Source organism: Pinus tabuliformis, chromosome 1_2 (genome assembly GCF_031772625.1).
Source record: "Pinus tabuliformis cultivar Carrire ecotype Pingquan chromosome 1_2, CPIR1, whole genome shotgun sequence".
Taxonomy (NCBI): Eukaryota; Viridiplantae; Streptophyta; class Pinopsida; order Pinales; family Pinaceae; genus Pinus; species Pinus tabuliformis.
Window position 1 is genome coordinate 847,641,979 of NC_142298.1, and position 72,089 is coordinate 847,714,067.

The following is a 72,089-nucleotide window of genomic DNA, read 5'->3' on the forward strand; positions in this document are numbered from 1 at the left end:
TTGTTAAAAAATAAAATTTATGGGCCAAGCATGTTTTTTGACTCAAATTAATGGCTCTTGCAGGAAAGAATCACTGAAAATGGTGGACTGGAAAGAATGGGAACATGAGGATGTGGACACCTAGGCACTGAATGATCTAAATTGCCTAGAAGCTTTGAGGGCTTGTGGGCTCCTCAAATTCTTTCTCACAGCCGGGATATGGGCCCAACTTGAGTTGCTTTAGTACCTGATTAGTCTTTGGGACATAAATCAGGAAATATTTGTCATCGGTGACCAGGAGCTGGAGTTGGAAACTTCAGACATATATTTCAACACTGGACTGTCCCGAAGAGGGGAACTAGTCAACTTGTACAGGTCAAGACCGATTAGGGCAAGCATATCTTCATTGCTTGCTAAACACTGCCTCGAGGCCCTGAAATCCAAAAGTGGGAAGATTGAGATTTCTAGTGTTCAGGATCTTACACTGAGAGTGCTTCTGTTGACCATCAATAGAGTGGCAGGGTCCTAGGTAGAACATGAGACCAACAAGTTGAAGTTCCTGTATGCTATTTACTGTACAACACCTACGATCTTCAACTGGGAAGATGCCATGAAGATCAAGATAAAGCGCCAGCTGACTAAAGCTAAGGTGAGGAATCTGAAGCAATTTTTCTTCAGATCTGTGCTTGTGACCTTTTTCTTGGAGCGGGTGCCACTGTTCCAGTATCAGCTGACTGAGGTAGATCCTCTTATGCTACGTGATCTGCGGATGGCCTGCTAGAGTCATTTGATGCCCAGGATCACTGGGGGTCAGCACATGTCATACAAACCTGCATTCTTTTCATGACTACGATGACAGAAGATCATCATGGAGGACTAGCCATACAGTGACATTGACTTCTGTGGAGATCCGGACATGCCCTTACTAGATGGAGAGGATTTTGATGATGAAGGTAAAAAATCAATATTTTAATTTTGATAGTGTTTAATTGTGTTTGGTATATATGTGCTTATAACATTTCTTTTGTTAATGCAGACATTGGACCAGAGCGACCTGCTGGGATGTCCCCAATAGCTACTTGAGGTCCCCCGTCCGATTGATGTTGTCGCTCCTTATCAGGAGGGAAGTGACAACGAGGAGGAGATCGTGACGAACCTTGAGGGGTTGACTCATGGTATCTCGGAGTATGCTCAGGTAGGAGACATTCCTTATCAGTACTAGAGACACACTATGGGAGTCTCAAATTGGATCCACCGATTGCTGACTCATGTTCCATGAGTTGTATCATGCTACCACGATCACCATGTTGATTAGTTCCTAGGTCGAACACTTACATTTTTTGAGGTCTGCATGCCATGAATATATGAGGCTTGCAAGCCACCAATGTTATTTTGGACTCACATATTATTTTTTGGGGTTCTGATGTATCAAACATTATCACCATATGTATATATGTTGTATTTTCTTGCTTACTATGGTACGAATGGTTTGTTTTATCTTTTCACATGTTTCGTAAATGCCTATCCAACACATAATTAGGTAATGCATCTGTCAATGTATTCATGCGCCTAGGAATATGATGATATGTAATGTAATCAAAATGTCTTTCTAGTAGATGAATACGAAGTTACATTCTCAATATTTGAGGGTTTTTGACAGAATATTTCCTGTTGAGTTGAAGGATGACAAGATGTGAATCCAGGTTGACAACCAACTCTCTAACGTCAAGAGCAATGGCTTCTGACAATAGTTCGATGACTGCACTGTATTCAACAATGTTGTTAGTTATGCGACCTAGACAGATACCTTGAAGGTTAATCAAATCACTGTTAGGGTCTTAAAAAGCCCATGTCACGGATGATAGGTTCCGGGTAATATAGCAAGCACCATCCGTGAAATCGATGTGAGGAGTCACAAACATCTGCAAAGCAGGAAAATCATAGTAAAAAGGAAAGATGTTTGAAAACTAACACACAAAACCACACTGCACAAAAATGAATGACACACTAATGTACATAACTAACCATGAAAGATGACCTAAGCATAGTACTTCTTGAGGTAAAGTCCATTTCGAGGCTTATCTAGAGGATTTCCTTCATAATCAATAAGCTCATAGGCTTCTTTCTACAAAACACGTTTCACAATGTAGGGCCCATGCCACATGGGTTCGAACTTGTCTGCCCAGAGCTTATCATTATATTGGTCATATAATAAGACCAAATCACCCTCAGAGAACATGTGAGGGGAGATCGACTGATCGAAATGGGACTTGACCTGTTTCTTTTGTGCTTCGATGACCAAGGAAGCGAGATGATGAGTCTCGTCCAGTTATTCTAAATATAATAGGTGTTCCTCTTGAGGTGATGTTTCAGGGAGGAGTTCAAAAACTAACTTGAGTGAAGGAATATCACATTCGATCAGCAATGTTGCTTCTAGACCATAGACTAGCTGGAATGGTGTGAAACCAATTGCGTCTTTGGTTGAGGTTTGGTAAGCCCATAGAGCTAAAAAGAGCATGAGATGCCAATTTGACTTGTGCATCCCAATAGTACGTTGAAGAATTGTAACCAAAACCTTGTTCATGGCTTTAACTTGGCCGTTGGCCTGAGGGTAATGTGGGGTCGAGCCATCGTGGCACAAGCCCAATGCGAATGTCAGGTCAGCCATCATGTAATATCTAAAATGGGAGCCATAATCTGTGACAATGGATTGAGGTACGCCTAACCTGGAAATAACATGGTTGAAAGGAATTGAGCCACTGTCTTACCGTCTGTAGAGTATGTAGGCATTACTTCAGCCCATTTGGTGAAATAATCCACAACGACGATAATATAGCCACGCACCTCAGACGAACGAGGGTTACATGTCATATAATCGATGCCCCATTTGGAAAAAGGACCAATGGTAATGATAGGGTGTAGGTGAGCGGGTGGGGCACACATCTTGCGTTGGTAAATTTGGCATTCATGGCACTTGCAAACAACAAGGATGCAATCCTTAAAAAATAGACAACTAGAAATAACCAGTGTGAAGGATTTTTTGAGCGGTAGCGTAACCAAACATATGAACACCACATGCCTAAGAATGGCAATCATTGAGAACTCTTTCAACTTCCTCGATCGTAAGGCATCAACGAAAACTGAATCGACACCGACCCGGTATAAAGTATCGCCAATAATATGGTAGGGTTGGGAGTGATGTGGAATCCTTCGGTGGTCATCCTTAGTCAACACGGATCAGAACGTGGACGTTTGGAGATACATGATGATATCACCACACCATGGATCAAGGGTGCTAATCAGGAAGAGAGTCTCATCCAGAAGTTGTTCATCTGCACCAGTAGGGAGAGACTTATAGGGAAGGGAAAAAATTAATTCGGCGAAAACTAGTGACTTCTTAGATTTGGCAGTAGTAAATACCAAATCAAATTCTTGCAAGATGATGATCCATTTATAATATTTCCCCCAAGTAACTGACAAGTCAAGATATAGTTCATGGGGTTGCATTCAGAAATCACTGTAGTTGTGTGCAAAAGGATGCAGTGCCGAAAGCATTGAACAACCTAGACGATAGCCAAAGCCAACTTCTCGAAATGTGCGTAACACATTTCAGTGTCGAGGAGATTATGACTAAGGGAGTAAATAACATGTTCGTTGACTTCGTCGTCATCTTGGACCAAGACCATAACAATGGTGTTAGGGGCTGTGGCTAGGTAAAGGAGGTAATCTCGATAATAATCCAGAGGGTGCAACAGAGGAGAATTTACGAGGATGGCCTTGAGATTGTCAAAAGATTTTCAGGCCTGTTATAGACATTTTTGTGCCTTACAGCATTGAGCATGAAATGTCCATAATCTAAGGGATCCAAAGTCCCTAAACATGTTGTTCCTACCCCTAGAGGAACAAGGCTAACGAACCACAGCAATTCACAAAAGTTCTCCACCAGAAACTGCTCAAAAACAAGTCAATTCAGGATCATTTCAGTGGCTCCACTAGCTGTTTGCGCTGAATGTCAAAGCCAACACTGGCTACCTGCGCTGAATGTCAAAACCCCTGTGTTGAGGTTGCGCTGAACCAATTTTGCCTTGTGCAGCTGGGGTTCTCTGCTCTGTTTTGCCTTGTTTTGATCTCTGATTTTTTCAGCCTGTAACCAGCATAGGTACCAGTTTGATAACTCCTTTTCTCTGCTTAGATTCCGCCTCCTTTTGTACAAAAAGACTGTGAGTGTTTTTATGTGTTTGTGGCATCATTTACAGTCTTCCTTTGCATGAGTGAAATAGTCATCCTATAGCCCTTGATTCAGATCTGTTGACTGTGATCTTAGAAGAGAGTTCATTGGCTGTTTGCAGTTGATTATACATTTGCTTTTGCTTATTGGTTTGAGTTTGTCTCTTTTAAGTGCCGAAACAAGTGTTCATTTCGAAAATCGTTAAGTGTTGTAATCTCTTCTACCCTCCCTGATTTCGAAAAAGTAAACTTGTTTGTATTTTTCATTTAAAAGCGAATTCAAAGTTGTACAAAAAAGCTTTCTTTGTAGGCATCAATACTAAGAAAGCGGAAAACAAACACCTGCATTGTGCATTTGCATCTTGATAGTTTGCATGTTTGATTTAGGAAAAGTGCATTAGAGTGTGCTGATTGCTCTTTGAGAAAAGATGGTGTCTTTCTTTTCCCTTAGTAGCTAGGATTTTCAAAGTTGAAAAGATATAAAGCTTGCTTATCATCTTTAGACTGCATTTAGGAATTTGTATCATACATCTCGTGGTGAACCTTGAAAGGCAAACTTTAAAAAGATCCACCTAAAATAAATTGAATGAACTTAATAACGCTTTGCAACATAACGCACAACATAGAGGTCTAGGCTAGAGACGTGTTCCGACGTCGTTAAGCCTGGTGACTGTCGATCTTGTGGATGGTGGGTGATTCCTCCTGAGGGACGATAGCGCCAGTACGGATTGTGCTCCCACGTACCGTCGCATATATATTGGGAGACCCCTATAGGCATAAAACCTTTATCCTTAGGAAGCCGTGTCGGCCGCCCTACTGATCGCAATGCACTGAACACAGCATTCAGGAAGATCGACCGCCCGTACCCTAAAAAGTATTCTGCGGTTTTGCAAAATGTTTGGCACACCCTCTACCTAGAACTCCAGAGCAGTTCCTTTTGGCCTTTTTCAGACTCTATAATGGAAAAAGTCCATCCGAGCATTTGTCACTTCGGGCTCGTTAAAACATCGAAGGAGACTAGAGTCATCTTTAGCTTTTTCTCGACTCTTTAAAATTGAAAAAGCAAGTTGTGTCTAAGCGTCGTTAAAATTTATTTTAAACGGAATAATCATCACCATTCCCTCGTTGGTCTTCGAAGTTAGTCTCTTTTCATCGCAAGTTCTTGTAGAATCGCTAGAAAATCTTTTGGATAGACTCAAAATGTCTGAACAACCGTCGACATCTAGGACTGTGTCATCCGACACAGCAGCAGCAGAACCTCCTGCTGCTACTCCAACGATGTTCAATGGTATACCATCTGTCCCGGCAAGTTATCAACAACAAGCCGGAGTCCCATCAGGGACTGCTTCGACAACATGGTTAGTTCCTATTTCTTCATCCGGATTATCATCTGGTATTTCTTACGTTGAAACTCAACAAATTGATCCAATGTGTCTTCAAAGGCCAATCTACCCTTTAAGTACTGGATTTCCGCCATATGGAGGGCAGTATGCCTTTTCATTGTTCCCTCCCGGGGAACAACCATATGGGAGTTTACAACAGAGTTCAGGTCAAACTGGAATTACATCCAGCGGTTGGGTACCAATACTGCCTCAGCAACCAAGGGTTGTATATTCAATGCAACCAGTCCACCCTGTGTCGAATATTCCCACTATACCTGCTATGGTGACTGCATCGCAAGTACAAGCGCTACCTGTTGTATGTCAACCCCAACAGCCTCAGGTTGCAATACAACAGCCTCTTGTCTCAACGACTCAATCACAACCTCAGGTTAGTGCCTCCTTATCTGGAGCGACTCAGGCTCAAACAAGTACTATGACTCCTCATCTTGGTCAATCATCCAGTATTGGACAACAGCAAATGGTCCAACAACCAGGGCTGGTTCAATCAGAACAACCGCCATTCCAGCAATCATATCAAGGACCTGAGCAACAAGTATTTGTAAGTAATGGACAACCATATTATAGTGGTTATGCCCATCAGCCTTGTCAAAGTTGCCAGCATTATGCTGGTATGCAAAGACCCACTGCTCAGGCGATTCCATCTTATCCTGGGTATGCTTCGCCTAACCTGAATCAACAGTTGCCCTTTGTAGCAACTCTAGAATTACCAGATCTAAACCGGCTGACGAATGATCCAATTGCTTATGCCCCTTGGTGGCCAGCGATTCCGCATAAACTTCCGTCAGATATTCCTAAATTTAATGGAAATCCAGGTGAAGATCCATCGAATCACGTGATGACATTTCATCTATGGTGTTCATCAAACACCCTAAACGATGATTCGATAAGGCTTCGCCTTTTTCAGAGGACGTTAACGGGTCCAGTGGCAAAATGGTATATTGAGTTGCCTAGAGCTTCGTTCGACAACTTCAGTACCTTAGCCACGACTTTCTTAACCCATTTTCAATTACCGATAAGGTATGAAATGGGAACGGAACTCCTAACCAACTTCAAACAGACAACGACCACTCACATATCTGATCATATACATGAGTGGCGACGTCGTCGTAGGATGGTGAAAACGTACGTTCCTGCTCAGCTATTAGCTGAATGGTTTATCAAGTCCTTACTTCCTACAATCACGGAAGATGTGGAAAAGGGGGGAGTCGTAACGGAAGAGCAAGTCATCGCTCGTGCGCAATATCTGGACTTGGTCTATACTCAGTCTGGCACGCTCTACGACAAAATACCTGACGCCCTTAGACCGAAATTCTCAATTCCTCCTCCTCCTAAATCAAACAATGACTCTCACGCCGACGATGGCGTGATTGGCGCGACAGACACGAAATCGGCAAAGGCTACATCTAAAAAAGCCCGTAAGATTTCCAGTCAAAATGCAAATGAGGAACTTCTTGCCTCGGAAGTAAATTCCATGTCGACCGACAAGGGCAAACAACTGAAGCAACCGGGGGGCAAGAAGAAAAAGAAAGGGAGAAAAAGGAAACCCCTTGCGGGGTGTCATATATGCGATGAGGATCATTGGACGAGAGATTGTCCACATATAGCTGAAGTTAAGAAACTCTTTAAGAGTTCAAAAACCCCAACGGTATTGACTGATCCGTTTCCAAGCCCGGGAACCAAACTGGTTGCTAATCAAAATGCTCCCCGATCCCAAGTGCTTATGTTGTCTGTCTCAAGGCAGCAAAATGATGCTTTGACAAGGAATAAAGATTACGGGAATCCACGGCTGTCGAATAACAAGGCTAATGAACAACCTAGTAGTTCGATGACAACTTTAACCAAAGTTGTGCCACCCATCATTCCTGAACCAATGATAAAGTCGCCAAAGGGAGTAGTACACAAATCGACATTTAATCCTCGTGCCAAAGTAGCACAGAATTATAATACAGTAGAGGACCTGGCCCAATCGCCGTCCGCTATGTCGACACTTGAGGTACCGCAAAATTGCCCCTCCCAAGAGCAAGCTTTATTATCAGCAATAGGTGGGATTGGCCCAATGGATTCCAATCTTGTGGCCTTTGATCATAAAGAATATGACCCTCAGTTACCAGCTCAACTAGCTTTCCTTATTCAAGTGAAAGCCCTCAACAAAACTGTTCATCGAACAATTATTGATGAGGGGGCATCTACATGTCTTATGTCGATGAGTTGCTGGAAAAATTTAGGCTCACCACCCTTGTCGAAATCGTCAACGACGTTAAAAGCATTTGATGGACGATCATACACTCCACACGGGATTTTAAGTAACTTGCAAGTTGAACTGGGGGGCAAAACAGTAGAAGTTGATGTTGAGGTAATCGATGGAAACCTCGATTAAAACATCCTACTGGGAAGGCCCTGGATATATGCCATGGCCGCAGTTGTGTCGACCTACTTCAGGAAGATTGCATTTCCCTTTCAAGGAGGAATTACAGTCGTCGACCAACAAACTTTCCTCCCCGACAGTTCACAAGTTACGGGAAGCACTCCAACGATCCATGGAAGCAATCATTTGCTTCAAAACATTGGAGTAGGTCTCCTAAAAGACCTTGCCTTAATGGGTACTTTTGCCCTACCGCCTGCGAGTAATCTGGCGGAAGTAGGCACAGTGGAAACCTGCAATATGAAATCTTCTATATCTAATGGATTCCGAAGATTCCTAAACATTTTGTCAGCATGGATCATCGCCCTAATAGAAATACTGTAAATACAATGGGCTCCGAGGACGGTTCTTATCTCGTGTCAACCTCGTTAAAAAATGAAACAAGGAGTCATGAGGATAGATATTTTACTTGTCAACCTCATTAAAAAATGAAACAAATCCCCTTTTCGAGTCTCAAAGGTAAACCTTCATTCCAACCACCGAGTTGAATGCAATGAAGCTTGGGGGGCATGCACCTCGATTTGCGTTATTATGCTGGGGGCATGCAAACTTATCATGAGCAGTGTTACCACAGGGTTCAAGCTCGTTTAAAAAAAAATAAACCCGCATCGAGCAGTTTTAGCACACAGTTCATGCTCGTTAAAAAATAAACGCAAGATCCGAGCAGTTTTAGCACATAGTTCATGCTCGTTAAAAAATAAACATAAGATTGAGCAGTGTTTTTCCGCGTTTAAGCTCGTTAAAAAATGAACTATCTTCCGGTAAATAACCACCGTGAATGTAACATTATCAGCCATTAAAGCCTTGGTCGTGTTTGCGCCATCACCTCCACTTTTCCATTGGCCAATCGTTCACCTCCATATGATTGTTTACCCATTTTGAGGAACAGCTGCGAAGAGTGATTTCACTAGCCATCCTTATGACACTGCCGTGATTGGAAAGTTCCAACCCGTACCTGGAATCAGCTGCTAACCCGTTTATCACTCATTCCTCAAAAGACGAGTCTTCTTTAAGCTCTTTTCATCTGACTCGTAAAATATGAAAAGATTGCCGAGTTTTGGCCTTCCAGCTCGTTAAAGCGACAGGAAGTGCTATCCCTCCTCTAGATTTTAATCTTTTTGGACCTGAGGGATTATTGCACTAAAAGATCGAGCGCTTGTTTTATTCGGCTCATTAAAACTATCGAAAACTCATCCCTTCTGTATTGTTTTATACTTTTTTGGACTTAAGGGATTAGATGATGAAAAAGGACTTTTGGAGTTAACTTTATGTACCTTTTCAGACTCTCTAAAAATGAAAAGGACCGAGTTATCCTTGTCTTTAGACTCGTTAAATTCATTAAATAGCGACAAACTTGTCTTTAGACGAGAACGAGTTTCACTATTGCTAGGCTCGTTAAAACATAGCGATGGGCTTGCCCGAAGGGCATGTTATAGAACAAGCATATGTTATCCTCCTCAAGCTTGACAAAAATAAAGAGGTACTGGTCAGCAATGACTGGGGAAAAATTGGGAGAAACTAAAGAAAACTTTGATGGTAGCAAGTCGCTCTTGAACATGACACTTTTCCTCCATACCACAATCGGGTTGGGTTGTTTCATTCACCGGTCACATCCATGGTCTCGCCATACCATCCATATTTGGGGTAATGCTACCGATCCATCGTATCAGTGTCGCCACATGTTCAAGAGAAGTCGTTCAGAAAAGTCAGTCGTGTCCCATCCACTGCCATACATTATCCTTCATCCTTTCATGACCGCCACCCTGAATCATATGTCACAGATCGTTTTCACCTCCATTAAAATCATTAGCTCCGTTCTGTGTCACTGATGTGGGATTCATTAAGGCCCTCCTGTGACGGATCGCTTCTTGTCGACATCAGCTCATTATCCAAGAAGTTGATCTAGGAACAACCCCTTCAGTACTTTGAAACTTGCATGCCACAATGGCAAGTTTCTCACTTCCGGCGACAGGTATACATCAATGACCTTCGACCGAAAGATTTTGCATGGTGTTCGACGCCAAGTCCTTTATTCACACCACGTGAATTGTACTGCAGTACCTTGAGGGTCATTATCATTATCGATGATTCCTCTCGCGCTTGTTAACGGTTTACATCATTGGCCGATAATCAAGCGATGTCTTTCCATGTTCGACTTCAGAACATTTCTCACATGGATCGACTTGTACTTTGAGTGAAGATCGAACGAGTTTGAAGACCCCGGATCTAGTTTCATCCATCCGGGCTGCGATATATATTAGGGAAAGATAAAGACATTGACATGTACATCATTGCAACAGATAATCATCCTACTCAAAGGATGATAATTTCATCAAAATTATCAGTCTACCATCAGACGATTGTCTGTTCTATGTATAGAAAAATGAATTTATAAAGCTGAGCATGGGAATGCCCGCCTCAGCTAGATCATGAAAGCAGTATGAAAAATAATGTATTGTATTGTATCTTATTACAGGTCTCCTCCCAGCATTGGATGAACTTCGGATCCCCCTGATAAAGCATTTCACCCGATAAACGACCTCATACTTTAGATGGCAACTGTTATAGACATTTTTGTGCCTTACAGCATTGAGCATGAAATGTCCATAATCTAAGGGATCCAAAGTCCCTAAACATGTTGTTCCTACCCCTAGAGGAACAAGGCTAACGAACCACAACAATTCACAAAAGTTCTCCACCAGAAACTGCTCAAAAACAAGTCAATTCAGGATCATTTCAGTGGCTCCACTAGCTGTTTGCGCTGAATGTCAAAGCCAACACTGGCTACCTGCGCTGAATGTCAAAGGCAACACTGGCTACCTACGCTGAGCGAGAGTTGACATGTGGCAAGTTCATTCCAAGAGGTGTCAAGACCCAGGAAGCTTCCAGAATGACACTTGCCTCAGGGAATTCGACTGGTGATGAGTAAGAGGTTCCAAATCTCCAAGTGGAAGCAAGAACCTCCAAGTGGAATCAAGAACTGACAGAGGGAGAGGACACTAGTCAGATCTCAAGCTGACTCATCCTCTCTCCAATCATCTATATATGGATCTCTCCTCCATGAGATCTAAAGGCTGGAATTTTGTTATTGCAAAGAATTGCTGTTGGTTTGAGACTGGAATCATTGGGTGCTTAAATGCTTTGAAGGGGATGAAGATAGGAATTCCATTTGCTGGGAAGGAGATGCTGGATTGGAGCCCTCTAGGTTGTATCTCTTCCTGAACCTTGTTATTCATCAATAAAGCTATCTTGGTTTCTCCTATATTCTTATGTATTCTTGATGTATGAATGTATTAGTGTATTTGGTTTATTTATAATCCTGAACTAGTTATGAATATGAATCTATGTCTTGTGTAGTGTTCTCTTCTTGTGATCTTGCAGAAACCTCTTGAAGCTGGGCGAGTGAGAAGGCAAGTAGCTGGGAACTCTCCAAGAGAAGAGAAGCTAGATTGAGGGACAAACGAAAGACACCGGTTAGTCCATCTATCTCTCTCTTCATTCTTAATTCATAAAGGAAGAATACTAGAATAGCTGTCTTTGTTTGTTGCTAAGGCACTGTCACACCTTAGGTGGATAGGATCGTCCTGCATAGGCATTTTTCCCCACAACAAGGCCACCTCATCCCACACAAAGGGAATTCCTTGTTTTAGCAACCGGGTAAACCTTGTAGCTAGCCCAACATAATTGGGTATAAAATGACGGAGAAAATTTGCCTTTCCTTGCAGGTTTTGGAGTTGGTGCAGTGAAGATGGAGGGGGTAAATTTACAATGGCCTCAACTTTTAGCAGATCAAGGTGAATTCTGTCCTTGGAAATGATGAATCCGAGGAGTTGTCCAGATTCTACGCTAAAAAAAAATTTATGCGGGTTTAACCAAATGTTATAGTATCTACAGCGCAGAAAAATCTACCGAAGATGGTCCGGGTGATCTTAGCGCTTACGAAAATGAGCGGGAAGGTCATCCAAGTAAGGCTAGACAATGTTGCGGATATCATGAAACACATAGGACATTGACTGCTGAAATGTAGCCCCACCATTTTTGAGGCAGAAAGGGAGATTTTTGTATGTGAACGTACCCCATGGACATATAAAATCCATCTTTTCTTGCTCGGCCGGTGCAATGTTGATCTGGTTATAACCAGAAAAACCATTCATAAAGGAAAAGATCTCGCTTTCGGCACATTCATCAATGATTTGATCAATGAAGGGAGTAAGATAGTTATCTTTCGGACAAGCACGATTGAGTTCTCGATAATCAACGCAAACACAGATCGTGCCCTATTTTTTAGTCATCAGACAATATTGGACAGCCAATCTGTAAGAGGGATGGGATAGATGAACTCAACTTTGAGAAGTTTTTCAACTTGACCCTTGATAGCAGCAACCTGCCTAGGGTGCACTGGGCGGAGCCGTTGGCGAACAAGCTTCGTGTGCGGATAAGTTTGTATTTTGTGCACTACAATGCTAGGATCAATGTCAGGCATTTCTTCGTAAGACCATGCAAACACATCATGAAATTCGTGAAATAGACGAGTATAAGTCTTGATCTCATTTGGAGAACAAGATACCCCAATATGCACATGTTCAACGATACCAGACTTGATATAAATATCAATGGGAATCATTTAGGTAATATTACCCAAATTTCCTTCCGACCTTACTTCACGAGTCATGATTGGTGGTGGAAACAGAGAAGAGGACTCTTCGAAAATGGTAGACATAACCGCCGGATGAGGCAGGAACGAGAAGCGTTGATGAGTATCGATCCAAGGTGGTTCCTCGAGAGACATGATTTCCATGATACTTTCATCAGCAAGGAAGGTCTCAGCCAAGGGATCAGGTGATTCCAAAGTGCCAAGCCACAACGATTGAGAGTATGTATTGAGAGAGGTCTTCGAAATAATAGAATTAGAGGATGTAGAACTTGAAGCCGAGACAATTTCCACGTAATTGACTTTGGCGGGACTAAGTGGCATAACCTTGCCCCAGGTATCAACAAGATCTGGTGAAGGTATGACCCAAGGATCAAATTTAACCGATATCATGTTGACAAAGGCAACATGAGGAGGTAGGAGCAGAAAAATTCCCATTAAGGTAGAATCTTTAAAAAGACCTACCCCCACACTCTCATAGGGAGCACTAGTGTGCTTGACGTACAGAACATTGCCATCCGAGGAGGAAGAGGCAAAGAAAGACAACTGGTCGACAGTGACAATCTTCCCTTGGTGGGGAAAATGAATCACATGAAATAGGGAGGAGGCTATGGCATGCATAACATGGGTCCATCTCTGGCCGAGTAGAAGATTATAATTGAGATTGGTGTCAACAATCTCTACCTCAACTTGAACTGTCTTGCCTTCCAAAGTAATGGCAAGGTTAGGTAAGACATTGAAGGGTCACAAATCACACCCATCGAAAGCTTCCAAAGTGTTCGGAGATTGGTTCAAAGCAGGAGAACCAATAGCCTTCCAACATGTGGTTGACATGATGTAGGTGGAAGAACCTTCAGCGATGACAGTCCGGTGGATGGTATTCTCATTGATGATTACCTGAATTAGAAAGGCAATATGATGAGGGAGGCGCGGAACGCGGTTTTCTAGATCAAAACATATCAAATTGGAATCAGTGGGATCAATACCCTCGATAGTTGACAACAAATATTTCTGCTGTGATGGGCAGCTTTGGAGCACCTCGAGAGCCGACATCGTTGTTTGGTCAATTACAGTGTCCTAAATTGCTATATTAATTGTCAATCCGGGAGTCGTAAACTGTTGAAGTGTGGCACACTATACATGCAAGAAAACCTATTTCTTACTTTTTGTCATTTTTGATTTTTTATTTTGTTTTGGGGGTTTTTATCTTCGTTTATCTCCTAATGTGAAATGGAAATTCTATCCCTGAGTTTTAAGATTACTCTAAAAGACAAGTATGGATATAAATTTTCAAGGCAATTATGTCCTTTATAATGATTTCCAAAACTTCAAACTTCAGAGGGTCTTAGAACATACTAATGATGAAATTAATTCCTAAAAGAAAATGAAAATGTGCCACTATTCTAATCAAACAAACAGTGAACTATTGATCATGAAACCATTATCCCTGCTGCTGTCTAAATACAAAAGAAATGAATTAAGCTACTGCACTCAAAGAAATCCAAAAATTGCAAGTAAAGTAAAACTAAAATCAAATTACATCAATTCATAGTCTGACCCCTCGCTAGTTAGTCCAGCTATGGCTTTCGGAGGTAATCATCAACAACTTGAGAAATCTGATATCTAATTGCAGAAAAGTAAAACTAAAATCAAATCACATCAATTCATAGTCTGACCCCTCGCCAGTTAGTCCAGCTATGGCTTTCGGAGGTAATCATCAACAACTTGAGCAATCTGATATCTAATTGCAGAAAAGTAAAACTAAAATCAAATCACATCAATTCATAGTCTGACCCCTCACCAGTTAGTCCAGCTATGGCTTTCGGAGGTAATCATCAATGATATGAGTAAGTTGATTTCTAAACTAACTAATAAAGCCAATGAACAAGACTGAAATAAACAAAACAGAACTAGAATTAAAAGCTAAGAAAAGCAAGTCAGCAGAAAGACTGATTCCATGTCACTAGTTTTTGCAAAAGGGAATGTATGAAGATGCTCGGGCCTACTGTAATCTGGAACATACACACTGATCAACATTAACAGCAATGTACAAAGCATGTAAAATTATGAACAAGAATGAAGCGTTAGTACCATAGTAAATGAAATATACATAAGTGAATAACTATGGCATATTTGCAATAAACATAAAGAAACACAACATGAAACTGTACAGCAATAAGAAACAAAACCTCGGCGTGTGCAGGGGCCCTCTGCACAACCTCGGGCAATAGCTATCAATCAAGAATTACGCTCATGCAATCATGTAGAAACAGAGTCTTCTCATATATTTCAAAACGCAGTCACAACAATGAAACTAGTGTCACGACACAGTGGGCTTTTTTTAACAGCAAAATTATATTCAAAAGACTAACTCCTATGCGTATAGAAACACATTATTTATAACAAAAGGTTACATAACTGTTTTCCTGTAAAATACACTGACAGAGGACATGTAAATGACAACGTCCATGGATTTAGCATCATGGCTGTCGAGATTATGCAATCTATTGAAAACGGCTTGTTGGATTCACATTGTGGGCAGCCTACAGGTGTCAGTGTGCCTCTAGAGATCTAGAAACGGCCACAAAAATCTTTCACGTGCTTGGAAACGGAGTCCTGTTGTCGTAGGACTCTTCTGTTTGACCACCGCTTGACCACCGTTGACCACGGCTTCCCTTGATGAATCCGACTGAGCCAATAGGGCTCGATCCATGTCCAAGTCATTTCCAACTTGTCCATGTGGTTCGCTTTGCCTGATGACACCTGCAATGTAGACTTTAACAAAAACAACTGTGGAACGTTGAAGCAGCTACGGAAAGTGACAGGATTTCGCAGCTCAATGAGCAAAAATCTAGTTCAAACAGCAGACACAAAACACAGTTAAGAAAAAACCACTTTAAATGCTCTTTTATGATTAGTATGCAATGATGTTGATAGCTTAGGAGATCTAGGTGAATGGAAAGAGTCTAGGAAAGTGTATAGGAAAGATGCAAGTTCAGGGCTCAACATACCCCCACTGTGAAGGTGTTGCATGTCCCCATGCAACCAAAATTTTGACCATCCTCTCTTCAATCCATATGCTCTGAGACCTCCACCAGCACATCCAGCCCTCTTCTCCTCTTCCTTGGTACTGCTAACATCCTAGGCTTCCTCATCAAGCATCTGAATTTGAGGTTGATAAGTGCTTTACTCAACCTCCTGCACTTCTTCTTTAATTTCCTATTCTTTTTCTGCCACAGCCCAAGATGTAACATAGTGTTGTCATGAATGATCTTGTCCAATCTGCTTTGTTCCCTTAATGTTTCATTTTCATTTTTAATGTGTCTATTTAAGACCTCCAATTCAAAAACTTCTTGTTTCAACGATTGGACTAGAGCTTCTTGTGCTGTGTGAGGTTGAGTGGATGAAGTGCTTGGACCTGTGGCTGTCTTTTCCAAGGATTCTATATAATCATACATCTCTTGTTGATTTGGGTCTATCTCGGGTGTAGTTTTCCTTGGGCTGACCCCAAAATCCTGTTGAGAAGGACTGATTTCCAAATTTGGCCGAGAAGGACTCATGTCAAAATTTGGCCATGAAATGGAAGTATGGTGTGGGCTACAGTCAGGAGAGGTTGCTGGAGGCTGCTTCGGTGTTTCCCCTCCCAAGTCAATAAAGTGGGGTCCTTTTGTTTGCACTGTACTTAATTTCCCTTTAAGCCCGGAGCTTCTCCTTACATGCTATGGACTAGTGTCTTTTTCCTCCTTACTCTGTTTTTCTTTTCCTTTCTTCTTGGCTGTAGATGATTGTTCCTAAAGATAAGCTAGTCTTTCATACAGTGTTTGGTGGTCTTCTTTTTGGGAAGGATCTGGGGCTTGATATACAACTTCTATATTTCTTTTTCCTTTTGGTTTTCTTTGCTCCTTATCCTTAGTTCTTTCCAGCCTCTCTTCTTGATTACCTTCTCTAGTTATGCTAGTAGGAGGGGCTTGCATTCTCACACTTGTCTTCTTCCTTCTACTCTTCCTAGTTGAACTGTTCTCTGGTGTTTCAGGGGGATCTTGGAAAAAATTTCTAAACAAAATTTTTTCCCAGGCCTCCTTCTTTTTCTTCAATTGTTTTTCTATCATAATTTTCACAAGGCCATGATGATACAAATGGGGTTCTACGTCCTCCAAATTATTTTGGACAGTTACAAACATATTTTTCAAACTGTTCAGTAAAAAGTAAGGCAGATTGAGGGTTTGGTTTTCTAAGAAATTCATCAACAACCGGGTGTGATACATATACATTGATCCAAAACGTCCCTCATAGGTAATGAACTTTTGAATAATCAACAATAAACTGGCTCACTTCTCTTCTAAAGCATGGACAGGGATTCCTCGTTTAAAAATAGTTACATCCATACCTAGATTTCCTAGGATAACCCTCCAAGCCTTCTCGTGAAAGCTCTTGTTCTTGAACCAACGTTCACCCTCCTGCAGAAGTTCTGTAGCGGCTGTTATAGATGCCTCGGTGACTGTAAACTTGAGGTCTCCAACTTCCACTTCCAGGCCATTAAAAGGCCTTACAAAAGTCTTTGTAATCTCCTTGTTGTAGCCCTTGAATTTTTGAATAAACCATAGCCACCTTGCCTTCTTCAGTATGTTTTTCACTTGCGGGTACCCTTCCATAAACTTGGGCCCTTCCGGTTCTGCCCTCAACAACAGACCCATCCTTCCTTCCGTCTTAAAATTCGTCTGCGTGAGTAAGGGTTTTAGCGGAGGTGAGACGACTGGGTTAACGGTGGTGAACAAGGTTTATGGAGAAGAAAAAAGTCACTATAAATGGAAAACAAAGAACAGGTAGCGGGAGTGAATTCACGGAATGGAGTGGAGACTTATATGAACAAGGTGGAAATGCAACCGTGGCTTCAATAAAATAGTAGGGGAGTAAAGTGAACCCGACATAATTTTAAACTGAATGGCTGCGAAGTAAACGTAAACACGCTTATGAAATGGCTGCGGAATTTTTGTGGCAAAGAGAAGCCGTGATCAAATTTGCCACGTCCTCATGACTACAGGTGGAGTGTCAAGGTACAACCAACACAAGTTAAATCCGAGGGTTGATCATGAGGTCGTTTGAGAAATAAATGCATGGTTCGTGGAGGAATTGTAGGTCGTGGAACGGTTATGGAGGCTATCAATGCCAATCATTGCATATAGTGGAGCTATGGTTTTATAACTATGTAAAAATGTGCTTTGAATGCTATTTGAAATAAATTTCTACTCATACCTTGGAATTCTTGCCACTTTTTGTCCATTAATCTTTGATCAGCTGCTCCTTGTTGATGCTTTTAAGTGCCTCATGTCTTCATAATATGTCCTCGGTCATACCTGCATTTGATTTTTATTATTTTTGACTATCATCTGACTACTAATGTTAAATGACAGGGTGCTAGCTGCGAAAACAACAACTAGCTGCGGAATCAGTTTGCAGCTGCGGAAACTGGTACAATGGCCACATGACTGAATGGAAATGGATATATGAGAAAACTGTTCATGAAAAGACTTTTATTGGTGAGATGAAATGAAATGAGATGAGATGAAATGGGTGGAGTAGAATGAAACGAAGTGAAGTGGAGTGGAATGAGGTGAAATGAAGTGAAGTGGAGTGGAATGAGGTGAAATGAAGTGAAGTGAGATGTAATGAAACTATGGATACAATGAGAGGAGATTATTTTTTTTTGGAAAATATAGGGCGTCAGGAGTTCCTGATTTTCGCCCTGTATTTTCTGTATAAGACTGCCAATCAGTGATTGGTTTTCAGGCTTATACACATTTTTATTTTTATTTTTTATTTTTTATTTTTTATTTTTATTTTTTATTTTTAAAAATAGAAAAAGATCAAGGACTAGGCTGGTGGAGAAGAAGGATTCTTCTTCACCAACCTTATTGCAGAATTATTCTGAAATATTTTGACAAATTCCTCCTTTGAGAGTGGCTTATGATAGATCTTTAGTCGGTGACCATTCACAATAAGAGGAGTTTGAAATTCATCAATGGTTTTGATTCTTACTCCTCCATTGCTAAAGACTTTGTCAACCTCATATGGCCCAAGCCAATGAGTCTGAAATTTACCTTTGAAGTCTTTAAACTTGGAATCAAATAGCAATGCCCAATCTCCTTCTTGAAACTTTTTCTCCTTGATGTATTTGTCATGCCACTTAGCTATTTGATATTGAACTAGATCAGTTCTTAGGACTGCCTCTTGTCTGATCTCATTTAGCTCATTCAACTGCTCCATTCTATGCTTTTGGGCTTCTGATAGATCCATCCCCAAGTGAACTACCATCTTGAAAGTTTTGACTTGGAACTTAATGGGGAGCAGGACTTCTTTCCCATAAACAAGTTCATAGGGAGAATGTCCTGTTGTATTTCTCCATGTAGTTCTGTAGGCCCACAAGGCTTCAGGAAGCCTTTCTGTCGAATCTCTTCTGTGTAAATAAATAGTTTTGGTGATGATGCTTTCAATAACTTTGTTTGTAGACTCCACTTGACCATTTGCTTGCGGATGGTAAGGAGTAGATTTTCTATGCTTGATCTTGTATTCTTCCATCAGCTTCTCCACAAGGTTGGATGTGAATTGACTTCCCTGATTTGTTACAATTTCTCTTGGAATACCAAAGCGAGTAAAAATATCCTCATAAAGAAAACTAACAACTGAATTTTCAGTAGCAGAAAATAATGCTTTGGCTTCTACCCATTCAGTGACATAATCAATACATACCAATATATACTTTCTTTGTTTAGATGGTGGGTTAATAGGTCCAATTAAATCTAAAGCCCATTTTTCAAAGGGTTCGATGAGTACCTGTGGCTGCAATGGAATTTCATTTGAAAGGGTAGGTTTCCCTACTCTTTGGCAGCTGTCACACCTTTTGACATACTGTTTTGCATCTTTGAAAAGGGATGGCCAATAATATCCCAAAGAGAGGATTTTATAGGTTGTCCTTTTGTCAGCAAAGTGTTCGCCCCATGGTTCATCATGACATGCTTTGAGGATATCAGGCATTTCATATTCCCTAGCACACCTTCTGATCACAAGATCTGGCCCTATTTTAAACAATTCGTTAGAAATCCATGAATATTTTGAAGTCTCTAGAATACTCTTTCTTCTTTCACTAGGAAATAAATGTGGAGGCAGTTTCCCTGTAACCAAATAGTTAGCTATATTTGCATACCAAGGAGTCTTAGTATTTATTGCAAATAAATATTCATCAGGAAACTTGTCCTCTACAGGTTCTTTAGTATTCTGAATCCTAGACAAGAAATCAGCTACTGTATTTTGTTTCCCTGGTCAATCCAACACAGTAATATTGAATTCTTGTAAAAGTAAGAGCCACCTTGTAACTCTGCCATTAGTAACATGTTTGTTCATTAGATATCTAATTGTAGAATGATCAGTATGAATAAAAGTTTCATAGCCTGTTATATAATGTCTAAACTTATTGATTGCATGAACAACAACTAAGAACTCTTTTTCAGTCAAAATATAGTTCAACTCAGTGGGAGTTAAATTTTTATTGGTATAGTGAATGGCATAAGGAACTAAATCCTTTTGACCCAACACAGCCCCTAGAGCTGTATCTAAAGCATCTGTAGAAATATGCAAAGGAAGTTTCCAATTTGGTCCTTTCAAGATAGGTGCTTCAGATATTCTTGTTTTCAAAGTTTCAAATGTTGATTGGCAATCAAGATCCCATTTGAATTCGTAGTCTTTTGTAAGCAATTTGAAGAGTGGAGATGCTATTTTAGTGAAGTTCTCTATAAATCTTCTATAGTACCCCGTAAATCCCAAAAAACTTCTAACATCTTTTTGACAATTTGGAATAGGCAACTTGGAGATGACTTCAACTTTTGATCTATCAACTTTAATCCCATCCCCTGAAATGTGATGTCCCAAAACAATACCTTCAGTAAACATCATAAAGCATTTTTCATGACTTAATGAAAGGTTTGTTTCTTTACATCTTATAAGGACTTTTTCCAAATTCTCTAATGCCTCTTCAAATGAATCACCATAAACTCTAAAATCATCCATATAAACCTCTACACAATCATGGATTAGATCAGAAAAAATTCCTAGTACTGCTCTTTGGAATGTTGCGGATGCATTACACAATCTAAAAGGAAGCACTCGATTAGCAAAAGTTCCCCATGGACAGGTAAATGTGGTTTTATCTTGATCTTCAAGTGCTACCTGAATTTGATTATAGCCACTAAAACCATCCAGAAATGAAAAGTACTTTTTGCCTGCTAATGAATCTAATACTTGATCGATAAAGGGAAAAGAAAAGTGATCCTTCAAAGTTTCTTTATTCAATTCTCTGTAATCAATGCATACCCTCCATTTACCATTCTTTTTAGGTACTATAACCAAAGGAGAAACCCATCGGCTATCTGAAATTGGATAAATGAAGTTTACATTGAGTAGTTTTTGGAGCTCTTCTTTCACTATCTCCCTAAGGTTTGAATTCATTCTTCTCTGAGGTTGTCTAATTGGTCTACTGTTTTCCTCGATGTAGATGTGATGAATGCAAGTCTTAGGGTCAATACCTTTCATATCAGTATACTCCCATGTAAATGCAGTAGAATGTTTTTGCAAGATTTTGGTTAGCTCTTCCTGTTGTGACTTTTCCAAATTTTTATTAATATCCAATGTTTTACCTGAAAAAATCTCAATGGTGGAACTACCGAACTCTTCCATAGAGTAAAGAGACATTTGTCTTGATGATAAATACTCAATGTAAGAATCTAACTGAAATTGTGTGTGGTCATATTCTGAAGATGTTTCAAAGTTTTTTAATGTGTTCAGAATTTGACTATCTTCACTGATTTCAGAAATGGTAAAGAAAGGTTGTATAGTGTCCTCCTCATCGACCCATTCATTATCTCCTACTTCTGTAATTGCTTTTGCAGGAGGATACAAATTAAATTTATTTGTCGAATTACCATCAAAAATATACATATCCCCAGATCTACAACTAATGAAAGCATCAGCTGTGGCTAGCCAAGGTCTTCCTAAGATAAGTGGGTGCCCTCCTAAATTACTCTTGGGAATCAAAATCATGAAATCTACTGGATATTCCCAAGAATCTAAGGATATTGAAATATCTTCTAATACACCATCTGGTTTGATTATTGATCTATCTGCAAGCTGCAGTAAAGTAGGTGTAAAAAGAAGATTAGGAAGTTTAAGCTGTTCCATAGTCTGTCTACTCATAATGTTGATAGCAGCCCCTAAGTCAATTAATGTGTTTGGAATTTCTATCCCATTTATATGTGTCTTGACGATTGGGCTACTGGGATCTACATACTTCTACATGGTGATTTTTCCCATCATGATATCTGCAATTTTTCCTACCAGGTGGATTCTTCTTATATCTCTTGGTTTCCTTCCTGGTCTTTTGAGACTCAACTCCTTTATTATTTTTGCTAGAATAGGAATCTCTGTAATGGCTTGTAACAAGGGAATCTTGATACATACATTCTTTAATTCATCTAGAAAATCATAGTCAGGCAACAAGATTTGTTTTTCCACCCCTTTGTCGATTTGTAATCTTTCAGGGAAAGGAGGTGTGGATGAAGATGCAGGTTGCTCAACTATAGGAGTTGTGGGGGTTGACTCTTTTTCTTTTTCTTTTTGAGTGTTTGGATTTTGAAGAGATGCTTCAGAACCTTTATTGACTTTAAGAGAATCTTCCTCAGAAGTACTTTGCTTCTGAGCATCTATAGAAGGTTTTTCTAAAACTCTACCGGACCTGAGTTGTACATCATTACGAGGAACAATCATATAGGTAGGAAATTGTTGTCCTTCTACCATGTAAGCATTTTGAGGATTTTTGTTATTAGGATTTGGAAATGGCTGGGCTAGTAGTTGATTTGTCTTTTGTTGGAATGGAAGCAAGAGTTGGGAATTTTGTTGAGGAAGTTGTTGTTGTTGTGGAAATGGAAATGAAAGTTGTGGAGCTTGTTGATTTTGAAAAGATGGAGGATATTGATAAGATTGAGCAAATCTCCCATAAGGATTTTGCATCTCTTGTGCCCATGATTGATATGGATTTTGAGGTTGGGGCCAAGGTTGTTGCCAAGAATTCCAATTTGGCGTGGGTTGAAAGTTCATAGGGTTATTAAACCCTTGATTTTGTTGCCCCTACCAAGGTATCCTTGAAACAAAACAGAGAGACTCTACTGAATTTGGATCTTCTTGAAAGATAGCTTTGAACCCAGGAATTGAAGGACAATCCTTGGTCTCATGGCTTTCCGAGCAAATCATACATGTTTCTACAACTTTTACATCCAAGGGGCATTCCCTTAGAGCATGTTTCTTCCTACATTTTGGATAAAAGATGGCCGGCTTCAACTTCGGCTTTCTACTTGTTTTGTAATTTAAGGGTGTCTAGTTGTTCACTAAGGCTCCCTAGAATATCAGTTTTAAATTCATCAAGCATATTGACGATCTATAGCCTACTTACTGATCCAGTTGCAGATTTGTTTGCTCTAATAAGAGAAGGATCTCTAGGCCCTTTTCTCATTTTAGATTTTCCTCTCGAGAGATGGACACATAGTTCTACTATGTCATGAAGTGGAAGTTGAGAAATATCTCCCTTCCCCATCATGTTTAAAATATCTTTCCATTCATCTCTAATGGCTTTTAATAGAAGGGCTTTCAAGGTCTCCTCATTTAAGTTACTCATTTTTGCTCTCTTTAAGTTGTACTGAAATCTTTCAAGTAAATCCTCCAGGTTTTCATCTTCTTTTTGCACCATTTTGAATACCTCATCCTTATGGTTGGTGAGCATGCAATAGTCCAGGTATCTATCCAGAAATGTTTGTTTCATATCATTCCAAGTCCTAATAGATTGAGTGACTAATCCCATGAACCATTTCAAAGTAGCTCCATTCAATGTTGAAGGAAACAATTTGAGTTTTTGAGAGTCTTCCATATAGTCATAAGTTCGGCACACGACTTCAAACTCAAATAGAAATGTTTCAGGATACTCACTTCGAAACCCATAAAAGTTTGGGAGGACAGATGGTGAGATGTTTTTCATTGTTTTATGAGTTTCCTCATCAACTATAGGGAATCCAAATGAGTTATCTCCTTCCCTATTTCCTCCATTATTTCCTCCACCTCCACCATTGTTGCCTCCATTATTTCCTCCTCCTCTACCCCTACCTCTAAATCCATTTACTACTTCCTCCGTCATGGTAGTTTCCTTAGAGTCTTCTGGTTCTTCTATCAAGGGTGGATGAGAGAGAGTTTCTTCCTTCTCTTCTTCAGGTGATTCTACTTCTTTGATTACAATATGTTCCCCTGTGGAAGTAAAGAAAGATTCTTCTCCTAGATCAGATTTAGTAGATAGTGTGGGAGAACCCTCAAATTCAGCTGCTGCTCCTTGAATTCTAGGAATCCTAAGGCTGGGAGTAGATGGGGGTGAATCTTGTCTATGCCTTGAAGTAGCTGGAGTTGTAAAAATCAAACTCTTGGCCCTAGCTATAAACCTTCCCCTAGAATCTCTTGCTCTATGCATGTCAATTTTTTTTATTTTTATCTTCAAGTCGGGCTAATAATTCTCTTTCTGATCTTCTAGATCACACTAGGTGCAAGAAGAGAGCATACTCAAGAAATTATTGAACCAATAACTCTCTTTTTTGATCCTCTAGATCACACTAGGTGCAAGAGGAGAGCATACTTTGAGAAGTTATCAAATTTTCCCTTCTTTGATTTTTTTTTTTAAAGAAATTGGCTACCTAGTTACACTTCCCCGGCAACGGCGCCAAAATGTTTGGTCAATTTAGAGTGTCCTAAATTGCTATATTAATTGTCAATCCGGGAGTCGTAAACTGTTGAAGTGTGGCGCACTATATGTGCAAGATAACCTATTTCTTAATTTTTGTCATTTTTGATTTTTTTATTTTGTTTTGGGGGTTTTTATCTTTGTTTATCTCCTAATGTGAAATGGAAATTCTATCCTTGAGTCTTAAGATTACTCTAAAAGATAAGTATGGATATAAATTTTCAAGGCAATTATGTCCTTTATAATGATTTCCAAAACTTCAAACTTCAGAGGGTCTTAGAACATACTAATAATGAAATTAATTCCTAAAAGAAAATGAAAATGTGCCACTATTCTAATCAAACAAACAGTGAACTATTGATCATGAAACCATTATCCCTGCTGCTGTCTAAATACAAAATAAATGAATTAAGCTACAACACTCAAAGAAATCCAAAAATTGCAAGTAAAGTAAAACTAAAATCAAATTACATCAATTCATAGTTTGACCCCTCGCCAGTTAGTTCAGCTATGGCTTTCGGAGGTAATCATCAACAACTTGAGCAATTTCATATCTAATTGCAGAAAAGTAAAACTAAAATCAAATCACATCAATTCATAGTCTGACCCCTCGCCAGTTAGTCCAGCTATGGCTTTCGGAGGTAATCATCAACAACTTGAGCAATCTGATATCTAATTATAGAAAAGTAAAACTAAAATCAAATCACATCAATTCATAGTCTGACCCCTCACCAGTTAGTCCAGCTATGGCTTTTGGAGGTAATCATCAATGATATGAGTAAGTTGATTTATAAACTAACTAATAAAGCCAATGAACAAGACTGAAATAAACAAAACAGAATTGGAATTAAAAGCTAAGAAAAGCAAGTCAGCAGAAAGACTGATTCCATGTCACTAGTTTTTGCAAAAGGGAATGTATGAAGATGCCCGGGCCTACTGTAAACTGGAACATACACATTGATCAGCATTAACAGCAATGTACAAAGCATGTAAAATTATGAACAAGAATGAAGCGTTAGTACCATAGTAAATGAAATATACATAAGTGAATAACTATGTCATATTTGTAATAAACATAAAGAAACACAATATGAAATTGTACAACAATAAGAAACAAAACCTCGACATGTGCAGGGGCCCTCTACACAACCTCGGGCAACAACTATCAATCAAGAATTACGCTCACGCAATCATGTAGAAACAGAGTCTTCTCATATATTTCAAAACGTAGTCACAACAATGAAACTAATGTCACGGCACAGTGGGATTTTTTTAACAGCAAAATTATATTCAAAAGACTAACTCCTATGCATATAGAAATGCATTATTTATAACAAAAGGTTACATAACTATTTTCCTGTAAACTACGCTGACAGAGGACACGTAAACGACAACGTCCATGGATTTAGCATCATGGCTGCCAAGATTATGCAATCTATTGAAAACAGCTTGTTGGATTCACATCGTGGGCAGCCTACAAGTGTCAGCGTGCCTCCAGAGATCTAGAAACGGCCACGAAAATCTTTCACGTGCTTGGAAACGGAGTCCTGTTGTCGTAGGACTCTTCTACTTGACCACCATTGACCATAGCTTCCCTTGATGAATCCGACTGAGCCAATAGGACTCCGTCCATGTCCAAGTCATTTCCAACTTGTCCATATGGCTCGCTTTGCCTGATGACACCTACAATGTAGAATTTAACAAAAACAGCTGCGGAAAGTTGAAGCAGCTGCGGAAAGTGATAAGATTCCGCAGCTCAATGAGCAAAAATCTAGTTCAAACAATAGACACAAAACATAGTTAAAGAAAACCACTTTAAATCCTCTTTTATGATTAATATGAAATGATGTTGATAGCTTAGGAGATCCAGGTGCATGGAAAGAGTCTAGGAAAGTGTATAGGAAAGATGCAAGTTCAGGGCTCAACAATCGTTGATGGTGCCTCAACCAAATCCTCAACAATATTATAGTGCTGAGCGGCTTGGGTGTTAGGATTGTACGAGGATTTACGCAGCACACCTCGAGAGGGTGGATGTATAGTGGAATTAGGGTTAGGGTGCTCGATATGAATGGGGCTAGAACTTGGGGTAGAAGAAGAAGGGGTGGCTTCTTTCTCTTTCCCAGTTGTCGGAGTAGGAGTTTGATAATCTTTCGATCTAGTAGCCATGTTAATAGGCATACTCATCATGAACACTTGAGATCCTCAGGAAGCAGATTGGGGTTGGTCTACCATTTGTGTCTGCTAAGACATAAATGGATCTTTAAGGACATCGGGGGTCCCTTTGAGCAATTGACTAACTTCGGATCATCGGGGACAATCTTTAGTATAGTGATCTTCCTCGCAAATGAGGTGTTGGAAATAATACTGAGAGGGGGGGTGAATCAGTATTATCAAGTCAAATATTCCCTTTTTCAAATTCAGATGATATATGCTACTTCAACTAATTAAACCCGCGTATATACGCAACTATGTCGAAATAAAACCGCGTATACAATGCAAACTTATAATTTACTTTATCTATTAGATGTTGATTGTTAATCTGTGTATCAGAATCAATTAACCAGTAACTAGGAACAATAAAAAATAGAGCAGAAGACAATCATACACAAGAACACAAGATATAAGGTGGAAACCCAATGTGGGTGAAAACCACCTGCTGCAATTCGTCTCTATCTTCTCTTTAATTAGAAACTTCTTTTTACAATTGTACTGGTGCAGTCCTTTACCAGTACGTAGGCTGCAACCTGCAGAGAGCTACAACCCTCTCTCATTTTCCAGCTTCTCCTGGAAGGGAGCTACAACCCCCATAGCTCTTGTACTAGCCAAGATACTAGTACATAGGTGCTGGCCTACATAAGGCTACAACCTTCTCTTTCTTTCAGGGACCACGTTTCATAAATTTTCAGACTGGATCCACAAATAGCATCAATCAAACATCAAGAATTTCTACATCACCCAATCACCTTTTCACCAATCAAAACTGAATCAAAATAAACACTTCTCTGATGACTGTACCCAGATCACAGTACCAGTGCCACACACCAAATCTGAACCCAAAACATTGCAGCAATAAATAGAGGCAACAAGATCACAACTCAAAATGTATACACTATTTTAATAGCTTGAAACCTGTGTGCATACGCTTCTGCTTATGGAACAACCTGCGTATACGTTGTTTTCCTTCAATGAACAGGCGTATATACGCACCTTCGCTTCTCTAAACATGCGTACAGATCTATAAAGGATAATTCGCTCTTTCAGATATAAATACCCAGATTGTTAGTTTTATAGATCAAGCAAGCGCCTCAAATAACAGATCAAAATCATGCAAAGATATTATCATTCAAGCCAAGAGATTATGACCCATCAATAGAACTTATCCTTCTTTGCGCTAAGGTTCTTCATTCAGATTCAGATCTGCTCCTCAACGCTAATCACCAATATTTCAGATCTCGCACTTTATCAGATATTCAATGATAATTCAGATGATCTCTTGCGACATGATCTCCTTCCTCTTTTATAGTTTTAGGCCTTCCACAATACCACGGTCCAAAACCATAATAAACAATACCAAGGGCCCAATACCTGGGGTCAACACTTCTGAGAGATACCATGGTCCAAAACCATAGGTTCAAATTCCAAGGACTAACGACCACAGACCAAAAAATAAGTTTCCCACCATGTACATGCTTTTATGTGCGTGATATAGGAATTTACAGGGTAAGTTCCATAGAAAGAATACCAAAAGGACACCGCTCACAACCAGATCTCAAATCAATACACCAGTATTTTTGACGTGGTTAAAACCCTCAGAGTGCAAGGAGGGAAACAGTCCACGGCCTGTCCCAACGTGGGTACTACAGGCAATTTATTAATCAAAGAATGAAAATTTACATAAGCTTCTCTCATGCACGGATTACCCGAACAATGACCCTCCATGCGCTTTAAATAGAACTCATGGACCAATCGGGTGTCAAGCCACGGATCAAGTGTCGGTAATACCGAGGTGAGAGTGAACCGTCGGATCACTACATATCGTGACCGTCGGATTGTAAGTTACAAAATGTACAACGGTAAAGAAACACACTTTACCTAACTCTAACCTAACTCTATACTAGACCAAGTTGAACTTAACTATATCCTATGTGTCGGAATATCCTAACATCCCCCCTTAAGAACAACTTGGGATAGGATTGAAGGATTTACAAATATGACACAATAGGAGAAGGAAGGAGGCACTAGAGCCTATCCCCCCTTAGTGACAACTTCCTGAACTCCAAGCATATATCGAAGTTTAGTGAACTTCGCCTCTGTGAGAGCCTTTGTGAAGATGTCTGCAACCTGATCATCTGTTGGACAATATTGCACTTCAAGAACATGGTCATGAATGAGCTTTCTGATGAAGTGCATGTGTAGTTCAATGTGTTTGCTGCGCTGATGCTGGACTGGATCTTTGCATAGCTGAATGGCACTTTGATTATCACACCAAAGTGTGGTTGGATGCTGCTGCTCAAAGCCAAACTCTGATAGGATCTGACGAAGCCACAAGGCTTCCTTACTAGCTTCCACGGCACCACGATACTCTGCTTCTGCTGACGAAAGAGAAATGGCAGCCTGTTTCTTACAAGCCCATGTAATAGGTCCTGAACCAAGAGTGAAGACATAACCGGCAGTAGACTTCCGATCATCAGGGTCACCAGCCCAATCAGAATCAGTGAAACCAACTAACAGAGGAGCTGCTTTGGCACTGTAATGAATCCCAAACTGTACTGTACCTCGAACATAACGAAGTATTCTTTTAGCTGCTTTCCAATGACTTTCACGGGGGTTTTGCATAAAACGAGCAACAAGGCCAACAACAAAGGAAAGATCAGGACGAGTATGGGTTAAATACAAGAGTTTTCCGACAAGTTGACGGTATAAGGTAGCATCAACTTCAGGAGAAGTACAAGAGACTGAAAGTTTGACTCCAGACTGAAAGGGAGAAGGGGCTGGCTTACAGTCTTCCATGTGAAAATGACGAAGAATATCACAAGCATACTTGGACTGGGAAAGGAAAATACCCTCTTGGGATTGCAAGACTTGAAGACCGAGAAAATAGTGTAAGTGTCCTAAGTCTGTCATTTCAAATTTCTTTTTAAGGCTGGACTTCACATGGTTTATAAGGTTGGGATCACTACCAGTAAGAATAAGATCATCAACATAAAGAACAAGGATGATAAGAGAGTTGCCCACTTTCTTGGTGTAGACAGTATTGTCAGAATGACACCTAGAAAAGCCAGATTCTAAAAGAAAGCTATCCATTTTGGCATACCAAGCCCGAGGAGCTTGCTTGAGGCCATAAAGGGATTTCTTAAGTCGACAAACAAGGCTGGAGTCTGTTTGTATGAAGCCAATGGGTTGTTCCATATAGATTTCTTCCTGCAAGTCCCCATGCAAGAAGGCAGATTTAACATCCATCTGATGGACTTCCCATTTTAAAGAGGCAGCAAGGGAAAGAACAAGGCGGATAGAGTTCATTTTGGCAACAGGGGAGAAGGTTTCAGTGTAGTCAATGCCTTCAACCTGTGAAAAGCCCTTAGCAACGAGACGAGCTTTATGTTTATCAACTTTCCCATCTGGTCCATACTTGGTTCTGTAAACCCATTTACATCTAACAAGTTTGCGTCCCTTTGGTAGAGGAACAAGATCCCATGTATCATTTGTCATCAATGAATGATATTCTTCATTCATAGCTGCTTCCCAATGTGGATGGCCTGAAGCTTCTGCAAAAGTGTCAGGATCATGATTTACTGGAGCTTGAGCCAGTAAAGAAGAGGCTCTTTCAAACTGAGAACGTGTACGTCGCTGATCTGTAGGATCACCGGCAAGATCACCTGCTGCATCCCGAGTAGCACGGACCCATCTTGGAAGTTGAGGATCCTGAGAAGGTGGGGGAGGATTATCATCCTCGCTTTCATCATCTGAAGAAGAAATGTTTTCAAAAGTAGAAGAGATAGGAAGAGGTGGCACATCCGCCGGACTAGGCTCGCAGGCCGATTTATTTTCATCAAATTTTACATCTCTTCTAATGATAACATTTTTGGACTTAAATGGAATAAGTCTATAACCTTTTACATCTTCAGAATATCCAACAAAAGTACATTTCTCACTCTTAGGTTCTAAAGCTTTATGCTTTTCATCTGGAATATGGGCCCATGCTTCACTTCCAAACACACGAAAGTGACTTACATCTGGTTTAATGGAACTCCAAGCTTCTTCTGGAGTGATATTCTCTAGAACCTTAGTAGGAGTGCGATTGATTATATAATTTGCACAATTAATTGCTTCGGCCCAAAAACTAAGACTGAGTCCTTTAGATTGCAGCATACAATTAGCCATTTCCTTTAAGGTGCGATTTTTCCTTTCAGCTACACCATTTTGTTGTGGAGTGTATGGAACAGTATGTTGCATTTGAATTCCATTTTCGGTGCAAAAGTTGATGAATGTGTTTTTAACATATTCTCCACCATTATCAGTTCTTAGCTTAAGAATTTGATGTCCAGATTGTTTTTCAACAAAGGCTTTGAAGGCCAAAAAAGTGTTAAATACTTCGCTCTTGAGTTTTAAGAAGTATACCCAAGTGCGTCTGGAGAAATCATCAATGAAAGTTAAGAAGTACTTGCAGCCAGAGAATGAAGCAACAGGAAGAGGACCACATAAATCACTGTGCACAAGCTGTAAAGGGGCTGAGGCGTGCCAAGAGGCACGTTTGTCAAAACTGTCCCGATGATGTTTTCCGAGTACACATCCGGAACAAACACCATCTCTGCAAGATACCATAGGAAGACCTGTCACCATATTTTCTTTACATAGATGCTGAAGGGAGCGATAGTTTAAGTGACCAAATCGCTCATGCCAAAGTTTGCTCACTTCATCATTATGAGCAACAAATACTGAGGGAAGATTGGATGACCCAAAGTTGTGAAACTTATACAACCTTTTGGAATCATCAGCAAGACCAGTAGCTAGAATCTGTTTAGGATCTTTTAGATCCTTGATTACAACATCATGAGGTGAAAATTCAACAATTTTACCTTCACCTGAATGAGTTATCTGATAGACAGATAGAAGGTTGCAGGATAAGGTTGGAACACATAATACATCATTAAACTGACCATTGTCTAGATGAACAGTTCCAGTCCCTACAACATTAAGAGATCTATCATCACCAATATATATATTTTTGGTGTTACAATCATTTAAAGAAGAAAACATGGCTTGGTTTTTGGCCATGTGACAAGAGGCTCCAGAATCAATGAGCCACTCATGAGAATGAGAAGAAGAAGAAGATACATTTAATGCATAACCAGACTGAGATGATTGACAATGACATGCAGAAAGTGCCATTCCGGAAGTTGAAGTTGAAGTAGGCTCCACATGGATGTTATGTTTCTTCATTGCGGCTTCCAAGGCTTCCATCTTCTTAAAGCATTTAGATTCTAAGTGGCCATCTCGATTACAAAAGTTACAATGTCTATCAGTCTTCTTCCATTTGTTTTTATTGGTCTTATCATTTTGCTGAAATGATCTTTCATTTTGAGGCTGAGATGGTTTAGGACCATTCTTTTGAGGATATGACTTCTTAGGATTCTTTGAATTTGGTTGCTGCTGGGCGGCTAACGCTTTCGTGGAAGAGTTTCCAAGATTAAGAAGACCAAGGTGTAAGAGTTTTTCTTGTTCTCTTATTAAGGAATCACAAAAGGAGTCAAAGGAAGGGGCCTTGTAGTCTTGTCCTTGACAAATGAAAGCTTCCCTTGTAGAATGGAAAGTGGAAACAAATACAGAGTAGGCTGGTCCCAACTTAGTAAGGATGGAATAAATAAGGTTACCATCTTCTTTCTTAACTTTAACACCTTCCAAGAGATATCTAAGGGTCTTGAATTTGGACAAGAAATCTTCAATGCAAGAAAAATTATTAGGATCCAAAGTAAGCAGCTCATTTTCAAGTTGATGGGCTCTAATTTCATTTTTAATCCCAAAAACTTTAGCAAGTTTTTCTAATGCTTCATGAGGAGTCTCAAGTTCTGCAATGTGGAATCTAAGATCAGGAGAAATAGACATCCCTATCAAACCACGTGCTTGATCTTGTCTATTTTCCCATTTTGCCGCCTTGTCTTCATCTTTTGGTTTCTTCTCTTGGTCTGTGGCTATTCTGAAGAGACCTTTACTTCTAAGTAAATCTTCCATGTAGGCTACCCATTGGAAGTAGTTAGTGCTGTCAAGAATGACTTGGCATGGACTTTCCATTTTAAAAAAAAACTGAAGCTGAAGATGCTGAAAGTAAGTGTTCCAATGGATAGATCTCGAAAAAATAGGCGGTTTTAAAAAAAACGGCTCTGAAAAAGGCTTCCGGATGAAGAAGTTATGGCTTTTTGAAAAAAAATTGTTGACGTTGCCGGCAAAGTGCGCGAATGTGCGGGAATGAAAAAATCCGCCCCCACAAAATGGAGACTTGAACCCAAGACCTCTACTCTCTTAAAATAGCTTTGAACCAATTGATCTATACAAAAAATTTGAGAGAGAGAGAGAGAGAGAGAGAGAGAGAGAGAGAGGGGGGGGGGGGGCTTGGTTTGCGTGCTTGCCTTGAGAAAGCTCTTTTTCCCTACAAAACACAAAACACAAAACCCAACACGAATATGCAAAGAAAAACGAACCTTGCGGCTCGAAGTTAGCTTTAGCCAAAAAACTAGAAATTTAAAAAAAAAAATCTCAAAGTTAGCTTTAGCCGAAAAACTAAATATTTTTCTCAATGTTTCTGATTTTCCGAGATCACACTAAGGTGCAGGGAAAAGAGCATACGCATGAGAAAAATCCTTCCTTTCTGTTTCTGATTTGCCCAGATCGCACAGAGTCGCAGGGCAAAGAGCATACGCAGAAATGAAAGGTATAGATCCGGTTAAAAAAAGGCTAAATAAACTGAGACCGAAATAAGCAGAGAGAAAATAACAGTAAACTGCAAAAGAAACACTGTATACCTCCCGATCTGAAAAATGACGCAGCTAGGGCTACCGGAAACCTTTTCGCGTGAAACGAAAGGGGTTCCTCACTGGAACAGATGCTCCGAACGCAACAGAGCAGTCCTCTCGGCCCGAAAGCAGTCAGAAACAGCAGATCTAGGAAACGACAACCGCATGCAGTTTTACCGGCTTCAGATTTGGATCACCAACGGACGCGGCCCTCAAATAGCTCTGATACCATGTAGGAATTTACAGGGTAAGTTCCACAGAAAGAATACCAAAAGGACACCGCTCACAACCAGATCTCAAATCAATACACCAGTATTTTTGACGTGGTTAAAACCCTCAGAGTGCAAGGAGGGAAACAGTCCACGGCCTGTCCCAACGTGGGTACTACAGGCAATTTATTAATCAAAGAATGAAAATTTACATAAGCTTCTCTCATGCACGGATTACCCGAACAATGACCCTCCATGCGCTTTAAATAGAACTCATGGACCAATCGGGTGTCAAGCCACGGATCAAGTGTCGGTAATACCGAGGTGAGAGTGAACCGTCGGATCACTACATATCGTGACCGTCGGATTGTAAGTTACAAAATGTACAACGGTAAAGAAACAAACTTTACCTAACTCTAACCTAACTCTATACTAGACCAAGTTGAACTTAACTATATCCTATGTGTCAGAATATCCTAACACGTGAAAGTGCGTATATACGCATATGCGACTTTTGAACGTCTAACCCATGTGTATACGCATCTTCGGCAAGGTGAACCTGCGTATACAAGATTTCCTTCATCCTGAGAGCCTGAACTGAGATATGTCACCAAAGTGAGTTGCCATTAAGGACAACACCTGTACCATAGCACCACACCTATGCCATAATGCCAACAATCTCCCCTTTGGACTTGATGGCAACCCAAGATCCTCATCCTCCCCCTTTGTCATCAAGGGCAAAGGGCTGTGCTCCCCCTAAGTACATGCTGATATCTCTGTTTTGCTGTGCTGAACATGCTCCCCCTGGCTGTAGGCAAGATCTATAAAAGCTGTTCTGTAAAAAGAATCATGACTTACATATCATAAATGACCTTCCTATCACCAAAGGACTCGATACAGACATCCATGACCCAACCAAGTGGGGATACATCGGAAATGTACATATGATAACCAATTACATTGCATCAATCATCCCAGGCATAGTGGGAAAACCAAAATAGGCCGTTACATGACCTTGATAAAGAGAAGATATACATGACATAGAGATGAAATATCAAGACTATGCAAATCACCAATAACTACTATCAGCAACATCTGACAATAGCAGCAACCATGTTCTCCTTTTTGTAGCTAATCCACTTGAACCAAATAGCTTGAGTACTTGAACCAAGAGCTTCTAAGGTAATGCCAACAATGCATTATTAGAAGATTATATGCTCCCCCTGAACCTGTGCGAGATGGTCTCTGTCAGACCCATATCAGACTCTCTTCAACCAGAGTCCGTCCTTGCTGATTTTCTTCAGTACTCCATATACGCGACTGCACCTGCATAAATCGGCATATGTACACGGATTCCCCTCATCCAACTCGCGTACACCATCTTTTCTTTGAAACAGACACGCTTCAACAGCAGGATAAAGCATCAACTACTTCCAGCTTCTGTCTGAGATATTCAAAAGTTTCCCTGGGCAGTGGTTTGGTGAGTATATCAACAACTTGTTCCTTAGAAGGAACATAATCCAACTTGACTTTTTGCTCAAGCACTTGTTCCCGAAGAAAGTGATATTTGATAGGTATGTGCTTGGTCTTTGAATGCATGACAGGATTCTTTGAAATGCTTATTGCACTCGTATTATCACATAAGATAGAGACAGGTGGAGTACAAGAGATTTGAAAATCCTGCAAGGTTTGCATCATCCAAAGAAGTTGAGTGCAACAAGATGCAGCAGCCACATATTCTGCTTCAGCTGTAGATAAAGCAATCGAACTTTGTTTCTTGGTGAACTAAGATACTAATCTGGAACCCATAAAGAATGCACCACCACTTGTGCTCTTCCTGTCATCCACGCTTCCGGCCCAATCTGCATCTGTGTAAGCGTGAAGTGTGAGATCTGTATCTCTAGGATACCATAAGCCATAGTTTTGTTTTCCTTGAAGGTACTTGAATATTCTCTTGACTGTCTGAAGATGAGTTTCCTTTGGATTTGCCTGAAATCTTCCAACTATTCCCACTGCATGCATGATGTCGGGTCGGGTACTGGTCAAATAAAGTAGACTTCCAATCATAGATCTATAGGTTGGTTGATGTACTGCTACTGATTCATCATTTGCACTGACACTGTATCCTATAACCATAGGGGTACATACTGGTTTCGAATCTTCCATGCCATACTTCTTCAGAATCTGCTTGAGGTACTTGGTTTGAGACAAGAAGATACCGCCCTCATTTTGTTGGATTTGCAATCCAAGAAAGTATGTCAGTTCTCCAAGCAAAGACATTTCGAATTCTTTATGCATCACCAAGGCAAAGCTTTGACTCATAGCTTCTTCATTGCTGCCAAAGATAATATCATCTACATACACAATAAGCATTAGCAATTTGTCATTTTCAATTTTTATTTAAAGATTTCTATTTTCTGATCCTTTTGAAAAACCTTGTTGATGAAGGTATTTGTCCAAGCGATAGTACCAAGCCCTTGGAGTCTGTTTAAGACTATAGAGAGCCTTTTTCAGTCTGCATACAAGATTTGGATCATTCCCAAGAATGAAACCATCTGGTTGTTCAATGTATACTTCTTCTTCTAAATCTCCATTCAGAAAGGCTGATTTTACGTCCATTTGAAATACTTTGAACTTCTGAAAGCTTGAGAGAGCAAGGAACATTCGGATGGCCTCAAGTCTTGCAACAGGAGCAAAAGTTTCTTCAAAGTCTATTCCCTCTTGTTGAGCATACCCTTTACAAACAAGTCTGGCCTTGTTTCTAATTACTTCCCCATTTTCATTCAACTTATTTTTGAACACCCATTTTGTCCCTATGACATTCTTATCTTTTGGTCTAGGGACCAACTCCCAAGTGTTATTCTTTTCGATCTGCTCAAGTTCTTCATCCATTGCCTTGACCCAACATTCATCTTTGCATGCCTCTCTTACATTTTGTGGCTCAGTGGAGGAGAGTAATGCCAAATAGCTTGAGGCTTCTGCAATTGTTCTTCTTGTTTGTACGCCAGCCTCTTTTTGCCCCAAGATTTGAGATTCTGGATGATTCTTCTGAACATACCTGGATGGAGTCTTTTCTTCTATCCTTATCTGCTCCTCTGGTGCCTCTTGAGGTTCTTCTTCATCATCAGTCTGATTTGGAGAGTAGTCTTCATCCTCTTCGATATCTTCATGATTTACTTGCCTAGGAATGTATCCTTTTTCATCAACCACTACATCAATGCTGTCAACAATTCTTCCAAGTCTTTTATTGTAACACTTATATGCTTTGCTGTGGGGAGAATAACCAAGGAGAATGCCTTCATCTGCTCTAGGTTCAAGTTTTCCAAGCTGCTCATCAGTATTCTTAATATAGCATTTGCTCCCAAAAATTTTGAAATGCTTTACCGAAGGAGTCTCACCATACCAGAGCTCATGAGGAGTTTGAGTGCTGTTCACTCAGACATTTGTTTTGTTGAGAACAACAACTGCAGCATATGCAGCTTCACCCCAGAAGTTTGCGGGAGTTCCAGACTCATCAAGCATAGCATGAACCATTTGTTCGATTGTTCTGTTCATCCTTTCCGCCACTCCATTTTGCTGAGGAGTCCTAGTTGTAGAGAATTCCCTTCTTATTTCATGTTCTTCATAGAAATCGGAAAATTCATTTGAGGTAAATTCCTCACCTCTGTTGGACCTGAGGCACTTAATTTTGTAATCTGATTCATTTTCAGCCAAGGCTTTGAAGGATTTGAATTTTTCGAATGCTTTGTCTTTGTGCTTCATAATTCCTAACCAAACAAACCTGGAGAAGTCGTCAATGAATAATATAAGGTATTCTTCTCCTCAAGGTGACCTTGTCCTAAATGGACCACATACATCTGTATGGACTAGCTCAAGAGGCCTGCTAGCTGATCCTTCCTTCTCAGGAAAGTTAGTTCTAGTTTGCTTACCAAACTGACATGATTTGCATATGGTGCTGTCTGGAATTTTGATATCTGGAAGACCACGAACTGCTTGGTATTTGCATGCTTTCCTTATTTGTGAAAAGCTTAGATGCCTCAACCTCCGGTGCCATAACTAGTGTTCATCATCCTTGCTCAAATAGCATTGTTGTTGTCCTTCTTCAAATATGTATAGATTATTTGGAGTTCTTCTGCCCTTGATCACTATTTTTCCTGTATCAAGATCACGAACACTACATCCATTTGATCGAAATATTACCTCGGTTCCTTGATCGCACATCTGACTTACACTCAGTAGATTATGCTTCAAGCCATCAACATACAAAAAATTTCCAGCCTTGACCTTTTCTTTTAACTGAGCGGTGCCTTTTCCTTTTATGGCTGTAGGGGTATCGTTTCCAAAAGAAACCTTCTTTCCCTTTTCTAATGCAGTATATGATTCAAGTTTTTCTTTATCACCTGTCATATGCTTTGAACATCCACTGTCGATATACCATAGATTTTCCTGTCCTTCTACATAAAAGGCTATCCCACATCTTTCTGGTTGTGGTTCCTTCATTCTCCATGTTCTGGCACTTGAGGTTTGTTCCTTCTGAGTTGTCTTCCAAAACCTGCTCCTGCATTCAGAATCTTCATGACCAAAGTTATTACAAATAGAACATTCAACTTCATTTTCAAGGGCTGAAAAGTTGTTATAAGTCCTTTTCGTGATCCCAGTCATATTCCTTTGTTTTTGAGCTTCTCTAGTCATGATTGTCTTATAGGCAACACATTGGGCTGCTTTGTGACCAAAGTTATGGCAAGAGAAGCATTGGCCATTGAAGAAACTCCTGCGATTATCAAATCTATCATCCAACCGATTGTAGTTTCTACTGACATCCATTCTTGAGGCAAATTAGGAAGATTTGACCTGTGGCTGATTGTAGCTTCTATTTGTCCTTAAGGTAGCTTGCCCCCGATTTTCTTGATAGTCTTTGTTCGTTCTTGAGGTAAATTGTCCCTGATATACCTGATGATTTCTATTAGGCCTTTGCTCGCTCCTCCTTGCTGCATCAAGATAACTTTTGGAGGTGGATGCTTGAGATGTTTCTTCATTATATCCCAGACCTGTCTTGATTAGTGGAGAACGCTGCACATTGATAATCTCATCCAAAGTTTCAGATCCTTTAACAAATTTAAGATTAATAGCTTTTGTTTTCTCAATCTCCTTTCTAAGACCAACAATTTCACATTCCAATTTTTCAAGATGTTTTTCCCTTTCAGCCAGTTGACATTGCAGAGAATCAATAATCGCATTTTTCTCTTCTAAGCAAATTTTGAGATTAGATATCTCTTTATAAAAACCTTCTACATCTATAGCATCCATGTAGTCATCATCTTCAAAAGCCATTAAAAGTTTATACTCATTACCTCGTTCATCTTCGTCACTATTTGAAAGTCCATCACTATCTTCATGAGTGTAATAGCTTTTCTTATTTGCATTCTGTTTCTTGTTCCATCTAACAGGTTCCTTCCCTTTGTCAATCTTATCCTTGTGAGGACATTTGGCAGCATAGTGACCGACTCTTCCACAAGCAAAGCATTTGAAAGGTAACTTACCTCGGAACCGTCCAGTACCCCGTTGAAGATTTCTGACAAAATTTGATTCTTCTTCTTCTTCTGACACGTGTCCTGACTCGTAGTACTCGCCTTTGCCTGAAGCCTTGAAGGGAGCTTCTCTCCTGTCTGATGGAACTCCTTTCCTCGTTTCATAAGCAGTTAGAATTCCGTGTAGCTGTGACATTTTAAGGCTTTGTAGATTCTCTTTTTCTTCTATTGCAGAAACTTTAGATTCAAAACTAGGGGACAAAGATCTTAGAACTTTTTCAACCAAAATAGCCTATTTTATTTCTTCACCCAAATTTTTCATACAATTAACAATCTCATCTACACGAAGAAAATAGTTAGCCACACTTTCATCATTATACATCCTGAGATTTTCATACTGAATCCTGAGGGTTTGAAGTTTTGCTCGTTTTACCTGATCATCTCCTTCATAGCTCAGAACAATCTTGTCCCATATCTCTTTTGTGGATTTAAACTGCATTACCTTGACAAATTCTGATTGAGATAGACATCCTAATAGAGTATTGACCGCCGTTGCATTTGTTTCATATTTGTTCTTCTTAGCCGGATCTGTAGGAGTTGCTGATGGAAAAGTATACCCTGTATCTATGATATCCCAGACTTCTGTACCAAGAGATTGAAGATAGGTAGTAACTCTTACCTTCCAATAAACGAAGTTTATCCCATCAAAAATTGGTGGCCTGATTGATGCTTCCCTCTCGTAGTTGCTCATGATGAACGATCTTCCTTCAAGCGATCAAGCTTCTTCTGAAGGACCTGCTCTGATACCAATTGTTGGAAATAATACTAAGGGGGGGGGGGGGGGGGGTGAATCAGTATTATCAAGTCAAATATTCCCTTTTTCAAATTCAGATGATATACGCTACTTCAACTAATTAAACCCACGTATATACGCAACTATGTCGAAATAAAACCACGTATACAATGCAAACTTATAATTTACTTTATCTGTCAGATGTTGATTGTTAATCTGTGTATCAGAATCAATTAACCAGTAACCAGGAACAGTAAAAAACAGAGCAGAAGACAATCATACACAAGAACACAAGATATAAGGTGGAAACCCAATGTGGGTGAAAACCACCTGCTGCAATTCGTCTCTATCTTCTCTTTAATTAGAAACTTCTTTTTACAATTGTACTGGTGCAGTCCTTTACCAGTACGCAGGCTGTAACCTGCAGAGAGCTACAACCATCTCTCGTTTTCCAGCTTCTCCTGGAAGGGATCTACAACCCCCTTAGCTCTTGCACTAGCCAAGATACTAGTACGTAGGTGCTGGCCTACAGAAGGCTACAACCTTCTCTTTCTTTCAGGGACCACGTTTCATAAATTTTCAGACTGGATCCACAAATAGCATCAATCAAACATCAAGAATTTCTGCATCGCCCAATCACCTTTTCACCAATCAAAACTAAATCAAAATAAACACTTCTCTGATGACTGTACCCAGATCACAATACCAGTGCCACACACCAAATCTGAACCCAAAACATTGCAGCAATAAACAGAGGCAGCAAGATCACAACTCAAAATGTATACGCTACTTTAATTGCCTGAAACCTGCATGCATACGCTTCTGCTTATGGAACAACCTGCGTATATGTTGTTTTCCTTCAATGAACCGGCGTATATACGCGCCTTCGCTTCTCTGAACCTCCGTATAGATATATAAAGGATAATTCACTCTTTCAGATATAAATACCCAGATTGACAGTTTTATAGATCAAGCAAGCACCTCAAATAACAGATCAAAATCATGCAAAGATATTATCATTCAAGCCAAGAGATTATGACCCATCAATAGAACTTATCCTTCTTTGCACTAAGGTTCTTCATTCAGATTCAGATCTGCTCCTCAACGCTAATCACCAATATTTCAGATATCAGATATTCAATAATAATTCAGATGATCTCTTGCCACATGATCTCCTTCCTCTTTTATAGTTTTAGGCCTTCCACAATACCACGGTCCAAAACCATAATAAACAATACCAAGGGCCCAATACCTGGGGTCAACACTTCTAACGAGATACCATGGTCCAAAACCATAGGTTCAAATTCCAAGGACTAACGACCACGGACCAAAAAATAAGTTTCCCACCATGTACGCGCTTTTATGTGCGTGAAAGTGCGTGCATACGCATACGCAACTTTTGAACGTCTAACCCTCGTGTATACGCGTCTTTGGCAAGGTGAACCTGCGTATACAAGATTTCCTTCATCCTGAGAGCCTAAACTGAGATATGTCACCAAAGTGAGTTTCCATCAAGGACAATACCTGTACCATAGCACCACACCTGTGCCATAATGGCAGCATGAGGCAGGGATACTTAGTTTTTCATTGCGAAGATTTGGTAGCAGACGATTTGGGAGGACCCTATTTTGGGGCATCGACTTTACCCTTGCCTTTGCCTTTCTTCTTACTTTTCGAGGATTTGTCCACTGTGGTAGACTAGACAATGTGGACCTCTAAGGTTTTACCAGGGCCAAGTTGATTCTCAAAGGAACTATTAGGAACAACATTTGAGACCGAATTTTGTTTGGAAGAAGATTTAGCAAGGGTTTGAGATACTGAACCAATAACTCCATCGAAAGGAGGTACAAATTGCGACTTTGATGCTGCGGGATCAAACAATGGTCGCAGAGCATCAGGTAATAACTCATACAAAGTGCAAGACTGAGAGTAGACTAGATCTAAGTACTGGGCATGAGCAATGGCTTGCTCTTTAGTGACGCATCCACCCATAGCTATATCGCGAGAAATTGGGGCTACAAATGACTTAGTGAACCATTAAGTGAGAAACTGATCAACAATCTTAGATTTGATCAGGCGACATCTGCGTCTCCATTCATGGATGTGATCAGAGATGTGTGTCATAGTATCTTGCTTAAGTGATGTGAGCAAATAGGTGCCAGTTTCGTAGCGAACTGACAACCGAAAATGCATGAGGAAAGCCATGGCTAAAGAGTTAAAGTCATGGTAGGTACTTCGAGGCAGCTCGATGTACCACTTGGCTGCAACACCTATGAGGGTTTGCTGGAAAAGAAGGAGATGAATGGAATTGTCAATGTATGAGATCGACGAGCACTAGAGGTGATATGTCATCACACGGGCCTGAGGATCTTCTTTTGATTTCCCATCGAATTTTGGACAATCGCTTGGTATCTTGGATGACACCGAAGGCCAGTATGGTGAATTTAGGATTGGATCATTCGTAAGGCGAGATACATTTGGCAACTCAAGTGTGGCCAAGAATGACAATTGGGTGTTAAAAAGCATAGAAGGTCGATAAGCGAGTCCCAACGGAGGAGCCCATCCCTACTGGTAAGGATTTTGGCCCCACAGTGGGGGATTTTGGCCATATGGCATCTGATCTTGGATCCATTGTGGGTTACCTTGACCATAGGGAGGATTTTGACCTTGAATACCTTGGAACTATCTGGCCATAGGTTGCTGATAAGCAATGTACGTGTTAAGAGGTTGTTGAGCCTGTTGACCTTGGACATATGGATATTGGACCTATTGTCCTTGAACATACAGGTGATGAACCTATTGTCCTTGAACAAAAGGATTTTGGATTTGATGTCCTTAGGCGTAAGGTTGATACACTGGTTGCCCTTGGACATAGGGATTATGTACCTGTTGCCCTTGACCAAAAGGAAGTTGAACCTAGTGACCTAGGGCATTAGGGACTTTCACCTGATGCTTTTGGCCAGAATGATTCTGGACCTGTTGACCTAGGACATTAGGATTTTGGGCCTGCTGCTGCAGGACTTGACCTTGGCCCTGCCCTTATAAAGGTTGACCCTGCTAATATGTATACAAGGGTTGTTGCTGGCTGGATTGGTTTTGCTGCTGCAAGGGTTGACCTTGCGGTTGCAAAATTTGTCCTGAGGTTGCAGAGGTTGGCCCTATGAGGACACAGGCTGGGAGGTGTATAGAGCATATTACATCTACTACTGCATGGTTTTCTGTAACTATTGTAAGGGTTGACCTTGCAGTTGTTGCAGTTGACCTTGCTGCAGGATCATTTGCCCTTGCTGTTGCGTAGAGATCCCTTGCTACAACAAGGGTTGCCCTTGTGGAAACAAAGGTTTCCCTTGTTGCTGTAGAGGCTTTCCTTGCTGTTACAAGGTTACTTGAACAGTGCCTAGAAAATTTCTGAACTGAATCTAGCCATAACCACCCTTGAAGGTGGACGAGCCAGGCTGAATGTACTACCCAGACTGGAGGGTGTAAGGTTGATTAACCATTCCTTGAGAACCATATGGAACATAAGGAGTTTGGTATTGGACCTGAGCCTCGTATGGCTGCTGATACTAGACATTTCTCGATCCAGAAAGACCAACGAGATTTTGAACCTGTTGGTACTAGACATTGCTCGATCCAGTAGGGTCAGCAGGGTTGTGAACAACACCAGAAGAATGTTGGTTCATAACAATCATGTGAGCTTGTGAGCCACTCACATTGGTGGCACCTGGCACCATAGAAAGATTCAGGTTTTTCCCCCCAGGCAGTGGCACAGCTTGGCCACTGACTAGAGGGATGGAAGAACTGACAAAGATATTCTTCGAAACTATTAGTTCTGCCTGACGGGTAACTGGGATTGATGATACACGGGTGTTTGGAATGGTGGGTTGCACTGGGACTGAGGTAATAGCCTGTTGGGAAGTCATGTTTGTAATGAAAGGACCTGACATAGGCATGGCGCCTAATGCCCAAACAGGGTTATGGTAAAGTGATGAGGCACTAGGTGTACCTGAAACCAACTGTGCCAAAGACACATAGCTGGGTGGAAAACTCACGGGAATACCCCTGGTATAGGGGAAACCCTTAAGAGGAAAAGGATTCTCTTCCTCCTCGACAATGTGTGGAGTAGAAACTTCAGACTCTTCCTAAGAGGTGACTAGAGCATCACCTTTGGGTTCCATATCCAGGAACAAACGACGATGAATGGTCAAAGAAGTATGAGGGGATAGTTCAAAAGGAACACCCGGCTAGTTTTACGGACTATAAGGAAGCTGTAGTGATATCACAACAAGGTCAAATAGGAGGATTCAGAGGGTAGATAACTAGTCCAAGTTGACCGTTAGTGGTCGGCGAGTTCTCAAGAGTTTGAACGGGATGTCTAGAGATTCTGGGCCAAGATAAACAGATGACCCAATAATGAAAGTAGGTGGAGGATGAGATGACAAAGGTTGAATTCTCAAAACAATTGAGTTCAACACCTTGGTCCTCAAGTGACTTTGGTAACTCAGGAAATGGCTCCTCAGACAATCTTCCAGATAAAGGAGCGCAAGAGGAACTGGGTGAACCAGATGGTTTAGCCATGATGACCATGTTTTAGTTGACATAAAAATTAACTTCAAGGATTTAAAATGTTCTTTAAAGGAAACTCATGATTTGGTCTTAGAAAAGACTAACAGGGTGTTATCAGATCGTGAGCAATCAATTATTAAGATGCACAAAACATTGGTGCTCTTTCATTTTTTAACAGTCGAGAAAGAAACAAAGATGACTCTATCACTTTCGACTGGAAACGAGCTCGAAATGACAAGTGATCGAATGATCTTTTAAGTTTAATGATTCAAAAAGATCAAATGACTGCTTTGGATGATCTAGGGAAATGGGATTACCAGGAAACCGTGAATTGTAGAATACCTCTTGGTGAACCGATAATTACGAGTAGGCAATCTCCCTGAATGCTGTGTTCGATGTATCACGTTTGCAAGGCGGTTGAATCGACTTCCTAAGGATAAAGGATTGCAGCCTAGAGGGGTCTCCCGTTATATACTCAACAGTACGGGGAGCACAAGTCTGTACTAGCATTGTCTATTGCTGAAGCTAACAACAACTGCTAGGTTTAAAGATGTCGGAACATGTCTCTAGCCTAGACCTTCTAGATATGATCATTAAGTGTCAAATGCACCTTAGGTTAAATGAATTCATTTTAAAGTTTATCTTGAGTTATGTTTCAGTTTTTAGGTCTTAGCGATGCGACTCAAAAAATCTACAATGCAACTAAATGAGACAAGACCCTTTCAATTCGATGAATTGCCTACACTAGAGAGGGTAGAAACTACACAATCAAATGTAAACAACCAAGCAACTGAAATAAAAATGATCTTTCACTATTTCACTTTTCGAAAAAATAAACTAATGAAAAATGCATTCCAATTCCTAATTTCTTGACAAGCACATTTCTAACAGTCCTTTCAAAAGAAAAAAGAGTTCTTTTCCTTTTTCAAATGCCAATGCAATCCTAGTCTCTAGGTGATGCAAGCTATCATAGCACAATAATGCAACAAACTAGAATTTCATATTTTTCATGAAGCAACAAAATAAACTTTTCGCATACAACACTTCAATGAAAAAGTTTTCGAGACAATCAACTCTTTAAGCAAACGAAAACATGAAAAGAGAGGCTCATTCAGACTAATGAAGCACCGACTTTAGCAACAACAAGACAAGCAATGTAATGCATGCCAGAAAAGAAACATTTAGACAAGAAAACAAAAACTTTGCAAACTCGTGTAATAGAGGTCAAAGTCGCAAAAGGACCGCAAACATAATGCAAGGAGTAAGTACACCTACAACTCGACTCACTGCGTTCACAAACAACTGAATGGACAATAATCTAGATTCCCTAGTGTCATTGACCACCCAATGACTCAAGAAATCAAGCAGAAAGATGATAAGCCAACAAGCAAACAAAACCAAATGAAAAGTAGCTTTCTGGTCAGGGAGAAAATAGTCTAAAAGGCTTACGGGGTCAAAATCATGAGAGAAAAGCACACTAGCCAAGATTGTGGACAAACCCTAATATTCACTTACAGGCATCAGCGTGACTGCCTAACTGACAACAAGAGCCAGAGGCCAGTTGGCATGACTGTTCCTCAACAAATTGCCCTGATCGGCGTGACTGTCAGCGGATTGAGCGCGCTGATCGAGGGAACCAAGATTTTTTTTTTTTTTTTGTAAATAGGGACCAGATTTGCTACAATGAATTTCAAACTCAGGCTATTAAGCAGGAGAAAAGAAACAGAACCAAAGGGAAAAAGTGGAACTAGAAAAGTTCACACGAAATCATGAAATCCAATACAAACAAAAGGATTAGTTCCCTAGTGGAGTCGCCAATTTGTGGTGAAGTAAAATTATAAGTGCGTGCACAAACAAATTCCTCTAGCTCAATAATGGGTCTAGCCACAACTGCTACATTCTATGGAAGGTTTCCTTAGGTTAGAACCAATTAAGAGGGCCTACCTCTTAGTATGCTTATCTCGTTTGATGATGTCCTTGTTCGCTCTCTCCAACTATCTCTCGCTTCCTTCTTTAGACACTTGAAACAACTAAACAACAGTAAACAACAACCGTGATAATAGAAAAATCGAAATTCAACCTACTTAACAAGTCAAGAAACATTAAGCCATGATGATGTAAGATGAAAAATCATGTATGAAATCAATTGATAGTTGCATATATATTGAATCAAGAAGAGATTACAACCATTGTCTTGGCATTTCCGTTCTCCTCTGACAAGACCAGGTTACCACACACTTCTGCTAGCATTCCATGATGACCTCAACAACAATAGTTTTAAGGCTCTTCCCTTTAGGCTTCACTCCAAACCAAATCACACTTCTCTCTCACATAACTATAGAGGTACAACTATGAATAACTTGTTGTTTACTCCAAACCCAAATAGCACTAGCACACCAACCTTAACATTAGCTTGTGCTTGGGAAAAAGGGAGGTTTATATAGGGTGAATGGATGGGAGATGGATCCAATTTTCATGGAAGAAGGTCTTATTGCTTGAGGTAGTTCCATCATTATAGGGGAAAGGATCCCAAACTGACATCCTTGACCCCATCCAGCCAAACCATTTACCAAACTTCTGTAACGAAGCTTTAAGAGCTGGATGCTTTAGCTCTTAATTAAAAAAAATTCCATATGAGGACCGGTGCAACTGGAACAAATCTCACTCACTTTGGTCGGTGCTAGGGACAATGCTAATCCCTGCATATCGGTGAAAGGAAGACAAGGGCCATTAGTGTTAGTCTTGTAAACTGGACAAAACATAAGTTTTAGGGGAAATGGTGCAAAAGGGAATTGATCTGCTCATGAAGAGGGACACAATGGGAGTTTCTTCATGAAGGGTAAGCATGTAGGGTTCACTATAGAGGTCCTCCAAGATCAAGGAACGGGGAGTATAGGGACAATGACTAAATGATGTGTAAGACATCAACTAAGCCCTGCTTTGATACCACTTTATCCATGACTTTTTTGCTTATAGATGCATCAGAATTACATGTAACAGAGCACATAAAAAACCATGGAACATAAGCATATAAAACGAAGATAAAAAAATACATAATCATGCATGAGATCAAGACATAATTATTTGATTACGAAGTTCATCCAATTTGGACTACCTCTCCGGGCCATGCTCAATAGTGGGGAGGCCTTCATTCATTAAGTGGCATAAAAAGAGATGAAAGTACAAGCAACATTCATTTACAATACTTATACCTCCAAGTTGGAAGATGGATGAAGAATGGAGAGCCCAACTTTAGAAACAGATAGTACCACTGAAATTATGGTGAAAAATTGTGCAGAATCACCTATCCGAACACCTAGTTCAGGGAAATGAAGCTTCAACATCCTATCGAAACCTCCCTGCTGCTTAAGGCGAGGTTCTAGCCTTCTGCCAGGTCAGGTTACCACTGTTCAAAGGTTTATGATCTATGAAAGTCTCCCCATTTTCATGTGCTAATAGTCCAATATATTTACTTGGTGGCTAACTCCTCAATTCCCGGGAAATTCCAAACAAATGACAAGTATTAGCAAGCAGGTTTGTTTTAGGCAGAGAATCTCGGGTCCTACATAGTATCCGGCAACAAGCCTTTTAAACATGGAAAAATCTTCTTTAACCAAACATTTAACCCAAAGGCTTTTAATATCAACATTTCCCTTCGGCGCATAGACCCAAGCCTTTATAACAAGTGCCCTGTGATAACAACGGACCCGATGGGCTATTAGCATAGTACATAATATATCGGGTCCCAAAGCCTCATCGCAAATCGTAACCGTTAGGAACCGAGGTTGGTACTCCATACGATTGCTCCCCTTTGTGAACTGCGATTGTGATATATCGCATCGCAACTTGACTCTGCTCAAGGCGATTCCTCAACTCTTCCCTCTTTGTGATATGCAATTGTGATGAATCGCATCGCAACCTCGCTTGCTCCGGGGATGATTCTTTAACTGTGATTGCCTCCAATCTGCAATTGCGATATCACAAATCACAACTCTGTAGTGCTGGGGCCGATTTTCTTAAGTTGTGACCTCTTCCTTCTGCGATATGTGATATGCGGGATCAATGGTGACCTGCCACTTGGCGCTTCCCCATTCGCCGATATTTTTTCCACTTCACTTCCTCCTGCCACCCGTCCAAGTCAAAATTTATCTTTGACTTGCTCTTAACTTCTTCATATGAGGTCGGATTTGAGTGTCATTCACATCATTGGAATCAAGATGACGTTCACTTCAATTTGATGTTAAGTTTATCTAGATTCTGCCACTTTGAGTTTTGAGCCTTTTTACCATGCCATTGGTACTTTTTGGAGATCCACCTGGATCCTCCTAGATCAATCCTCCTAGATCAAGAAAATAGGACTCTACACAATCCTAAGCAACCTTCAAGACAAGATGGTGCAAGAAGAGAACCCACAAACCTAGAAGAGGCAAAGTTTGGGTACACTTATTGTAGCATTGTTTTGTAAAATTTTGTAAATACTTGTTGTCATTACATGTTTAGGTAATTTTTAAAAGTGAACATTCATTGTCACTATGTTCAACAAGTAGATGTTTTTCATTGATGTATGTATTGACTTGTTATAGTCCACATGTTAAGGACTTTAGTGAATGTACAAGATTGTCATTGAAAGTTGTCCACAAGTTGTCATCTGTTCACTCATACAAGTATTCGATTTGAAACTTGTGTGAATTAAATATTTTTTTTAAGAGTGTATAAGATGACTATGTATTGTAGGTAAGGTCAATCATATCATGGAAAATTTTGCAGAAATGTACTTTTCATGTACAAGCTTAGCTTGAAGACATTAAAGCAAGTTTAATTTTCTTCTGAATTCCTAGATGGGGTCAAGTTTGTCTTCAACAGTTTAAACTTCAAGATGAAGTATTTTTGGAGCTGTGAAAATATGAGAGTAAAGATAATGTTCAGATTCCACTCATAAATATTTTGTTCCCACAACAACGATACGAATGATGGTTCAATTCTTAATAGGACAATAAGTCTTCATGAGGATGGTAAGTTAAGTGCCTTGATTGGGGCCCTAAGGGCACCAATTGAAAATTTTGCTTTTTGGATTGAGTTTTTGGGTATTTTTGAGTTCGAACCTCTTTATATTGAATAAGGAAGTAAAATTTTGGAGACCAAAAGTTCCCAGTGGGGAGGCGTGATCAGGTGATCAATTTTAAGCTCAAAAATGAAAGTTCCCATAACTTCTTGAAACTGGTGCCAAATCAAAGAGTTCACAGATATGAATCCAAAGAAACTTGAATCACTCCAAACTGATATTGTATGCTCTCGATATCGCGCTCTGATCATTTTCCCAAAGAGGAAAAAATTGTAGTTATGTTGACTGTGTAATCCCTACGATGACTGAGAAAGGTGACTAGGAAGGTTGATTGTACAATGTGGGCTAATGAAACGCTGTCACTTGGTCAAATTTTGTTGATTTCTGATTGGTTGTGGTTGTGATTCCGTGGTCCAATGGATGGAAGACACGTGGGCTAATGTATGGCTGCCAGGTGTCCTTCTTAGGGTGCATTAAAAGTTGTTATGGGTTGAAATTTTCTCACAAGAATTGAACATGAGACTTCTATCTAGTAACATAGTGCTTTACCGTCATTCCACCAGGTAATTCTCATTAACTATAGTGGTGGAAATATATTTAAATCCAATGTGTTTTGTATTTGGGGAACGAGGTCGACGCTAAGCCCTAACCCCGTATCACCCCACACCCCACAGGATGACAGGAAGGGGAACCATGGGCGCGGGCTTAGCCCTAGCCCACGGTTCTGGCACCTTACTATGGGACCCTAGTAGTACCATCACATCGCCAAGCAATGGGGGGTTAAGACATGGGACCAACCCACAGTTATATCACCACCATGGAACTACGTGCTACAGGGTCGGCGGAGTTTTGTGGAAGGTGCTAAGGAGAGGGAGCCAGCCCCAGGTCCTATTAGCGATGAATGTGATCGCACTCGAGGAGAATGAGGGCCCAATGGGTATGGCATGTCGTTGGCCTAGCCCTCGAACCCATGGCGCCACAGGTGACCTCTTCCTCGAGTATTAAGGGGCTTAACCAACGGGGGAGGGCATTAAGGCCGAGCCCTCGATCCTAAGTGGCCCATCTGGCCTTGATTTTTGGATTAAGGGGTCCGAGGCTAAATTACCTATCCAAAAAAATGCACCGGTGGGTAGTGAAATTGTCAGTATGTTAGTAGTTTTTTTGGTCGGATTTGTAGAATCGATAGAAAAAAGGGCAAATTTGTAGGATGGTTAACAATGAAATTCATGAGAGAGCTTGAAATCTCATAAATTTTGAGTTTTTATCCAAATTGAGCTCAGAAAGAGGCTACTTAGGGGCGTTTGGATGTTCTTAATCCATTGGCAACCTCTAATTAATTATTTGAGCACATATTCAAATCCTTTTTTTTTTTTTTTTTTTTTTTATTTTTTATTTTTTTCAGGTTTGGGGAAAAAGGTATATGGATCAGTCAGGATTTTGAAGCAATTCTGGGAGGTATTTGGGCATGGAGAAGACGTTGTAGGGGTATTCTCACTTCCAAAAGGCTACTGTAGTAGTTGTAACTTACAGGGCTCAACTTAGGTTCAACTTCTCTTAACACGAAGTTTTGATTATGTGCTTCAATGTGGAATTAAAGGGTTCACATGATGTTTTTATCTCATTTCAGTTGAAGTATATCATCTTTGTAGGAGATGTTTTTGAGTTGTTGCTATTGTGAGAGTTCTTTGTAGGAGAAAATTACCTTGTAGGGGTAATAGCCACATATTTACCTATAGAAAATGTTTATGTACTTCATTTTGATACTGAATATATGAGTGGTCTAGTCATGTTGACAAGCCCAAAGATGTAGCCCAAGAGGGGTGAACTCTGTCAACAAAATTTTGTCTTTCTCTTCTTTATGCGTGCATGGATTATGTGTTTTTATGTTCATTATGTTAAGTACATATGAAGACTAATTCATTATTTGAATATTGGAAACCTATTTGTTTCAAGACCCATTTTTAATCTTGTAAAGCATTGACACGGTCGTAATTTTTGTTTTATTTGATTTTGGAAAAGAGCGAGAAATCACCTAAATCTAATTTTAGATCAGCTCGGTATCAGAGCACCAGTTAACCAAGTTACAAGAATGGGCAAAAAAAAAGTTCCAGAGCTAGAGAAGCAGAATTTATCTAATAGGATGGATAACATAGAATTGAGAAGGATGTTAGAGATAGATGTGGTGGAGAAGAGACACATGCGCTTTGTTTTGCAGCAAGTGCCTGATGAGCAAGTTGCAAAAATATCTACTCTTGTACCAGCAAGAGAAGCCTCCTTTATGAGGAAAATATGTGGTCATGGTTCAAACAGTGGTTTTCAACCATATGCAGAAGATGTTGCATGTGAATTTTGCAAATATCTTCAAGAAGCACACCATATTCCTTAAGAGTGGATGGTTATAGTAATCTACAAGTCGGCCATCATTGTCATTATCAAAAGCTGAAAAGATGAATGACAAATTTAAGGAGGTAATTAGCATCTCAAGTTCCAATCCTTTTGTTTATATGTATAACAACTCTTTTGCAGTGTTTGAGCAACATATCAAAGACATAGGTATGAATTTGCTTTCCAAGATGGGATATGAAGGTGGAGGCCTCCGCATAAATGGCCAAGGTATTACCAATCCAATTATGGTTGAGGAAAGACCGAAGTATATGGGATTGGGATATGGTCTAAAAGAGTTTTGGGAATGCTCCAAATGGATTGTGGTACATCAAAAATATTAGCATGAGATATCACCACCTTGTGATAACTGTCAAATTTGCAGCTCTAGAGATAGGTATAACTCTCAGGAGTGTTTACCATTTTGTGGAAATTTTGAATACTTATGGTATAAGTACCCTTGTAGATTTTTTGATGCTATTGACCATTGTGTGGCTGTATGCGAGAAACACATGATAATGGTTAAAAGGATGAACCAAATTTTAGGCATCAAGCATAATGACTTTCTTTCACATGAGAGAAATTCTAACTCAACAAACAAGAAGAATTTTTTTTGTGATCATTACAAGGTGCATGGACATGACACTGAACGATGTTGGACGTTGCATTCAGAGCTTCTTTCAAAGAAAGGTAAATAGATTATGCTATAGAATGCAAGGGAAAAAATAGGTAGCAAAGAGGACTCTCCACAATCCTAAGAGACCTTCAAGACAAGATGGTGCAAGAAGTGAACCCACAAGCCTAGGAGATCGAGGCAAAGTTTTGGTACACTTATTGTAAAGTTGTTTTGTAAATTTTTTTAAATACTTGTTGTCATTACTTGTTTAGGTACTTTTATGAAGTGAACATTCATTTTCACTATGTTAAACAAGTAGATGTTTTTCATTGATGTATGTATTGACTTGTTATAGTCCACATGTTAAGGACTTTGGTCAATGTACAAGATTGTTGTTCAAGGTTGTCCACAAGTTGTCATATGTTCATTGATACAACTATTTGACTTGAAACTTGTGTGAATTGAATCTTTTTTTTTTAAGAGTGTATAAGATGACTATGTGTTATAGGAAAGTTCAATCATATCATGGAAAATTTTGCAACAGTGTACTTTTCATGTACAAGCTCATCTTGAAGACGTTAAAACAAGTTTATTTTCCTTCTGAATTCCTAGATGGGGTCAAATTTGGCTTCAATAATTTAAACTTCAAATTGAAGTGTTTTTGGAGCCGTGCATATATGAGAGTAAAGAGAATATTCTGATTCCACTTATCAATATTTTGTTCTTGCAACAACGATAAGAATGATGGCTCAATTCTTGACAGGACAATAGGTCTTCATGAGGATGATAAGTGAAGTGCCTTGATTGGGGCTTGAAGGGAACCGACTGAAAATTTTTCTTTTTGGATTGCATTTTTGGTGATTTTTGAGTTCCAACTTCTTTATATTGACTAGGGAAGTAAACTTTTGGAGTCCAAAAGTTCCTAGTGGGGAGGTGTGATTAGGTGATCAATTTTAAGCTCAAAAATGAAAGTGCCCATAACTTCTTGAAACTAGTTCCAAATCGAAAATCTCACTGATTTGAATCCAACACAACTTGAATCACTCAAAACTGATATCTTATGCTCCCGATATCGCGTTCTGATCGTTTTCCAAAATAAGCCAAAATTTTGCAGGTATGTTGATTCTGCAATCCGTACGATGACTGGGCAGGTTTATTGTACAATGTGGACCAATGAAAGGTTGCCACTTGTCCTCTTCGGATTAATCAAATTTTTCTGAGTTCTAATTGATTGTGGTTGTGGTTTCATGATCCAATGGATGGAATCCACATGGGCCAATGGATGGCTGCCACGTGGCCTCCCGAGGGTGCATTAAAATTTGTTATGGGTCGAACTTCCCTCACAGGAATCGAACATGAGACTTCTTGTCTAGAAACACAACACCTTACCACCATGCCATTGGGTAGTTATTATTAACTATAGTGGCACAAATATATTTAAATTCAATGTGTTTTGTATTTGGGGAACATCGTCGAGGCGAAGCCCTAGCGCCTGATCACCGCATGCCCATGGGACCGTAGGAAGGGGAACTAAGGGCATGCTCTTAGCCCTGAACCATGATTCTGACACCTTACCATGGGACCATAATAGTTCCATCCCAACACCAAGTGACAGGGGGCTAAGACATGGGACCAACCCATATTTATATCATTGCCATGGAACCACATGCTACAGGCTCGACAGAGGTTTGCAGAAGGCGCTAAGGTGAGGGGGCCAGCCACAGGTCCTATGGAACATGAGAGTGATTGCACTATAGGATAGTAGGGGCCCAATAGGTAAGGCAAGTCGTTGGCCCAGCCCTCAGACCCGTGACACCACATGTGATCTCGTCCCCAAGTATTAAGGGGCTTAATTAGCGGGGGCAGGTGTTAAGGCTCAACCCTAGTCCCTATGTGGCCCATGTGGCCTTGATTTTCGGATTAAGGGGTCCGAGGCTAAATTAACTATCCAACAAAATTCACCGGTGGGTAGCAAAATTATCGCTATGTTAGTGATTTTTGGCATAGATTTGTAGAACCGATAGACAGAAGGGTGAATTAGTAGGATGGTTAACAATGAAATTCATGAGAGAGCTTGGAAGCTCATAAAGTTTTGAGTTTTTATCCAAATTGAGCTCAAAAAGAGGCTACTTAGGGGTTTTTGGATGTTATGAATCCATTAGTAACCTCTAATTTATGATTTGAGCACATCTTCAAAGTATTTTTGCATTTTTGAGACAAAAGTTGTATGGATCAATCAAGGTTTGAAGCAGTTCTAGGAGGTATTTGGGCATGGAGAAGACCTTGCATGGGTATTATCACTTCTAGAAGGCTACTGTAGTAGGTATAAGTTACAAGGCTCGACTCAAGTTCAACTTCTCTTAATGCGAAGTTTTATTATGTGCTTCATTGTGGAATTGAAGGGTTCACATGATGTTTTTAGCTCATTTTAGTTGAAGTATGTCATCTTTGTAGGAGATCTTTTTGAGTTGCTGCTGTGGTGAGAGTTCTTTGTAGGAGAACATTACCTTGTAGGGGTATTAACCACATATTTACCTGCAACGATTTTTCATGTACTTCATTTCGATACTAAATATATGACTGGTCTAGTCATGTTGACAGGCCCGGAGATGTCACCCAAGAGGGGTGAACACTGTTAACAAAATTTTGTCTTTCACTTCTTTATGCCTACATAGATTATGTGTTGTTATGTTCATTATGTTAAGTACATATGAAGACTAATTCATGATTTGAAGAGATATTGGAAACTTGTTTGTTTCAAGACGAATTTTTAATCTTGCAAAGCATTGACACCGTCCTAATTTTTGTTTTATTTGATTTTGGAAAAGAGGAAGAAATCACCTAAATCTAATTTCAGATCAGTTTGGTATCATAATACTGGTTGACCAAGTTCCAAGAATGGGCAACAAAAATAGTCTTCAAGGGCTAGAGAAGAAGAATTTATCTATTCAGATGGAGAACATAGAGGTGAGAAGGATGTTAGAGATAGTTGAAGAGGAGAAGAGACACATGCACTTTGTTTTGCAGCAAGTGCTTGATGAGCATGTTGTAGAAAGCTCTACTCCTGTAACAGCAAGAGAAACCTCCAACATGAGGCTAGTATGTGGCCATGGTTCAAATAGTGGTTTTGGACCATATGTGGAAGATTTTGTATGTGGATTTTTTAAAACATCTTCAAGACGCACACCATATCCTAGTGGATAAGAGTGGATGGCTAGAGTCATCTACAAGTTGGCCATCATTGTCATCATCAAAATATGAGAAGATGAATGAAAAATTTAAGGAGTTAATTAGCATATCAAGTTCCAATCCTTCCACTTATATGCATAAAAAATCTTTTGTAGGTTTTGAGCAACATACCAAAGGCATAGGTATGAATTTGCTTTCCAATATGGGATATGAAGGTGGAGGCCTCATCATAAATGGCCAAGGTATTACCAGTCCAATTATGGTTGAGGAGAGACTAAAGTATATGGGATTGGGATATGGTCTAAAGGAGTTTTAGGAATTCTCCAATCGTTTTGAGGTACATCAAAAATATGAGGATGAGATTTCACCTCCTTGTGATAATCGTCAATGCTGCAGCTCTAGAGACAGGTATAACTCTCAAGAATGTTTTCCAATGCATGGAAATTTTGAATACTTAGGGTATAAGTACCCTTGTACATTTTGTGATGCTATTGACCATTGTGTGGCTGTATGTGAGCAATGTATGATAATGGTTAAAAGGATAAACCAAATTTTAGGCATTAAGCATAATGACTTTCTTTCACATGAGAGAACTTCTATGTCATCAAACAAGAAGTTTTTCTATGCTCGTTACAAAGTGCATGGACATGAGATTGAATGATGTTGGAAGTTTCATCCGGAGCTTCGTTCAAAGAAAGGTAAATATATTATGCTATATAATGCAAGGGAAGCAAGAGGTCACAAAGAGGACTCTCCACAAACCTAGGTGACCTTCAAGACAAGATGCTGCAAGAAGAGAACCCACAAGCCTAGGAGAGGCAAAGTTTGGGTACAAGTTCTTTTGTAAAATTTTGTAAACACTTGTTGTCATTACATGTTTAGGTACTTTTGTAAAGTTAACATTCGTTGTCACTATGTTCAACAAGTAGATGTTTTTCATTGATGTATGTATTGACTTGTTATATTCCACATGTTAAGGACTTTGGTGAATGTACAAGATTGTCATTCAAAGTTGTCCACAAGTTGTCATATGTTCACTGATACAAGTACTAGATTTGAAACTCGTGTGAATTGAATATTTGTTTTTAAGAGTGTACAAGATGACTATGTATTATAGTCAAGGTCAATCATATCATGGAAAAAATTTCAGCAATGTACTTTTCATGTACAAGCTCAACTTGAAGACGTTAAATCAAGTTTATTTTGCTTCTGAATTCCTAGATGGGGTCAAGTTTGTCTTCAACAGTTTAAACTTCAAGGTGAAGTGTTTTTGGAGTCATGTAAATATGAGAGTAAAGAGAATGTTTAGATTCCACTCATCAATATTTTGTTCCTGCAATAGTGATAAGAATGATGGCTCAATTCTCAACAGGATAACAGGTCTTCCTGAGGATGATAAGTGAAGTTCCTTGATTGGGGCTTGAAGGGAACCAATTGAAAATTTTCTTTTTGGATTGAAATTTTGGATATTTTTGAGTTCCAACCTCTTTATATTGACCAAGGAAGTAAAGTTTTGGAGTCCAAAAGTTCATAGTGGGTAGGTGTGATCAGGTGATAAATTTTAAGCTTAAAAATGAAAGTGCCCAGAACTTCTTGAAACTGGCACCAAATTGAATATCTCCCCAATATGAATCCATCTCAACTTGAATCACTCAAAACTGATATCGTATGATCCCGATATCGTGTTCTGATCATTTTCCTAAAAAGGAAAAAAAATTGCAGGTACTTTGATTGTACATTTCGTATGATGACTGGGCGAGGTGACTCAGAAATATGATTATACAATGTGGGCCAATGACAGGTTATCAATTGTCCTCTCTCGATTCGTCAAATTCTACTAATTTCTAATTGGTTGAGGTTTTGGTTTCGTGGTCCAATTGATGGAAGCCACGTGGGCCAATGGATGGTTGCCACATGGCCTCCCGAAGGTGTATTAAAATTTGTTATGGGCCAAATTTCCCTCACAAGAATCAAACATGAGACTTTTTTTCTAGCGACATAACGCTTACCTCCATGCCACTAGGTAGTTTTTATTAACTATAGTGGCGCAAATATATATAAATTCAATGTGTTTTGTATTTGGTGAAACAGGTCGAGGCTAAGCCCTAGTACTCGGTCACCCCATGCCCATGGGACCTTTTACAGGGGAACAAAGGACACAACCTTAGACTCGGCTCATGGTTTCAACACCTTACCATGGGACCATAGTAGTGCCATCACAACACCAAGTGATGAGGGGATAATACATGGGACCAACCCATGGGTATATCACTTCCATGGAACCATGTGCTATAGGCTCGACAGAGTTTTGCGGAAGGAGCTATGGTGAGGGGGCCAACCCTAGGTCCTCTAGACCATGAATGTGACTGCACACTAGGAGAATGAGGGCCTGATGTGTAGGGTAGGTCATTGGCCTAGTGCTCAGATCCATGGTGCCACACATGACCTCGTCCCGAGGTATTAAGGGGCTTAAACGATAGGGGTGGGCGTTAAGGCCTAACCCTCAGGCCTATGTGGCCTTAATCTTTGGATTAAGGGGTCTGAGGCTAAATTAAATATCCAACAAAATGCACAGCGAGTAGCGAAATTGTCACTCTTTTAGCAATTTTCTGGGTGGATTTGTACAACCGATAGACATAAGGGTGAATTTGTAGGATGGTTAATAGTGAAATTCATGAGAGAGATTGGAAGCTCACAACGTTTTGAGTTTTTATCCAAATTGAGCTCAGAAAGAGGCTACTTATGGTGTTTTGGATGTTATGAATCCATTGGTAACCTCTAATTTATGATTTGAGCACATCTTCATAGTATTTTTGTAGGTTTGAGACAAAAGGTGTATGGATTAGTCAGGGTTTGAAAGCAGTTCTGGGAGGTATTTGGGCATGGGGAAGACCTTGTAGGGGTATTCTCAATTCCAGAAGGCTACTGCAGTAGCTCTAACTTGTAGGGTCCATCGTAGGTTCAACTTCTCTTAAGATGAAGTTTTGATTATGTGCTTCAATGTGGAATTGAAGGGTTCACATGATGTTCTTAGCTCATTTCAGTGGAAGTATTTCATCTTTGTAGGAGATGCTTTTGAGTTGCTGCTATTGTTGGAGTTTTTTGTAGGAGAATATTACCTTGTAGGGATAATAGCCAAATATTTACCTGCAACAAATGTTTATGTACTTCATTTTGATACTGAATAAATGAGTGGTCTAGTCATGTTGATAGGCTCGAAGATGTAGCCTAGAGGGTTGAACTCGCCAACAATTTTTTTTCTTGTTCTTCTTTATTCTTTCATCGATTATGTGCTAATATGTTCATTATGTTAAGTACATATGAAGACTAATTCATGATTTGAAGAGGTATTGGAAACCTGCATGTTTAGAGACCCATTTTTAATATTGCAAAGTGTTGGTGCAGTCCTAACTTTTGTTTTATTTGATTTTGGGAAAGAGGAAGAAATCACCTAAATCCAATTTCAGATCACTTCAAGAGGAAATCACTATAAACCCTAGTACTGAACTACATCTTGAACATATATCTCTTATTCTAACCTACTAATGAGGAAAAAATGAGTTGATATTTGTGGGTAACTCTAATAAGTTCATAAGGCCTACATCTATAATATGAACTTTGTTTCTAGTCTAGTCTTGAACCTTGAATTTTTTGTGATTTAAAGTCCACCCATGATTTGGAAATTTGATATGGAGATGTGGTAAGAGGGAAAACCTAAGTTAAAAAATATTGAGTTTCTATAAAAGAAGGAACAACCTCTCTTCCCATAATATAAGTCGAGATCCCTTATCCAACTTGGAAAAAATGTCATAATAAAATTATGCAAAATTGCATGAAAAGAAAAATAATCAAATAAAAGGGTAAAGGCATGAGAAATGCTTCCTATGTAGAGAGGTGATGTAAGCAACTTCATCGGGGCTATTAATGCTTGCTAGAATCAAATAAATGCTTGTGATTTCTTGAGTGACCTTTTCAGAACTATGGATGCTCATTGGCATTAGAGCACCACAAAAAAACCCATTTTAAGTTTTGAAAATAATAAACCCTCTATCATGTTATCTATGTCATTGTTGAAGGCTTACATGTGTGAACTCTTGATTTCGTGTCTAAGGACTAACATGACCTAATTGTGAGATAGATGGATGGCACATCTATAAATGGTCTAGTATCTCAAAGAAAAACCTATAATTCCTACTCAATACTTCCTCGCATCATTATTAAGATGCCACCTTTTGCAAGGATGAAGTCAGGGATACTAGATTTTGCCAGTGGTTTGCAAATTGTTGTAGCGGCTACAACAACCCCCAAAATTTTCACCCTATCCATTTAAAATTTTGGTTCCCCCTTTGCTTTTCCAAATTTTCATCGATGTTTCTATTTTATTACTTATACCAACTCTTTGAAATGCCCTAGTCATCACCGAATGCAATTCACGAATGAACCATGGCATGATAAGTTCTTTTGTTTGTTTAGGTTTTACACATTACCTTTTGATAATTCATCTTTTGTTCTTGTAATTATATAAAAGATGGAGCTCATGTTCATCTTTGAATATCACTTTCAATGCAAGCATTTGAATTGTTAAATTCATCCTTAATGAACCATGACCATGGTCTTGTGAAATTGTGTTGGGAACTTGCTGGCTAGACTAAGGTCATTAAGACATCTCTTTTACAAGATATTTTGAAATCAAAAGAACTATTCATTGGAACGCCAAACCAACCATTGGAATCAAGGTCACAAAAAATAATGTAAAACTCATGTAGATCTGTCATCTTTCGAAATGATGTGGCTGAGAATTTTACCTTCCTCCATAGCAAACAAACTTTTCTTTGGATTGAGAGAGATCCCGAAATTTCTACACTTCTGAAAAATGACTCTTAAATGATGCAAATGTTCATCATCTAAATGTGAAAACATGGTTATGTCATCTAATTTTACAACCAAGAAAACATCTTTTTCATCTGAAAAGTCTATGTCACCTTTGTAGGAGATGCTTTTGAGTTGCTGTTGTTGTGAGAGTTCTTTGTAGGAGAATATTACCTTGTAAGGGTAATAGCCACATATTTACCTACAACAAATGTTTATGTACTTCATTTTGATACTGAATAAATGAGTGGTCTAGTCATGTTGATAGGCCTGAAGATGTAGCCCAAGAGGGGTGAACTCATTGAACTTTTTTTTTCTTGCTCTTCTTTATTCCTTCATTGATTATGTGCTACTATGTTCATTATGTTAAGTACATATGAAGACTAATTCATGATTGAAGAGGTATTGGAAACCTGCTTGTTTCAAGACCCATTTTTAATCTTGCAAAGCATTGACGCAGTCCTAACTTTTGTTTTATTTGATTTTGGGAAAGAGGAAGAAATCACTTAAATCCAATTTTAGATCACTTCAAGAGGAAATCACTATAAACCCTAGTACTAAACTACATCTTGAACATATATCTCTTATTCTAAGCTACTAATGAGGAAAAAATGATTTGATACTTGTGGGTAACTCTGATAAGTTCATAAGGCCTACATCTATAATATGAACTTTGTTTCTGGTCTAGTCTTGAAACTTTAATTTTTTGTGTTTTAAATTTGATATGGAGATGTGGTAAGAAGGAAAACCTAAGTTAAAAATATTGAGTTTCTATAAAAGAAGGAACGACCTCTCTTCCCATAATATAAATCTAGATCCCTTATCCACCTTGGCAAAAATGTCGTAATAAAATTGTGTAAAATTGTATGAAAATAAAAATAATCGAATAAAAGGGTAAAGGCATGAGAAATGCTTCGTATGTAGAGAGGTGATGTAAGCAACTTCAACGGGGCTGTTAGTGTCGGCCTTGAAAGCCCTCCATCAGTGATCAAAGCTCTTTGCATTTGCATTAGTAGGTGTCTCATCAGTGTCAAAGTTTGCATCCCGTTAGGCATGCCATAACCCTGATGGAGGAGCTGGTCAATTCATACCCCTCTTGGCTTTGCTGTATCAGGTCATATCAGTCATTGAGTTTTTCAAGCTTGTCTTGATGTGTCTTAATGTCAAAATTCTAGGTCTAGGGTTTTGGTCATTTGTCTCTGCAAGGTCATGTCTCTGAAAATCCTTGAGTCCCCAGCAAGCCAGAGGGAGGATGGTAAACATGTTCCTTTGATTTTTTCATCATATACAGTTCATTTCTAACCTTGGATTTAAAAACTCTGTTTTTAAAGCCAAGGTCATGATAAATTTTGTACAAAGAATAAATTTCCAAAAAGATTTCAAAAAGGCAGCAATAACCCTGGTCCCCTTGCCACAGTCCTTCAGATGATCTACCTGCAAAAAGAATCAAGTCAAAGCACTCAAAAAGTCAACTTCAGGATAAAGGAAACCAAAAAATCAGTGTTTTAAAAAAGTGTCAAAATAGACTTTATAAAGTGGGTTTATGGATGAATTTTTTTCAAATGAAGATTATAAAAGGTCATATTCCCTCCTTTCACTCTCATTGTGCATTTCAAAGCTTGCAAGAGAGGTTGTGAGAGAGTGATTGGAGAAAGGGCGAAATTACAGTGATTTTAGGCAGTTTGGAGGTGCGTGACCCGTTCAAGGAGGTGCGCGACCTGTTGGGCGGTGCGCGACCCGTCCAGACCCTTCCCGCAGTGCAAATTTACTACGGGCGCGACCCGTTGGGCGGTGCGCGACCCGTTGGGAGGCCTGCGTGACCCGTTAAGCTGCTGGCCTGTAAAACTCAAAGAAATTCCCTAATTTCTCTTCAAATCATCTACATTGCTCGAGGTAGGGTCTTTACTCATTGTTTTGGAGGTTGATGATGAAAATAAGGTTGTATGCTATGATTTTAACCTCACATTATGCGAATGAAAGGACATAAATGGCTGCTTGTTAATGTTTGTAAAATGCTAGGGTTTTGTGACTGTTTCAAGTGATTTTGTCCCATTTGGTTCCTTCCCTCTTTTCCCCTTTCATTCACAGTCATGCTTTCATCTCTGTCCCATATTATTTGTACATAAAATGTAAACTTTTTCCCCCCATCCCTAATCTATAAACCCTACCCCTCTCCCAAGCACACAAAACCCTAATTCCCTCTACCATACACATGCAAAAATAAAAGCAAAAAGAAAAGATACATTTGCAAATAAAGAAAAGAGTCATGTGAAAATAAATGTTGCTGTATATCTAAAGTCATGTACATAACCCCTACATGCCCTTGACATCCCCTTGTACATGAAAACCTTCCCTCTATGTTAAAACAATGTACATGTACTCCTTATCAAAAAATTTGCCTTATGATACACATGAACTCCTATAAGTAAATTTGGTGTATGGTTTCCCTATGTCCCTATTGATACATGTATGCTCCTTCCATGTTTACTATCACACATGTTTTTTGTCCCATATACAAACATCTTTGCAAATGATTTCCTAAATTCAAATACATGTTCCTATAAGCATGATCATTTGTAAAATTTCCCTTGAAATTCCCTGTTATTTTTATATATTCCCATTCCTTATTAAAAAATTCCCTCCCCTAACATTTCCCTCATGTTTGGTTCCCCTTGAAACAGCATAGATTTCAGCACTTTTGCAGGCAGAGACAACAGTTCATTTTGTCCACTTTGCTTCAAAACCATGTCAGAAACCGAAACTTATGAGCAAAGTGATGACCATTCATCATCTACAGAGGTTGAGGAACAGAGGAGGCCTCGTAGAGGAGGTAAGGGAGGACATCATAAGCGGGAGGAGCCTACTTCTTTGGCAGAATTACAGGCCTGTCCTTTGGCAGTGAATTGCTTCCAGTACATGTCTTGCTATCAGTTTTGTGAGAGGATCTCTCAGATTCAACATCATAGAGAGTTGGCCCGCTTGTTTGTCTTACACCTCCATGATGGACATGCCACTCTTGCAGGGGTGAATTTCACATTGACACCTGAGGTGATCTCACAGGCTACAGGGATACCAAATGTGGGTGAGGTGTGGCCTAAGCGCAGATTACTTGATTTTGTTCACTTTTAGCCCTATGTCCGGCCATCATTTGTGAGACTGTTGACGGGTGTTTTCCCATTCAGATTTCTCCGGAGCGAGTATGCTCCCCTCATGAGACTTATTATGCATTACTTTACCTGTGAGGGCAGATTTTCACAGGTGTATTCATATCACATTCGCCTTTTGATGCATTTCACCCAAGTGAGGATGATGAACCTCCCGGTCTTCTTGTTTCATAACATTCAGAGGATGGTGCCCATGTTGCAGAGGAAGACCCCGGCTCAGCAGTATAGGAGCCTTTGCCATTATGGTTTGACTCAGCAGGGCATCTCATGGGAGGAGTTCATCTCCCGTGAGTTTTTCACAGTGCCACCTCAGCCACATCAGGAGGCCATTCATGAGGAGGGAGGACCATCTCAGCAGCCTGATGCTCCCATCACCCGACATGTCAGCTCCACTCCTTTGGTCACCTATCAGAAAGGCCCAAGGGCCTTATTTGCAGCAGCTAGGCGAGTACTATCTCCACAGCAGGTGGAAGGGGTCTCGCCTTCATCTTCAGATCAGCGAGTGTTATCTCCACATCAGGTGGAAGGGGCCTCGCTTTCTTCATCAGCACAGGTACTACAGAGGGGCAAAGAGCCCATGATTCATGAGGATCCGGTGATTGATCTTGAGGCCAGTTCTCCTAGCCAAGAGGCAAAGGAGATCATTCAACATCTCAGGGCTGAGAATGATGTTTTGCAGAGGAGACTTGAGGGTGCCCAATGGACCATCACCTACCTGGAGCAGCGGAACAAACAACTAGAGGAGGAGAAAGTTCTTGATGAGCTATGGAGGATTCGTAGTGACCGAGTCCTAAACCGAAGGAGGCCCGGTGATCCTTTGCCTGCTGATCGTGAGTCTATGCTTATCCAGGTCAATGCACACTTAGAGAGGCTGTTGGCTAAGGCCAACCAAGAGAAAAGACTGCTGAGAAACATGAAAAATCACTATTGGGCAAGGATGCATGTTTGCAAGGCTAAAATGAAAGTTTTTCAAAGGAGGTTGACCGAGGCACTAAAACGGAGAAAAAGGCCAAATCCACTCCGTATCTTGGCTGAGGCATCCCTCAAGGATCATGGCACTCATTAGCATCAGCTACAACACAAATCCCAAATTTTTTTGAGAATTTTGGGTAATTTTGGTATTTTTGGGAAATTTACAGGTTTTGGCTTCTCAACGGGTCTCACCCCCGGTGAGACCCTTTGTCATCGTAGCTCCGTTTTGCGAAAACTCAGCATTTCTAGATTTTTCATGCAAAGTTACACATGCCTATGGATGGACTTGAGTTTTTATGGAGTTTTGGGCCTCCAAAAGGTCAAAATACAGCCAAATTTTGACTTTCTGCCCCTTTTTTGAGCTGCAGAAGTAGTCTTGGGAGAATTGACTTTTGACTAGGCAAATGACATCCAAATCCAAAAATTCTAGTTGGGTTAGAAATTAGACTCAGAGACCTTTCCAACGAGCTATCCTACACCTCATTCTGACACCGGGAAGGCCTCCAAACAGGGATCCAAAGTGCGCGACCCGTTGAGGAAGATGTGCGCGACCCGTTGAGGGAACTTTGCCAGATTTGACCAGTTCAGCCCAGAAAACGCAGTTTAGCTCCAGTTTGACTTTCTGAGGTGGATGGTGATCCTCCTGACTTCACTTGTGGCACTTTTTGGATACTTTTACTCTTGTTTAACTCTTCTAGAAGATTCTTGCATTTAAAGGGTAAAAATTGAATGTATTAACTGGTTTCCAAGTTTATAGAGGCAAGTTGTTTTGACTACCTATTTTGTAGTGCTTAGTTTAGAAGTGGTTCAAACAGCTCCTAGGATAGTGAGCTCGACCCATGGAGTCAGGGAAAGAGGTTAGATCATCTATATTATGTACTTTCTTGCTCATTTTCATGGTTGGACTCTTGAGGGAGAAGCTATCATTGTATTATCACTTGTATCTCTGCAATTTTTGGCTAAGGAAGACCAGGGTTTTGCAGTCATCTTTGGGATTCTTGTGGACTCATGTGTTGATGGTGTGTTTCTTCATGTTATTGTAAGCTTTGTTATGTGATTCATTTCCTTTCTATACTGCTGCATATTAAACAAATGAAGTGATAAAGTTAGAATTCATGCTTGCCATGCTCTACTTTTAAATTTGTTTAATTTTTATGTTTTCTGTTGTCTAAAGAGAATTCAAATCCATTTTTTGCTCTCTTTAGCCTTCTTATCTTTCTTCCTAATCATCCACTTCAGCTAAAGACATCAATACAGGTTCCTACCTTGCCCCAAAGACCCCCCTGCAGAAACTGTGTCCAATCCCCGCACCCTAAATTTGCAGCTCCTCAATTTTCCACCAAAAACCCAAAAAAACCCCCAAATCAACCTTTATAATTAGTTTACTAGCCTAATATCACTGTTACCTTGTTGGTCATCTCATCCTATTGAAAATCTACCGAGATTGACCGGAGAGAGCCTTCTCCTGCCCCGTAGGGCTAGCTACGAGGCTGAATGGTTTGATGTAGCTTTGAGGTTTGCCTTTTCAGCCTGAGGTGAAATTTCAAGTGCTAACAGGGGCTATTGACACTCGCTAGAATCAAATAAATGCTTTTGATTTCTTGAGAGACTTTTTTGGAACCATGGATGCTCGTTAGCATTAGAGAAACACAAAAAAACCATTTTAAGTTTTGCAAATAATAAACCCTATATCATGTTATCTATGTCATTGTTGAAGACTTCATGTGTGAAATCTTGATTTCATGTCTAAGGACTAACATGACCTAATTGTGAGATAGATGGATGGAACATCTATAAATGGTCCAGTATCTCAAAGAAAAATCTATAATTCCTACTCAATACTTCCTCACATCATTATTAAGATGCCACCTTTTGAAAGGATGAAGTCAGGTATACTAGATTTTCCCAGTGGTTTGCAAATTGTTGTAGCAGCTACAACAACCCCCAAAATTTTCACCCTATCCATTTAAAATTTTGGTTCCCCCTTTGCTTTTCCAAATTTTCATCGATGTTTCTATTTTATTACTTATACCAACTCTTTGAAATGCCCTAATCATCACCAAATACAATTCACGAATGAACCATGGTCATGATAAGTTCTTTTGTTTGTCTAGGTTTTACACATTACCTTTTGATAATTCATCTTTTGTTCTTGGAATTATATAAAAGATGGAGCTCATGTTCATCTTTGAATATCACTTTAAATGCAAGCATTTGAATTGTTAAATTCATCCTTAAAGAACCACGACCATGGTCTTGTGAAATTGCATTGGGAACTTGCTAGCTAGACTAAGGTCATTAAGACATCTCTTTTACAAGATATGTTGAAATCAAAGGAACTATTCATTGGAATGCCAAACCAACCATTGGAATCAAGGTCACAAAAAATAATGTAAAACTCATGTAGATCTTGTTGACATGGACTCTAAAATGACCCCTACAGTTCATTCAATACGAAGATGATTCCTTGGAGACAACTTATGGCACTGGAGTATTATTGGAAGTCTCTTGTGGAAGAACTAAGGGCATACTAGTAGAGCTTTAGGTACTAGAAATTGTGGAGGAGTGTTGGAAACATCTCAAATTTATCAGCTTATGATGTTCTTGCTCACAATGGATTCCTGTAATGTCTTTCTTTAAGAGCAGGTAGAGATGAAACATGATTTCCAACGCTGATGGTTAATTTTGTAACAACATCTTACAAGCCATAGTTGCTTCGACCTATTGTGTAAAAAATATTTATAATATTCCAGAAGTGATGAGTGCTACAGTTGCATTGGATTATTTTATCGATTCAAATCATACCCATGGTTCGTGTGACCTTATTAATTGGATGATATATCAATCACAATGGTGAGCATTGTAAACAATATAAACACTTTTGTTGGAAACACATTAATTGGAGAACATGAGTATATATTGCACGGAATTTAATGTATAATACAATGTTTACAAGGAATCATGTTTGAAATATCAACAAACATTTTTTTTTCAAACAAATACATATAAGGCAGAGAGACTTTACTAGCTTATAGAAAAAGAAGAAAATTTGAGAGATGATGGCTTAGAAATAGTTTTGGATTTGTTTTGTGGCATGGGAACTATTGGACTTACATTGGCTAAAGGTAAAGCATGTCCATGGCTATGAAGTGGCCCCCCAAGTTGTGGCAGATGCTTTTCAAAATGTAGAATGAAATGATATTCAAAATGAAAGTTTATTAAAGGAGATCTAAAAAAAATTGGCTATGATTTTTGGAATGAATTTCCCACCTCTGATATTATTATCACAGACCTGTTGACATGAATTTTATGCACCCTAGTCAACAAGGAGGAAGTGACATGAACTAAGGCTCTTTAATATCCTAGGTTGTTTCGAGTAGTCATCCCTGATATTTTTAGAGTCTTCATTAGCCTTTCACCTCTTCCTTATGACAAAAAGGAAAATCCAAGGGGAAAGCTATCCTAAAACCGTCCTAACTATATGCATTGATATAAATACAATGGAAATACAATTATCAACTAATCTAAGATATTTTTTAATCTAATCTACCTATTATATGAATTAATATGATTGATAAACTATAATACAAATGAATACTAAATATGTTTCAAAATATATGTTATAGAAGTGAAAGAAAAATGTAATGATACACGGAATGTAGAAGACTTATATACAAGAGACCACTACCATAACATATTGTACTTGGTGTGTAAGGTGCTAATATATTTATTGTGAAGATATGTAATATGCAAATTAACTTATGAATGATATTTAATTGAAAAAAAAAGGTAAGGTATCCCTAATTTTATAAATGCAAATAAGACAAAATAGAGAGATTAATCCTTAATGCGATTTCAGATAAAAAATATGAAACTACATCAAAGAAATCTTTGATGCTCTTGGACTTAATAAAGATCAAACATTAATAGGTTTTAACAACACACATTAATAATCATAAAGGGGTATATATATATATATATATATATATATATATATATATATATATATATATATATATATATATATATATTGTATTAATTTTCCTCAGCTGAGACGGAGTATGAAAAGGGATAACTTTATCAACTTTACTATTAAAATAATATCTCCATTACACATTTATGAATAAAACCAATAAATATATAATCAAATAGTACTATGTTGATCAGTGGTTGTTATTGATGTGAGCCCAAGCAATGCCAAGGGCTACCCCTATCTTTCATGGGAATTTTGATTTGACAACTCATATTATTTTGCATCAAAGATCTTCTCGATGGATTCTACTCATCGATATGTTTTTGTTGATAAATGGTATGCCTCCTAGTTTTCGCGGTTTGAGAGTTATTTGCATTTGAAGTCGGAAACCCCCATTAGTGGGCTAAAACTCGAGGGGTTGAGACATGACCTTATTCCCCAATGGTTTTCAATATATGATAGGGATTCTCACCGTAATCTCACCTCATATAAGTTGAATAACTTGAAAAATCCAAAGAGTAAACCAATCATTGACTTCACACTCGGGTAGGATCATATGCACTAAGCCAATCATTGGTTTGATTGTAATTAACATCAAATTTATTAAGAGTTATTAAGGTTATGTCACTAATAAGAAATAATTTAAGTCAATAAGTATTAATAAAAATATTAAGAAGAATATTAAAATGATTCACTTACCTTAGAATAAAAAGATACATATTTTAAAATATTTAACATTCTAAAATATTATGAATTACTCCTCTAACGTACATTAAGAAGCCCTCCTTAACACCCAACGATCAAATGATCATGGTTTATTGTCACATAAGGAAGTTATGTCTCCTACAAACAAGGAGCCCTATCCAACGTCTAATTAAGAACCTTATACTATATATATGTTGTGAAACTTTGGCATAGAGAAGATCAAGCACTTGAACGATTATCTTGAAAAAGGACATCTGAAATTTTTCGGTTACCCTTGGGCAGAAAACGCAGAAATTTCAGAAGGTGAAGGGTTTTGTTAGAAACTGGTTTGTGTATAGAACTTGAGCTTCAGAAAGAATAGGGACAAGACAACCTTTCTTGTGTCTTGTAGTGCAGATCATTGGAGCGAAGGTCACCATTTTGAGGAGTAACAAATATTCACAAGAAAAGAACTTTCAGGCATCCTAACGCAGGCATTTTATGATAAAGGGTTCGGTTCTTTTAAGGTTCAGGACTGCAATTTTGTGCGAGGTCTGTGCATCATTTGATAGTGGTTTTGTTAGACTGTTCCAGCCTTAAAAGAAGCTAACACAAGAAATCTTGAGTGGTTATTTTGGGAGACTCGTTGAAGCAACTCGCAGACCCTTTCAAAATAGTGACAAGAGCTTAACACCTCAGACACATATCAAGATTGTGACAGGAGAGAAATTCACTAATCTTCCATAACATTTTGGCATCAAATCACAGTAAAAAACTCAGCACTATTTGTAGTTTTGAATACAAAGAAAACTCGTGATATATTGCAGTTACACATCGGCTAAATTGAAGTCTCGAAAGGCACAATTAAGTGATTCATCTAACTGCAGTCTCACTCATCTTAACCTACAACAGTAGAGAGGTTCCAAGTGATCCAAATTGCAACAACAGGTATGTTTCTTGCTGTCATAATGTTGACTGGGTTAGTCTAGGGCTAATGAATAGGTTTGTTAGGTCTTGAATTGTGTTAGGGCTTGTGTTGTGTATTTCTTATTGTTGACTGGGTTAGTCTAGGGCTAATGTCGAGGTCTTGAATTGTGTCTAACTAAAGTTACATTAAGGCCTGTGTTGAAATCTAGGTCTGTGTCAGGAATTTGTTGTAATTTAGATTGTATATAGTCTCAAGGTCATTAGAGTATGTGTTAGAAGTTTGTCCTCAAGTTTTTCAAGCACATTGCACGATTTCAAATAAGGTAACACAACAACATCACAAGGTAAGATAAGGTAAGCTTGTTCACTGTTTTCTTTTGTGTTGATGTTTACTGACTTGCAGAAGTATTTATTTGGGTTATTATCATCAGTTTTTGTATGGAAAGGGAGATTCATTTGAGTGTGTTGCAGGTACAGATTATTAGGGAAGCATCTTTAAAAGACAAACAACCAAACATTGAAAATAATCAAAAGCAGTCCATCATCAAGAAGAGCAGCATTATTGAAGGAAAAATTACAGTACCTCAGCAGCTGCAAGTGATCCAAGAAGCAGTGTCAGTCAAGTGTCAAGTCTTGCCAAAAGTCAATGTTGTAAATGATCATCATTGTAAATTTGTAAAAGAGTCATCATTGAAAGAGTATTTATGGTAAAAGAGCCAATCTGCCTAGAGTCGAAAAGGCATTATTGGGAGGTATATGAGTCTCTGTTGGGATGATGTCATGGTTGGGTTGCAGGTTATAGTGTGATTCGGTGTCTGGTCAAAATCATTATAAATCATATTGTATCGTGGATCGTTGTCCCTGGTACGAGAATTCACACTCTTGTCTCATTTCAGTCATTATAGGGTGGCAGGGAGGTGCTAGGTAGGTGCATGAAGTCACCTACAGGTTGGAGCCTGTGAACACTTCAAGGTGGTAGGTAGGTCTAAGATGTTGGGGCATCCATTTAGTTGACTACTGAAGAAACCAAGGTGTTGGGGTGTCCTTCCAATGGGAGATGGAGAAGAATGATTTTCTATAATTCTAGGAAGTTGTAGCTTGCATTTCAATTGGGGCTGGAGATTAAAGAATTTATTAGAAAAGCGTTTGGTGGTTTTTGACTTGAAGGGGGATTTTGACCTAAAATTCTTGTGCCTACTGTGTTCTATTGTTCACTGTTTTTACTGCATAAACATTAATAATAATTGAAGATTAACTAATTCTATGAAAGATTTAAAAAGTGATAATTTCTAAGGAATACTGATTCACACCCCCCCCCACCTCTTAGTATTTCCAACATACTAATGTAGTGAAAATAAACATAGTAAGTATATCATTCTCACTTACAAAATGGAAACATATCCAGGACTCTGAACTCATGGAATCAAATAACAGGGGTGAGAATCTGCAAGATGTGAGATTTGTTTTCTCCTTAGGACAAAAGTCACTGGTTGATAAAACATAGAAATTAAAATTAATATGATGAATAATAATACAATGAAATGGTTTATCAATTCAAATACTCGAGTCAGAGAATCGTAAGCTCATCATCCATGAACTTTCGAGAATCAAATCATAGAAAATACTAAGACATTATACAACTAT